Source organism: Oncorhynchus gorbuscha, linkage group LG10 (assembly GCF_021184085.1).
Source record: "Oncorhynchus gorbuscha isolate QuinsamMale2020 ecotype Even-year linkage group LG10, OgorEven_v1.0, whole genome shotgun sequence".
In the NCBI taxonomy this organism is placed as follows: Eukaryota; Metazoa; Chordata; class Actinopteri; order Salmoniformes; family Salmonidae; genus Oncorhynchus; species Oncorhynchus gorbuscha.
The window spans coordinates 26,814,526-26,886,614 of NC_060182.1; the positions used below are offsets into that span (position 1 = coordinate 26,814,526).

Sequence of the window (72,089 nt, forward strand, 5' to 3'; positions counted from 1 at the left end):
ATACTTTGGGAATTTGTCAATTTTGTCAATTTGTCAATTTGTCAATTTGCTAACTAGCATTGGCGTAATGACTGGAAGTCTATGGGTATCTGCTAGCATGCAGTGGGACTTCCACGCATAGAATGTCTGTTCAGGTCAGATCTCAGCACTGTGCACCCGCATACAATGTGACGTGTTACAGTAGCTCTGGAGAATGACAATGAACATTATACAATGTGTGCAATGACCTGTCAACACTGCAAACAAGGAAGAATTCTGTAAACATTCATAGATATTAATAGCCTCACTGTCCATACTGTAACAGTACATCGAGTGGATCAGAAATGCTTTTTGTCTGTAATTAAATAAACAATGCAGGTATATTATGATCTATCAAGTGATTCAGATCCTATTGAATGTGCTACCCTGGCCTCATATCTTTTTGATCTTAAAGATCTTACTCGTGATCTACACCCTGTATATTTTGTCGGACAGTGTTTGAGGATGTAAACAATAAACAGTCTTCTTGTTGTGATTTTAGAACGTGTGCGCACAAACACACCCCCACACGTAAACACACACACACACAAACACACACACACAATCTGAGAACAGACTCTAATGAGGCATATGGTTCATTAATTATTCAGACACAATCTGGTATCTTGAATCTGGGACTCCCCACTAGTCTACCACAATTATCTTTCTGCTTTTCTCATGCTTACCAAGATGTCTCAGAGTGATCTTATTCATAACAACATTGACTTGTCCATATCTATACAGAATTATCAGTAGTATGAGCAACAAGCTGCACTTGAAACAAATAAAGATGAGGTTGAAAGCCAATAGCTGTTTAAATGATAGACAATTGAAAACAAAGAGGAGGAACCATAAAGGAGATGATTGTGGACTACAGGAAAAAGAGGACTGAGCACGCCTCCATTCTCAACGACGGGGTTGTAGTGGAGCAGGTTGAGAGCTCAAGTTCTTTGGTGTCCACATCACCAACATACTAACATGGTACAAACACACCAAGACAATCGTGAAGAGGGCTCCCTCAGGAGACTGAAAAGATTTGTCATGGGTCCTCAGATCCTCAAAAGGTTCTACAGCTGCACCATCGAGAGCATGGTTGCATCACTGCCTGGTATGGCAACTGCTCAGCCTCTGACCGCTTGGCATTACAGAGGGTAGTGCGAACAGCCCAGTACATCACTGGGGCCAAGCCTCCTGCCATCCAGGACCTCTATAGCAGGCGGTGTCAGAGGAAGGCCCTAACAATTGTCAAAGACTCCAGCCACCCTGGTCATAGTGTGGCTGTTGTCTCTGGTACCAGAGCACCAAGTCTAAGTCCAAGAGGCTTTTAAACAGCTTCTACCCCAAGCCATAAGACTCCTGAACATCTAATCAAATGGCCACCCAGACTATTTGCATTGCCCCCCTTTTACACCGCTGCTACTCTCTGTTGTTATCATCTATGCAGTCACTTTAAATAACTCTACCAACATATTAACTCAACTAACCGGTGCCCCTGCACATTGACTCTGTATCGGTACCCCCCTGTATATAGTCTCGCTATTGTTACTTTATTGCTGCTCTTTAATTACTTGTTACTTTTATTTCTTATTCTTATCCGTATTTTTTAAAACTGCATTGTTGGTTGGGGCCAAGGTCTGTAAGGTCTACACCTGTTGTATTCGGCGCAAGTGACTAATACATTTTTGATTTGGTTTGATTTGATTTTGATATGTTTATAGATATTGGGCCAAGTAGAGACATTTCATGTAATACTAACCACTGTTACATGCATTACACTACCTGTCTTTCAGTGTACTGTGCAGTCTTACATTATTATTCTATAACTGATTGGTTTAAGGTTTGATAGCTTATAAATTGTTTGAATCAGAAACGAGTGGGCTGCTGGATTATGACAAAAGATTGGTTTTCTATGTCCTAGCACAGGCAAAGATGGTAAAACAAATACGTGCTGTTAAGCAGCTTACATACCCATTGGAAGCTTGTGGCAGTTCTCCGTGAGCCACACAAAAAGTTTGGCAAAGTGACAGTTGCACACCCAGGGGTTGCCCTCCAGGCGCACCACCCGGAGTGAGGTTAGGGGCTCCAGCACCCCCACATCCAGCCCCTGCAGGCCGTTCCTTTCCAGCTCCAGCTCCCGCAGCGAGGTCAGCCCCAGGAAAGCATCCTCTTCCACCAGGCTAAGGTAGGGGTTGTTCCCCAGACGCAGCTTGATCAGGCTCCGGGACTCCACAAAGGTCCCTGACTGGATCTCTGTCAGGTTGTTGCTGCCCAGGTCCAGGAAGACTAGGCGAGATGAGGTGCTGAGGGTGCCGGGCTCCAGCACCGACAGGGAGTTATTCCTCAGGTCCAGGTAGACCAGGTCGCTGTACAGAACCAGGAAGTCCGAGGGGATCCAGGGAATCCAGTTGTCGGAGAGAAGGAGGCGCCGGACGTCCAGGGGGATGGGGCTAGGGAGGCTGGTGAGACCTTGGCCCTGGCAGTCCACAGTGTGGTGGTCCGGACACAGGCAGCTGGACGGACAGTTGTGGCCCCGAGTCAGCAAGGTGGAGGAAAGCAAGGCAAGGAAAGGCTGAAGCCAGTTAATGCATGGTAACATTGTCAAGGGGGTGCGAGGTGAGAGGGAGAGCAGGGGTTTAGGTAGGGGAGGAGGAGGTTGGGAGGAAGGAGGTACAGGACAGGACAGGAGAGGGCACAGGGGAGGGGGTAGAGATCAAGGGGTGGGAGATTAAGGAAGGGGAGGGGGAAGCAGAAGAAAGAAAGGAGTCAATGTCCTGGCGCTGGCATCTCTCTTCCTCTTGTTGAGTAGTCTACAAAGGCTAAGCCATCGAGCGGCGAGAGAGATGCGCAACGGTGTTTTCAAGGAGATCATGTAGCAAGCGGTCTGGATCGAAAAGCAGCCTGCTGGCTTTGAGGGAATAAGGGGAGGAGTGAGAGAGAGGGAGTGAGCGAGAGAGAGAGAGCGAGAGAGTAAGGGAGGGGGGTTAAATAGAAACTAGCAAACCAGAGACGTGCGCTGGGGAGGGTGTGTGTTGGGAGTGGGGAGAGCGGGGGATGGGGGGTGGAGGGCGATAGGGTAAGCCAGAAGGTGGTGTGAGTTTGCAGGAGGGTCGACCCTCAGCGTCTCATTACTTCTTCTTCAGAACAATTAAACAATTAACGAGAGAACTGTGAGTCAGAAGAAGAATATACTGTGAGGATCTAAGCATTGGAAGGCTAGACTCACTGAAAGCATGGGTATTTATATCCAACCGTATGGGCTGGGGAGCTACCGACAGTGACTCGTGTCCAAATGACATCAGATAACTCACATGTTGTGATGATGTCACATGGCTCCCAGCAGAATCCCAGGAGGAATATAATCCTGATGACCGTGATCCTTGGGAATCATCATCACATACATCTCCTCCTCAACTGTCCTCTGTCTCACTGTGCTGCACGATCTGGCCATCCCAGCTCTGTTGCCATGACAACGTGCTCTAAACATACACCGTGGTGTGAAGCTGCCTGTGCAGCACAGGCGAATATCCCAAAAGTGTCATATTGAGGAACGCCATCACATGACAGCTTGCCACAGCGGGGTGATGCGTTTTGTCTCGTGCCTTTCCTGAGCAACAAGCTGAATGGCTGTCTCATACAATCCACTCCTGTTGCTTTAATGCATGTCCTATACATTCACAGTTAGAAAAACATACAGTACGTACACAACAGTTTTAACACATCCACTGCAAAAGCCAAGTGGTCTTCAGAAATACTGTACCTTAAACTAAGCAATGTGGTCCCAATGGCAGTTACCTTACCAACGGCAGCTAATTTGCCAGCTGTTGTTGTTTACATGCTATGTACCTCTATGCTACAGTATAGTAGTCAGACATCATGTCCACAGACCGCAGTTACAGATACAGAATGTATGCTATGTCCACCAAGAGCATTTCCCGATACATCAAACATGCTTGTTGGGAATAGCATGTCACAGATATAACCGTGGGAAGCAGGTGTGCTGAGGGTGCTGCAGCACCCTCTGAAAAATATCAATTAAATTAAATATACATTTAAAAAAAGAGTTTTTTCTTTTGAAGAAGGGCCATTTTCTACAGGGCCATCAGGCCTTGGTATAACAAATACCTGTATACAGTCACTAGTAAAAGTCTACACACCCCTTGCACAATCTGGACATTTTACAGCCTTAAAATTAAATAGAAAATGTATTAAATTAGATTTTTTTCCTACCAATGTACTCCACATTTCCAAAGTGGAAGAAAAAGTCTATTTAAAAAAATCTAATAAAATGTCATTAAAAAAAAGATGTCTTGATTTCATATTTCTTTTGATCCTGACAAACTCCCCAGTCACTGCAGGTGAAAATAATTTTGAACGTTAGGGAGGGGGTGCACCTGGAGTTGGAGGTTCCTATAAGAAGGGTAAATTCCAATTAATCCCAGTAATTGAGATTATGTAAATCAGCTAACTGTTAGCTATGCTGTTGTTACAATGTAACTAGTCTTTACCTGTGATTGAAGTTTGTTCTGCTGCTAACATCTGAGTTGTAGTTTCTGCTTGTGCAGCAGTAGGAGGATGTGTGCAGTGCCGCTGAGTGAGCACTCCTGTGTGGGCAGAAGAGCGGGGGAGGGGACATTTTCCAAGATTCAAAAATGAGAAATTAGCGAATTTGATGGGCAATTCTTTATAGAACAGGACAAAAATGAGACTAAAAGTTGAATAAAAATGGAAAGGGCACTTCACTTATAGGAGGGCAACAGGGCAGGTGCTCAGGCACCCCTAGAGTCCTATCTGTGCACGTGCCTGCATCAACATTAATCACTAATTTCATTGGCACCAACACAAAAATTATTATTGTTATTGACTAGTTGATAAGTTTTATTTTTTAGTGTAATTGTAGGGAGCTTCCCTGCAGAGGCCGTTAGGGCCCTATGAAGTGAAAATAGGCTAATGTGTTTCCCCCCATGCAGTTCAGGTTTAGCATGTAAATAAATGTCAGTGTAACCTGATGTGTGGCACCCTGGGTCGGAAACAGCTGCACATACAGGGCTGGGAGGGAGGGAGGTGCCAATGGAAAAGCATGGCGCCACTCTTTCCAACGGTCATTCTCAAAGTGACCCAAGCATCCAAGACAGTGGGGCCCAGCTGTCACTTCTTTAGTTGCACATTGGCAGGTGTGACTGTGCCCGCTGGCTGTGTACCCTGGGTGCCAGTCAAGGACAGAGAGCTAGGGCTCTGAGGGGGAGTGCCACTGTGGAAAGTTAGACAGACATCTTGTTCTTCTTCAAAAGAAACCTGAGACCACCTTTCAGTCGTTCTGTGAGTTTGTGCGTGCGTGTGTCCAAACACCACACCTGCCAACTGTGAGACTTGAACAAGGTTGGCAGCTATGTGAGTCATCTTTTGTGATATCTGACTGAAGTCTAGCAACATTCTGTACGATCAAGAATCAGGATCAAGCTGCAGGAATTTGACAGACAAACAGGCAGGCAGGCAGACAATGGGCAGTTGGGCTTTCGAGGGTGTTGTACAATGTGCCTTCTGGGAAATGAGATGCACTTACCCAGATTATGTTTCTGAAATAAAGGAATCCAGAAGTACTTGATCACAAATGTCTTCAGCTGAGGAAATCTCTAATCTAGCAGAGAAAGTTGCACCGACGTCCGTCGCATTGACAGATGTATGTATATATCCGGATTTGCTCCGAGTTTGTTTACATTTGATGGTAAAGAATGACAGCACTCTCTCCGAAAGCACACATGACCACACAATGACCCAGTGAGTGAAAGAAAACTGTTGATGTACAACTTGGAATCAAGCCTTTTAATTATTGTATTTGGAAATGTAATTACAATACGATAAAAGACTAAACAGATGAGACTTCAGGCAAATGCTCACCAATGCAAAAACAAACAGAAGCAACTTGACTGTTGACATTGTTAGACAAATATCCTAGAGTGGTCTCTACTTCCCTCTTGTGTTCAATGTGTCCTTTACAGTCTCAGGACCAGTCATTTTACAGTGAAGATAAAACACATTAGGTAGAAGACATGGTCAAATATAGAAAATAGTAAGGGATACGATCTTTATTTGGTGAATATAAATGTAATGCAAGATAAAGGGGAAAGGTTCTTGAAGAAAATAAAAGTGCTTTGAGACGGAATGTAACCAATATTTTATTATTATTATTGAAACAGTTGTACCGGCTTTCAGTTTGTTGTTGTAGATGTTGTTTTCTTTTGTTTTGTCTTTTTTCTAAAATAAAATAGACAAATAACAGTATTACAAATAATTAAAATTGTTACATCCTTCACAGGGTTACAGTCAATGTACATTTATACAGAAAACAAAACGTCCCAATGCAATCACAGTGGTTAGGACTGGACGGGGAGGGGGGGGCTGGTCGACCAAGGACGGAGGACAAACGTGAAAGAATGTGGAAAAGGTCCTATAACGGTATAGAGGTATAGTAATCGTACAGTTTTAACATGGGAATGAGAGTTCTTTTTACACACAGAGAATGACAAAAACTTAAATGTGGCCATATAGAGAGGGCACAACAATATTGACTTGAGGTTACAGTAGAAGCGTCCATTTTGGTTTCTTTTGTTAGCAAATGGCACACACAGAGATGGCAGGTTCTTTCTGAGTGTATTTGTTGACAGAAGCAAAAAAAATAAACAAATAAAGATTTGTTTGATTTGACAGTCTTCCTTCATTCACAAATTCAGGTCTTGTATAGTACATTGCCTCCCCAACTTGTTATGCTAGGCCTATAAAAACAAAGTAAATGAGTGTCTGGGGCTATCCTATATGATCAAATAGCAAAGCTTCCAACACATTAATGTACAAGCTGTACCTTGATGAGAAGCTATGCTAAACAACAGATAATCCATAATAAGATGAGGACAATGTATCTGTAAAGAACTGCAGATGATAGTCTTTGGAAGAACATATTCCTATTCATTGAAGTGGGGAGTGTCTCTTTTCCCAAGAAAAGCAGAGTTTGTTGGTTGGGTAGCAGTAGTATAACATTTTAATAACACTGCTGTCTCATTGAGGTGTCTCCTAATTAGTACCTTATTTATAACTATTAAATGCTATGTGAGATGCCCTATGGAATGGCTGATTGGGATTTATCCATGAAGTGCTGAGACAATGGAAGCATGCAGACACTGTAGCACTCAAAGAGCAGAGGTTGCAATATCCTGGATTTTCTTGTCTAGTATCTTTTGGCTGCTTAGAACAACACTTTTCAAAAACATTTCAAATGTTTTCCTGCTGATCCCTGAACCTCAAGTTCAGTACGTTATGGACGGAGTATCAACGTGTAAACTTGTTGTGATTTGTGCTGGCACAATAGGAGGAAGACGTATACCCTACCTCTTAGTACAACAAAAACTGAAGCCTGTCCGTTTTTTAAAATGACCTTTCATCCATTTCTTTAAAAAGTCCCCACTTTTCTCTGAGACGATTCATAAACACGTGTTCTAGCTTTTTAAATAGTAACGGCAACAGTATATACATGTCAATATGCCGGCAGTGTATGACCCCAGATTACGTGACAATTCACAGCTTCATACTGTCAAAGGTGATCATATGTAGCAGTATAAAAACAAAAAACAAAAACTATTTAAAAACCAACCAAATGAGCACAGTGTTCTGTGAAGTCTTTTAAATACCAGCAGGCTCCTTTTCTGATCATTTTCCACCTGTGGAGCTTCAGAGGCTGGCATTTTGTGCAAGTACAGTTTTGAACACCTGGCTGCATAACCTAAGGCAGCCATTTTGTATGTACCATAAAGGGGAGGGCAAGTGCTTTTTCATGACAGGACCAAAGTACATTGGTATTCACATGAGATCCTTTAAACGTAGCGGAGGGCAAAAGGAAGGCGTAATCTAAACTTTGCACACAGCAATTTTGTAATGGGAGAAGTCATGGTAGCGCCCATCCTACTTCATCATTAAGGTGCACATAGAAACATTTAAAAAACTACTCACTGAGTCACTGAAGCAAAGATTGCACGGAGCAGAACTCCAAAACAATGAAAATGGCCGACATGGTTCAGTGGCTATGGCAACCTGTGATTCCCAGAAGAGAGAGAAACAACGGAGAGCCCCTAGGCTTTTGGGGACCCTAAACAAGATTTGGTTAGCTGACATGGGCTAATTGAGTGACTGCCACTGACTGACAATATAGTGACCTCCAAAATATTGTGACGGTGACCATTTTTGTTGTTGTTTTGACTCTGTACTCCAACCTCTTGGATATGAAATGATACAATGACTATGAGGTTAAAGTGCAGACTGTCAGCTTACATTTGAGGGTATGTTTCATATATTTCTAAACACTTCTACATTAATGTGGATGATACAATGATTATTGATAGTCCTGAATGAATCATGAGTGATAATGAGTGAGAAAGTTAGATGCACAAATATCATACCCTCAAGACATGCTACCCTCTTATCATTTCATATAACATGGGAGGTTAGCCTTTTTCGAAGAGAGATATATTTATGCTTCTGTAACTTTCTCACTCATCATTATTTGTGTTTAGAAACATATTCTATTTGTATTTACAATAAATGTAACTCCAAAATAACACAATACATTATTTACCATTGATTTATAGATAATCTGAAACACAACCAAAACAAATAGCAAATGCTTTAATAAACATATAGGTGAATTTCTCCCAATACTTTTGGTCCCCTAAAATGTGGGGACAATGTACAAAAAGTGCTTTAATTTCTTAAACGGTTCACCTGATATTGATGAAAATACCCTCAAAATAAAGTTGACAGTCTGCACTTTAACCTCATAGTTATTGTGTCATTTCAAATCCAAAGTGCTGGAGTATAGAGCTAAAACAACCACAAAATTGTAAAAATGTCCCAATAATTTTGGAACTGCTGATGCACAACCAAATTCCAAAATTGCACCTTGTGTAATCTACTTTTCTAACTTTCCACAGTAAATTGAGACACCGACTGAGAACCCTAGCAACCGCGGGGTGCTACGTGCAGCGCATAGTCTGCAGACAGAGAGTCAAGTGCATCTGATATGTACCAGACAATGACATGCACAGTACATTACATTTATATTATGGTTCTTTTGGGCTGTTGGAAGTAGTGTGTTCAAAGTTTTTTTTTTTACTTTCAAAATGTATTTTCACGAGATTAGAAGTGTAGGTACTGTAGATAGCAAACAGAAATATAATCTCCACAATTTTCAAATTGTCAAAAGAGAGCATTATTCACAAGAACGCTGAGTCTGATGCTTCCAGAAGATGAGTCATTTCATTTTACATCCATAAAGTCTATGGAACTGTATTGTAGTCTACAATTTTTCCATCCACTCCGTTCAGAGTACTGGTCATATTGTTGGAGTCGCTGATACCCTCAGAACCTCACTGTGAAAAATGAGAGTTAAGTCCTATGAAGTCTAGTCTCAACCTTCTCTTAATAGCCCTTTTAAAGGGCAGTCTTGTTGTTGAGTTTCAGTCTGGGGACTAGTAGAAATCATATCCAACTAATAGACTGTAAACAATATCCTACTACAAACAAAGGGAGGGACTGCAGCTGTGCACTCAACACAGGCAGGCTGCAGTTGGAGACTGGAAACAGTCTGGACACTGTCGTAGGCTCAGCACTAGAGACAGACGTAACATACGAGGGGGTGGTGGTTGTGGACTGAGCACGACTGCAAACTGACCAGACTGACCGTACAGTACGGGCTGCAGACTGTTGACTGAACTCAGGGGAGGATGGTCTAGAGAAAGGGGTCTGATGGGGGTGGCGGGTCACAGTCTAACAGGGAGACCAGGCTGGGGGTCCGGTATAGTCTGGTGTCCTACTCGTCTAGAGGTCAGAGGTCAGACCTCCACAGAGGTGATCTGGTTCATCTGGGCCCGCATGGACTGGACACTGTTCAGGATCTTCTTTTGGTGGCCTGCTAGCATCACCCCTACTCGGAGGATGTCCCTGTGGAGAGAGAGAAAGCAATCAGCAACACAGCATTCTATGACACATTTAGCAAGTCAGCAACACAGCAGTCTATGACACATTTAGCACAGTCTATGAGGCCAGATTTAGCACAGATAGCACAGTCTAGAACACTTTTAACACAGTCTAGGTCTACTACACATTTAGTACAGTCTATGACACATTAAGATGAATCTAAGACACATTCAACACAGTCTAGGACACATTTAGCAGGGAGAGGGTGTCTGGGGAGGTTAACTTACTCTGTGGTCATTTGGGAGACCACATCAAAGCTGGTGAACTCCTCATTGGCAAAGTTCTCCTTGTACTGGCCCATCCTGATGGCATCCAGCCACTCATCCACGGTGCTGAAGCTGGAGAAGTCAGGCGTGCTGCGGTCTAGCAGAGGTAGGTGCACACTAGAAACAGGAGAGGAATCCAGTGAGAACCCAAACAAACACAATAACAACCCATTGAGAACCCAAACAAATCGATTGAGAACCCAGTGAGAACCCAAACAAATCCATTGAGAACCCAGTGAGAACCCAAACAAATCCATTGAGAACCCAGTGAGAACCCAAAACAAAGGATTAAAGAGAAAGAAACAGTGAATCAAAGAGCTTCAGATGAAACAGTGCATGAGTCTGTCCTTTACAGCTTCCTTTCCTTAAGTCCTTTCCTTGGACCGGAGAGTCCACTAAAATGTGTGGTCGGGCATTGTGGAAAGGAGATTAGGAAAGGATGGAAGCTATTTAAAATGACTGGGACACAGCCCGTGAGTGCCTTACCTTGATGACAGCGGCGTCATGGCCTTCAGACTGTTGGGGTTGCGGATCATCTTGTCCAGGTTGTTGACAATCTGGCTGAACTTGGGCCGGTTGTTGCGGTCCTTCTGCCAGCAGTCCAGCATGAGCTGGTGCAGGGCACTAGGGCAGTCCATGGGCGGGGGCAACCGGTAGTCCTGCTCTATGGCATTGATCACCTACAGGGCATTGGCACAGATTGATAAGAAAATGAATAGAGGCCTTGGCCTAAATTGTTGGTCTTCCCATGTGGTTAATACAGCCTGAATCAAATGTATAGTAAGACTGTCTCAGTCTCTCTCTCTCTCTGAATGTATCTCTTTGTCTCAATTGCTGCCTCCCCCCTTTTCTCTCTGTTTTCTCCAAGTGACTGCAACAATCTGCTTTAGGACTAAATATTGTAGGTGAAACTATGATGATAATGACTCCTCCTGGATACTCACATCTTGATTACTCATGTCCCAGTAGGGCCTCTCTCCGTATGACATCACCTCCCACATGACGATGCCATAGCTCCACCCATCACTGGAGGAGGTGAACTTCCTGTACTGAATGGCTTCCGGGGCGGTCCATCGGATAGGGATCTTCCCTCCCTGTAAAGACAGACAAGTGTTTCGTACCAATTCTCTACCCTTCAGCCAGGACCGTGCACTTGGTCACTCCCCTCATGCATTTAAAAGTATTGGATTGGTGCAAATATGCCTGAAGGGAGTTACATTTTGGTCATTAAGCAGATCATCTTCTCCAGGGTGACTTAGTTTCCACCATATTTCTTAAACCAGACCATTTATTTAAATCTATAAGGAGTACTTCAGTGCACACTTCAGGAGAAGGGTAGAAAACCAATAAACCAATAAAGCATAGGTTGTGGGTGGATCTCAGTAGTCTCAAGAAGTGGCGATGTTTCATTGTCTTCTTCTGCACTGACCTGATAGCACTGGACAGGTAAAAGCAAATCCTTTGTTAAGACACTGATATTGCTTTCCTGTGTCCTATGCTTGCAAATCAGTGGTGATGAAAGGAATGAGCCGAGAAAAGGAAGCCACATTAGACTACTAGGATGCATCCTGCATGTATAATCTCAAACCTGATACATTTCCATACTAGCATACCACTTAGAATGCATGCCCAATACATTGCTTCAGAATAAGTGGTATTCTAGTGTGTAAATTGGAACCATAGAAATATAATATATTCTTATGATTGGAACAGAGCCATACTCACCAGGACACTGGTGTTTGTGGGGTCTAACTTGCCCAAAATACATTGCTTCATACTATATAGTATGGAAGTATGGATTTTGGGACAGAGCCACACTCACCAGGGCGCTGGTGTAGGTGGGATCTGATGTGTCTTCCTCCAGAAACCGCGAGAGCCCGAAGTCAGACACCTTACACACCAGGTTACTATTGACCAGGATGTTGCGGGCAGCAAGGTCCCGGTGCACGTAGTTCATGTCATTTAGGTATTTCATGCCCGCCGCAATGCCACGTAGCATGCCCACCAGCTGGATCACCGTGAACTGCCCGTCATTTTGCTTTAAAAAAAAACACTGAATTGTTATATTGCTATGCTATGTTATGTTATACTATGATATGCCATTCTGATGTGTTAAGCTATATTAAGCAATGTTATGCTATGTTATGTTGTTATGTCTATATTCTCTGATATGTGTTACACATTCCAAAAAATGTGGCTGGTTCTCATATTAGTTCCCCTGGAATTGTTAGCCACACAAAATTGAGCGTCTGGTTGATCCTCTCACCCGGATCTGTGAGCTCACCGGATCTAACTAAGCCCACTCTACACACCTCACACCTGGGCCAGCCCGGGAGGGACCCACCAGAGCTAATCGAAAACCCAAAAGCTATTATGTGTAGATGTGAAGGAGAGACAGCCACTGTGTTCTTGAATCCATTGGGTTCTTGATGTTGGAAACAGTTGAAAAATCTGTATGCTTACTGTGATATTTCATATGACCTACAATGCTTCACATCTAAATATAGTTTTGATTGTATTATCTCTGAAATTCACTCATGAGATAAGGCAGAGATCTAGCCTTTAGGTCCTCAACTCATTTCCTAATCTAGTCGACTTTCCATTTGTTTGCACTGATCCAAAAGACAAGACAGGTGAAAGCCACCTGGTGTATTTTAACCAGATACATGTTTGGAAGAAGGAAGGAAAGTAGAAAAGGACAGGAGATCTCTCCAGAGTATTGAGATGCCCAACTTTGAGGCCCACTGAACTACCTATCTAGGACCTTCATTTGGGCCAGTTTGCTACATTTTTCGTAAGGGAAAATCCCCACTGGGCACAGACGTCAGCTCAACGTCTAGTTTTGATTTATATTTGGTTGAGTTGTCAACAAACGTGAATTCAACGTGAAATCAACCAAATACCTTCTACAGCAGGTTGCTATTGACCAGGATGTTGCGGGCAGCAAGGTCCCGGTGCACGTAGTTCATGTCATTTAAGTACTTCATGCTCACATGTTTTATTTGTCACATGCACTGAATACAACAGGTGAATGAGTTAAGAAAATATTTACTAAATAAACTGAAGAACTAAACATTTCACCATATCATTGGATTAGTTAAAAATGCTCTTACATTGATGACTTTTTGCAAATCCAATTACTATTCCATGTTGATTCAATGTCATCATATCAATTTGTGCAAACAATGTTGTGGAAATTGCAAACTTCAGAAGCCTTTTCAAACCTCAAAATACACTAGGAAACTTCTCCTGTAACAAGGTAATCAAATGAAGATCCTACATCTGTACTGACCCTGAGGAAGGAGTCCAGTGATCCGTTCTCCATGAACTCAGTGATGATCATGACGGGGGCGCTCTTGGTAACCACGCCCTCCAGGTGGATGATGTTGGGGTGGTCAAACTGACCCATGATGGATGCCTCAGACAGGAAGTCCCGCCTCTGGCGCTCTGTGTAGCCCACCTTCAGTGTCTTAATGGCCACCAGGATCTCTCTCTTCCCAGGGAGACGCAGGTTCCCGCTGCACACTTCCCCAAACTCTCCTGAACAATAACAGGTTCAGGTTTCAGATATACTGTCCATCAGCAAAGGACTCTGATACACCACTATAAGATGTATCCAAGTGCTATGACATGGGACTGTCACTTGGATGTCTTAAATGTACTGTAAGAAAATTTTACAATGTATTATTAGGTTTAATCTACACTGTATATCAATATAACATTTTATAGGCCAGTTTCCCAGACACAGATTAAGTCTAGTCAAGGACTAAAAAGTGCTTTCAACTGAGAATCTTCATTGAGAATGCTTTGTAGTCCAGGACTAAGCTCAATCTGTGTTATTACGTATATGTTATAATGTACAGTATATAGGGTTTTCACCTTCACCGGTTGATTTTTTACCTGCGCCAATGACTTGCTCGATCTTGACACAGGAGGTGTCAATCTCTTTGGCAAACTCCCTCACTGCCTCGTTGGGGTCCTCATAAGTGAAGGGGTCAATATAGATCTTCATTCCTGGAGACACTTGGAAGGAGAAACAGAGAAGAAACAGAGGATATGCATAATATACAGCCTGGCAGTATGTATTGGCTACAGAAAACAGTAGCTGGAACCTTGCCTGGGCTTAGAACTGATACAGGTGGTTAGATACAGTAGTAGTAACCTTTAACTTCCAGTACTCCACATCTAATGAAAATGTCACCATTGTCCCCAGGATGGTAGTGTTATTCCTTAACAAATGGTTCACTCCACTTTTCAACTAATTTCCCATGGATAGAAGGTTGTCTGTAAACCATGTTACTCACTGTGGCCACTGGTGTAGTGCTGGACCTTGTCTGTGTATTCAGATTCTGTTCTCTCAGAGCTTCTTCGATTGCAGACGATGACCAATACGACGACAGCGATGATTAAAACCACACCTGCAGCAGCTGAGCCAATGATGAGCGGGAGCTTCTCCTGAAAGCTGGACTTGTACTCCTCTGCAAATACACAACAAAACAAACCCATTCCATATTAACGTCTACAAGGTTGGCCTACTCTGTAATGTTGAACTTTTGGGACTATACCATATACTCGGCAATGTAATTCAAAAGTGTTTGAAAAACACTGGTTCGAATGGCGTACCTTCGGTCATGGTCTGAAAGTACATCTTTCCACTGAAGCGTCCGAAACCGGCCACTGTTCGAGCCCGTACCTGGAAGACGTATATAGCTCCGGGCTTCAGGCCACGGATGACTGCTGTGTTGGTCTGACTGCGCACCACCGATGAGTTCCACTCCGCCATGCTCTGGAACACACAGACACACACACAGAGGGTGTAAGACTGGATTGGCTCACTGTTTGAATTACAGCAGTAAAACCTGTCAACTGACTTCACCTTATCATAATACTGCAGCTCATAGTCCAGTATGAGGCCGTTGGGCTGGTCCGGTTGGGACCAGGAGAGAGTGATGCTGTCAGGTGTCCGGCTCACCTGGTGCATAATCGACACGGCCGATGGTGCTGTGAGTGAGTGAGTGAGTGAGTGAGTGAGTGAGTGAGTGAGTGAGTGAGTGAGTGAGTGAGTGAGTGAGTGAGTGAGTGAGTGAGTGAGTGAGTGAGTGAGTGAGTGAGTGAGAGAGAGAGAGAGAGAGAGAGAGAGAGAGAGAGAGAGAGAGAGAGAGAGAGAGAGAGAGAGAGAGAGAGAGAGAGAGAGAAAGAGAGAGAAAGAGAGAGAGAGAAGGGTTAAGGTTAGTGACATTACTACAACACTAGGAAGAAGCTTTCCTAAGGTCTTTCCTAATGAGGGCTTAATTAGGGCATGTTTATGTAACATTAGTGCTTTTGGTTATACACTGTAAAAACACTGGGGCTCATGGGAACCTGAGTTTGCTCTTTTCACAGTCCCATCCCAGACAGTAATTAGGACTGACATCTAGTGCAGTGGAGAAAAGACTACAGTGTTAAGGGCAGAGAGTAGAAAGTATATAGCCTGGCCCTAATACCAACACTACCTAACACCCAGTCCATTTGAAATTTGAACCTCAACAAATAAATAAATCATGTCTGAATACTGCATTTCAAGTGCCCTAAATGCAATTGAACTAAATGCAATTGAACTCACTCAATACTAATAAGGGTCGCACATCTGTCAATAAATATTGCTTAGGCATCCTTACACAGACATTGTTCATTGGTACTACATGACATACAGGTTTACTTATACAGATCTTGCCCTTGCAAAGTACCATCAAAATATCTAAACCCATATTAGGTGTAATATTTCCTGTGCCTCTCCTTATCAGACTGAACACACTCCTGATAATATCTCTTCACTGAACGTCACACTATAACGCAGTACTTTGAGAGGAGAGTGAATGAATGGCTGTCTCCCTCACCGGCCTGGTTGGTGGTGATGTTGACTGAGGAGTAGTGTGGTGAGTAGGGGCTCTGGTCGGAGACCCCGTTGACCGCCTGGATCTCAAAGGTGTACTGCGTGTGGGCCAGCAGGTCACTGATGTGGACGCTGGTCTCCGTCAGGCCCAGTTGACGAGGGATGAACTGGACGTTGTCCCCGCAGCGTGTACATCCTCCCCGGCCCCCTCCACAGCTCTTACAGATGATGTTGTAGACCACGTCCTCGCGGCCCCCGCCATCGCGTGGCGTGCTCCACTCCAACCTCAGGGACGTCTCGTTCACGATCGAGATTACACTCTGGGGCGCGGAGGGGATGGCTGTCAGAGGAGAGGGGGGAGATAAAGAAGAGTTCAGGGAGGATCAGTGATGATGAGGTTTATACTCCAGACAGTGGTCATAAGGAGCTACAGGGGATTCAGCGTCTGATTCCAACCCAACCCACACCCTGTACTATAGCTCTCCACGCTGTCTCTATAGCTCTCCCACCCCCCATCTCTAGTGCATGTATCACTTCCCGACCACATGGCCTGAAACGGCATTTTGCTTCTCTCTGCAGCCCACACACTTTTAATATTTAAATAATATATCATTTGATTTTTCCCTTGAGATAATGATGGCCCATTGATAGATTTCCAAGTTTTTAGCATATGTTTTTTCAAGATGAGTGATGAGAAGAGAATGGTCCAACCCATCCTGTATGTCATTAGACCCCAATAGGACATGTCTTACAATATGCAGACAGACGGATTAAAAGGTTACATTGTTAATACTTCTGACAGCCAACTTTCTAGCTCCGCCCACAACTTCCAGACTTTCTAGCATTCCCAGAAAGCATGGGTTATTGAGTCATCATTAGTTTTACACTTAAGACATGACTCTGTCATTGTGCTGCAGAATTTGTGAATTTTGTCTCTTGTATAAAAAATTCAATACATTAGTTTATACTGGATTAAGCATACATTTTCGTTAACTTTCCCTCCATCTTGTGCCAACATCAGTTGTTTTTTAGTCTTGGTTCCAAATGTTTGTATTTTTTTCTAAGAGACAGTCAGTTGGATATGCTTTCTGCAAGGTTGTATATATCATATCATATGAAGATATTTTTCTGACTCAAATAAGATTACCTCAAGGTTGCTCTGATGTCCAAAAGATTTCAAATAGAAATGTTGTGATATGTAACTTTTATTCAGACACTAAATTAATTTGCACGAGCTCCATTCAAGTCCATCAGGCTTCAGATCAACTTTTCTATAGAAGGAAGAGAGAGCGATGAAAAGAGCAGTGTGGTAGTTAACTAGCGTCCTGGTGGAATCTGAGAGACACAATGAATGCCCCTGCATGCTCATTTCTGCCTCTTCAATTAGAGAGAGACCACTGAGGGCCATATCTCCATTGTGGCCCTGGCTACATCCCAAATGACACCCTATTGCCTTTTTTTGTGCACTACTTTTCACCAGGGCCCATAGGGTGTCCATAGGGCTCTGGTCAAAAGTAGTGCACTATAAAAGCAAAAGGGTGCCATTTGTGACCGAGACTCCATTTTCACATTCAAAACAGCTGCCCCCTTCATAATGGACAAGCTTATGCAAATCTCTTAGGATATTTTCTCGGAGGTCCTTGTCGGACTGGTGCACCAATGGAAGAGAATGGAAGGGACATTCCAACAGTTCAGTGCTGTTGGAATGAAACATAACCCTTGTTTCGCCCTTGGGCACCTAGAAGAATGTATGACTTTGGTATTTTTTATTTGAAAATGTATGAGTGGAGCTGGAGTCTTGGTACAAAAGTGAAAGTTGAAAAGACTTGGCTTAAGGTTAGCACTTTTGTTTGTGCTCATTGCATTATGCACAACATACAGTATATCAGAATCATTCTGTTTTCGCTAGACAGGTGCTTTTCTATAGGGAATGCCACATAAGGCCTGCATTTACATTAGGGTTGAGCTGATGGATTATGTTAGTAAATTCATAGACAAAATGAAAACTCAATTCAACAATTGATAATGGCCCATAATGTCCTGGGAGCATTTGTCAATTAATTATTTAAAATGTGAATTTTGATACAATACTTATATACACAAAAGCCTACTAAATAGACTGCTGTATGATAATCTCTACTGTGTCTTTCCTTAACACTGTGTACCACCCATGGAGAGTATGTGGAACTGTAAGGACTAGAAACCTACTGGTGCAGGGTATCTGTGGGGGATCCGAGTCGCTGCGGTAGTACCCGTTGCGGCACACACAGTTGGTGGCCCCCTCGTTGGTGGTGCGACTGTTGATGGGACACTGGAGACACAGGTGGTCCCCCTGGGAAGACTTAAAGAACCCCGAGCCACACGCTGCAGATGAGAGAGAGTGAGGGAGAGGGAAAGACAGAGGGAGTTAGAGAGAGAGAGTTTATGAATGAACTTATTATACTAAAGTGACATAAAATGGCATTCTCCAGACATTTTACAACATGACAGCTTGAGAGGAAAAAGGGTACAGAGTCGATAGAAAGACACATTTCCAGACATATAATAAAATATTGGTCTTGAAATGCACAGACATAATAAGCTTTGGCATGTCCTTCTTCATATGGTTAATAAAATATACCTTCCAGGAGTCTGAGGTTTGTTGCTATTCAGGTTTTTGTCTCATGGCATTTGAAACTCTGGAAGAACAGAGTGAGGCGTAGTCAAAGAGACTTTGAAATCTGGAGGTCTGGAATTGAATGGTTATACATATTCTACAACTGCGTCACAAGATGGTGTGAAAGCAATTAGATTCCTGGCTGTCACTTCCTCAACTTTCTGGATTTGTCCCAAATGGCACCTTATTCCCTATATAGTACACTATTTTTGACCAGGGCACATAGGGCTCTTGTCAAGAGTAGTGCACTATAAAGGAATAGGGTGCCACTTGGGACACATCCACTGACTGTCTGACACTGGCAGAGACGTGGTAGTCTATCCCAGACCTCTCTGGGGTGCATTTATCCAGTCTGTGTCATGCCAGTGGGAACAAATATATACAGTAGTATATTTATTATACCCACTATTACCACATGATTCTCTTGTATTGAAAGAGTGTTTGCCTCTTTTAAAACATGTTTCATCTTATTGAATTCATTTAGGTTTTGTCTTATTTCCCAAGAGGTCCAAACACTCCCTAACAAACCCATTGGGCACAGACGTCAGTTCAACGTCGAGTTTCGATTTACATTTGGTTGAGTTCTCCACTAACGTTAATTCAATATGAAATTAAATTGAAAAAAATCGCCCTGTCATTGTATTTAGGTTTAAATTTCCTTAAGTTGATGACTTTTTCCAATCAGTTTTCCAAGTTGATTCAACGTCCTCACATTTAATTTTGTTGTTGAAATTACATGGAAACATGGTTGATTCAACCAGTTTCTGCCCAGTGGGAGGTATCTCACATCATCCCTCTTTGAATAACTGTCCTGTCTTCCACTTCCATAATGAGAAGCTCTAGGAATCCTAGGCGGTCAAAGGACAGCCAGTGTGACAAGACAAAAGGAAGAGTCTGTTGGCAGAGGGTCCAGGGAACCCCCATGGCTAGACCCAGCTAGAGAGGAGGACTGAAGGGGGAGAAAAAGGAGGGGATTGACAGTTCTATGACAGAGAGTCATTCAATAAAGAAAGAAAGTTGCACACTCAAATATAGTATGGACCAATGTCATCCCAGCTCCTAGATCTTGGATCCTGGATCCTACCACCATAGAAATATAATTACTAGAATGGCTTTCCCCTTTGAAGTCACTTAGATCAAATTACAGTGATCTCAGGTGCTTTTTCCCATTCTACTCATTCTATTTCTATGAAATTCTATTTCTACCACAACACCCTCCAGAGATAAATGTGTTATGAATCCTACAGTACAGTAATGAATAACAAACTAAAGGCTAAATAACAGCCATCATTAAATCTTGTGGAGAGCTATTGACATATCTGAAATGGGTCATCTGAGGCTTGTGGTGGAACATTGATTTTGCCTGTTAGAAATGGATGAGCGTACCGTATCACCAAGCATTCATAGCTCTCTATCAAATGAATTTCAGATACTGTAAAATATGGATAGAAGTGGAGGGGGCTCAACCAACAACTCTGAGGTGCAACCAAATGTTGTATCATCCACTTCTCATATCCCTCCCTGCTGCTCCCCCTATGGACATTCCCTCTCGGACATTCTAAGAATTTCACTGTACCCTGCATTTACAAATACCCTGTGCATGTGACTACTAAACAAATAAACTCATCTAATATAATAAAATACAAATAAAAGAAAGGGTACAATGCTTGCTGTGTAGCTCAGTTGGTAGAGCATGGCGCTTGTAACGCCAGGGTAGTGGGTTCTATCCCCGGGACCACCCATACGTAGAATGTATGCACACATGACTGTAAGTCGCTTTGGATAAAAGCGTCTGCTAAATGGCATATATTATTATTATATTATTATATTATTAAAAACATATCATTTTATTTAAATCTGTAATCCTTAATGGTGAAACAGCCACGCCCGTTTGCGATATTGCAAAGACAAAGAAGTTTGTGCAAACACCAGTTTTTCCCCATCTGACATTGTCGCATGCGCAATAGAAGAGCACAATATGTACTGCATTTTTTTTTTACCATGCTGAGAGATGCTCCTCAACAAAAACAATAACAACGGTTGTGGGGCGGCCACTTCATCAGAACCATCATCAGGACGAAATGTCAAGCTATTAATAGTTGCTTAAATAAAATAATGTGTTTTTAATGGTGAAGTACTCTGAAATACAATGGTATTGTAAAATAGTAATTAAATAATGTGTCTGAATGGCTCGATCAGAACTAGGGCTGTGGCGGTCATGAAATTTTGTCAGCCAATGATTGTCAAGGAAATAACTGCCAGTCTCACTATAATTGACCGTTAATTAACGTAAAAACATTTAGCATCTCCTGGCTTCCACGCATAGCCTACAAGCCACCGATGCAGACGTTTGGAACATTTAGATTTTAAAAAGTCTAATAAATCCATGTAATACAGCCTACACCATCACAATGAATCCATTACTTATTTTAACAGGTCTAAAGAAACATGTTATGAAGAAAATGTATATTTCAGAAGAACAGAATATCATACTCTAAGTTGTCCTTATATTAGGTCCTGATCTGGCTCTGCCATATGGATGTGGGCTACACTAGTTTAGCAGTTCTATGGCATTATATTATATTATTTCATCCAATTCCGAGGTGCATATTGAAGATATTGGAAAAACTATCCACATTTAATTTCCGTCAGCCAACAAGATGAGTAGGCCTAACGAACAGCTAAAGCACTAGCCTATGTCAATCTACTATCCCCAATTGTACAAAAGTTGACCTATTGTATTTTGGGAGAGAAATACATATTCCACCGTCCATAGTCAGATGCAATAGATCCCAAATGAATACAACCACTAGCATCAAAAAAACTGTTTTAAGCAATGTACCTGGTGAAACAGATGAGAACGTTTAGCTTCAAATGTTGATCAACTATTAGGCTATTTCTTCACATTATAAGTGCAGCAACGCACACATGGCAGTAGGCTATATGCTCGTATGTTCCAGTAGCAGGAAAACACCATTCCCAAACTTGAAACTCACTTGCTGTGTATGTATGCCAGTTTGGCTCTACAGCCATTGTAAAGCAGATTAATGTGCTTAATTTTAAGAAGTTACTTGGCCACTTTAATTCTGATACATATTTTATCTAAATATTTTGGCTGCAGCATACCACTGGTGGCTTGCTCCTGAAGCTAAGAAGGGTTGGTCCCTGGATGGGAGACCAGATGCTGCTCGAAGTGGTGTTGGAGGACCAGTAGGAGGCACCCTTTCCTCTGGTCTAAAAACAATATCCCAATTCCACAGGGCAGTGATTGGGGACATTGCCCTGTGTAGGGTGCTGTCTTTCAGATGGGACGTTAAACAGGTGTCCTGACTCTCTGTGGTCACTAAAGATCCCATGGCACTTATCGTAAGAGTAGGGGTGTTAATCATCCCCAGCTCCCCTGTAACTATTCCCCAGGTTTGTTGCTGTAAATGAGAATGTTCTCAGTCAACTTACCTGGTAAAATAAGGGATACATTTGAGTATTTCTTTTAAAAGGCTACATGAGGTGTGTGACTATGATTTGCAAAAAAAAGTGCTGTTTTTCATTAAGCTGGGCATCATTCACAAGTGATAGGCTAATATTATCACACTATTCTAAATGTAATCTTGTTTTTACATATACTAAATAATATATGTGTGAAATTTGTTTTGATTTAGATTGGACCATTATCATGCACCTGCCTCGAAACTGACATGTCTATACACTTAAATGACATGTCTATACACTTAAATGACATATAAATGACATGTCTATACACTTAAATGACATATAAATGACATGTCTATACACTTAAATGACATATAAATGACATGTCTATACACTTAAATGACATATAAATGACATGTCTATACACTTAAATGACATATAAATGACATGTCTATACACTTAATAGCAAATGGAGGATGCTTTTCCTCCAGGTAGGCTATACTTCTCTATAGTAAAGAGAAGCAATGTGCTTAATATTAGGAAAGTTGAGAAATAAATATAGTAGGCCTAGCCTAAAGAAAGCTGATGGGATCCTCCTCTTTTTAATAAAGGCCATCACTCCGTATTCTCACACAATTGCATCGCCTATTTAAATGTTGAGCAATGGGCTATCAAGTGTTTGATTAGATTTTTGATTACAGGGACAATAGAGAGCGGGGTACCAGGGAAGTTGGTAAGTTCGGTAGGCTACTAATGACCATCAGCAGCATCAGAGCTTGGAGAAGCCTAATTACCGTAACTAAACGGTCACGTTGAAATTTGAATGCCGTCATGACACGTGACCGCCAGTGGGGCGGTAATACGGTCACCGTAACAGCCCTAATCAGAACCTTACTGCTTATCGGCGGCACACACACACAGACGCACGCACGCATGCGCGCACGCGCACACACACACGCGCACACACACGCACACACACAAAAAGCAGTTTCATATATGGCTGTGAATAGAGCAGTCTTTAACATCAAGCTGATTGTACTTTTATAGCTCAGCAGTTTCATGCCCTGAGTAAAGAAATACGTAGTGTTAACTGTCCATTCAGGGAACTCCTCCACCATTTTTCATACATCTATTCATCTGTGTTTGCCTTTATTATTTCAATATTATCCCGGTCGCCTGAAATACCGGTCTCAAGAGGTGATTTTCCTGCTTCCTTTGTCACCTGTAATAAGAACCCATTTCCTTTTGCTGTTATTTGCTGTTATTGTTTTTTAGATCTCTTGGTCTCACTAGTGTACTGTGGTGTGAGTGAGTCTGCCTGTGTGTGTCTGCGCACGCCTGTAAGTGTGTATGTGTATTGATGCATGTGTGCATTGTACAGTGTGTGTGTGTGTGTCCAGGTGTGTACACTAGCGGGTGAGTGATCCGTAAATGTGTGACCACGAGAACAGTGTCAAATCATATTAGACATAGAAACAGAGGCTTTGGCATTCCCACTGACGTAAGGTGTGGCGAGTAGGTGTTAAAACATGGTTCCCGTTCAAAACAAAATACTAACATGTATCCTTTATTTTACCAGGTAAGTTGACTGAGAACATTGTCATTTATAGCAACAACCTAGAGCATCAATTCAGAGTAATGAAAGCTATTTACACGGGCTAAATAGTCAAACAGACAAATCACATACACTACAGTGCATAAAGTAAACCAAAGTATTGTATTATACTGTATAGTGTGAATAAAATATGACATGATCATTATGGAGGCAATACACCATCCATCCATAAAGAACCAGAGGAAGGTTCAATGACAAATATTTTTAGTGTCAGGGAAAATGTATGGAGTAAAAAGTACATTATTTTCTTTAGGAATGTAGTTAAGTAAAAGTACAAATAGGCAAAAATATAAATGCTAAAGTAAAGTACAGATACCTGAAAAAACAACTTAAGTAGTACTTTAAAGTATTTTTTACTTAACTACTTTACACCACTGTTGACTCATTGGAGTCCACAGCTGCCACAAAAACGCTGGTTACTGTGGTGAAACCTACAAAATACTCTCACTCTCTTTACTGGGAAACTATGCAAAAATCTGTTTCTATTTGCGAGTCCCTTTGAAAGCTTGTTCATTTGATTTGATCTAACTTAATGTATTGTGATCAACCCTCCCATGTAACTATCAATATTCTGTTAAGTTTGAGCACAATTTATGATAATCACTCTATAATTATTATCATTATTATGATGTTTTTGATGTTGTTACGACTGTCATTATCACTTCAATGGCTTTATGTGCTGTGGGTGTGAGTGCCCCTCCGCTCCCATCAATGTGGTTTTGGCAGCACCTATCTGAGCAGGTGTTAGTTGATGTGCAAGAGCACTGAGCACACTGTCATTTACTGACACTGTTACACAAGGACATCCCACTTCTCTGTGCGGCTATTCCCAGCCACGCTACATTAATTAGCCTATATGGTCAACGACGTCCATAAACTTTTGACTTTTGGTAGGTGAGGGTGTGTAATTATCGGGTGTACATCACTTCATAATGAATAGGTCAACCGCAAATAATGAATGCTTTACAAATATTGAGTCCAGGGCATGTTACAGGGCGGATAAGAGAGTTTTTTTCTCTCTCTCTCTCTCCTTTGTCTCGTTCTGGTGCCCAACTTCTCTCATCGTGGCCCGGCAGAGAGAAAGGAGAGCCGGGAGGAAGTGATATCGCCACTGACAGGAAGTGTCTGTTCGAGGCAGATCCTTGGATAGGCAGTTGGAGCCGGAGGGACGACAGCTCCGCTCCTCGAGAAACCTTTGATCAATGAGTCTGTCGGCAATGACAACGGCACACCTGCACTCCATCAAAAAGGGTTGCCCCCAGTAACAACTGCGTGGACAGCCACCAATCAGCAGAGATTAGGTCTGGCTCTCTGTCCTATCAGGCTGTTCAGGAAATGTAGACACTGACAGGATATCTAGGCTGGAGATTCTACTGTATGTGAACTGGAAGTTAGAAAGATGAAATCGAACTAGGTTTTGAAATAGAATTGATATGGAGATATACGTGCAGGTAACCTACAAATACTCTCTAAGATTTTAAGTGCTTAATTAGGTATATGCCTTATGGAAATATATGTCACTACAAAATATCTATAGATTGAAAAAAAAATAAGTGTTGGATTACATTATGTGATGCTACAGTAAAAAATGAAACTGAAAACACCTAATAATCATGTTCTTTAGACACTTTCTCTTTACAAAATGAAATAATGAATGAGTCAACCTGATGTGGCATACTATTCTGGAGCAGTCAACATTTGACTTTGCCCTTATCAAGAGTTTAACAAAACAGGACATGTAGCAAAGGTCAATTTTTAAACAGTGCCTGACTTTGGTCCAGTAGCAGGTAGAGAAAAGCCAGTGCCAAGCAATGTCGCTAACATTCTGAGGGGACATTCTCGTAATAGGGTGAGAAGCTGTTTGTGTTTCCCCACCGTATAGGCTATAAATAGGCCCACTTGCAAGCACACATAACACACAGTCTGCACTAATAGGCTCTGTCAGAGACGAGGAAGAGGCACTTGTATCAGAGAAGCTGATTTCAGGAGTGGCAGGGGTACTGAAAGCAATATCCTGATAGGTCACCTCCACCATTAGCACTCTGTCTCCTCTACATAGCCAGCCCTGTGAATCTTTGAACACGGTGGGTAAGTCAAAACATACCGATGCAGTCAAATATATTGGCAACCAAGAAATGTACAATGCAGTGCAATGGAGCAGAATGTTCTGATTTGTCTTTTCAAAACTAGTTGAATGGCTAGTTTAATCCTGTAGACTCCTGAAATTTATCACAGATAAATTACCAGTAAATGAGAATCCCTTGCCTCCAACCACAATCATTTAAAGTTTGAATAATTTAGTCCGGGCCATTTTGATAAATGAAAAAACTAAAGTTCAGTTAAGATTTTCTTGTTGCTGTATAGTTGAAAATCAAACAAAATACGCATGAGCACCAAAAAAGAAATAGAAGAAATAGTGAATTTTGAAGAAATAGTGAGTTGTGTGCAAGGATGCCAATATATTGGTCACATCTGTATCAACTGTGTGTGTGAGAGAGGGGGAGGACAGAAAGACAGAGAGAGAGAAAAAGAGGGATGTGTGTAACTCAGTTTCTGAGGGAGTCTAATGCACCATGTTTGTTGGATTGGTGGTGAATTGAGAGGACAGTCTTTGCAACTCATGCATTTACAGATCTCCTGACCCGTTAGTAAACACTTGGGCTTGGGAGTCTGCCCTAACATAGTCTGACATTTTATTTTCAGAAAGACTTCCTTTTCAATGGCTTGCCTCAAATGACTATTTTACACCCAATAATCTGAGTGTGACAGAGCATACCATAGGAGCATCTGTCTGTTGGATGGAGAAAGAGAGGGGTAAACACTACAGGGTGTTTCCATGTTGCATGTACAGAAGCAGTCATGCACATCTCTCACATAAAGCGTAGTGTACTCTTTGCAAATAACCCTACATATGTTTTAAAAAATGTATACGGAATTTTATTGTAATTTACAATGTAAGAGTTGTAAATCTGATGTTGAATGAGAGGAACCTAATTGAGCATTTGATTTACACTGGGGGCAGCAGGTGACTTCTCTCTCTGTCATTATGTTCAATGACCATAGAATTCTCTGTAGAAGCCAAAACTCATAGGACAAGATCCACTGTTGCAGGAGATAACCCTGGTTTCCCCACATGATAAGTGTAAATGCCTACGGTGTATGTGTAGGGCTGGGCGAAATGGCCAAAATATCATATCACAGTATTTTTCAAATGTTTGACTGTATTTTACTGTATTTGCTGTGCTATCGCCTTTAGGATGTGAGACTGGGGAGCTGGGGTAATGCAATCTCTTTTCATGTATTTCCTCCAAACATATGGCATTTCTGGTCCGAACATTGTTTACTGTATGTAAAGGAAGTATCCAGTGATCTCCAAAAGTATTGGGACATTAACCATGTTTTGTCTCTGTATTCCATCCATCACTTTGGATGAAATGATACAATGACTATGAGTTTAAAGTGCAGACTAGCAGCTTTAATTTGACAGTATTTTCATACATATCGGGTGAATTGTTTAGAAATCACAGCACTTTGGTACACTGACCCCCAATTTTAGGGGAACAAACATATTGGGACAAATTCACTTATATATGTATTAAAATAGTCTAACGTTTAGTATTTGTTCCTATATCCTAGCACGCATTTTGGATGCATTTGCTGTTTGTTTTGGTTGTGTTTCAGATTATTTTGTGCCCAATGGAAATGAATGAAAATCACCCTCAAATTAAAGATGACAGTCTGCACTTTAACCTCATAGTCATCATATCAAATCCAAAGTGCTGGCGTACAGAGCCAAAACAAAAACACAATGTTTCACTGTAGGTTATTAATACTTTTGGAGCTCACTGTAGGTTATTAATATATGAGTCGGCTATGGACTATATTTAAAGCTAAGTATTAGGTACAAAAGTAAGTATGATGGTGCCTGGTGATATGAAGTCTCTGTTTTCATTCAATTGTCATACGAGGCCTGCCATGTCAAATTACAATCACAAATAATGACTTCCTAAAGGACTAAACGAAATGTCACTGGGTATCACTGGGTGTAACAATATGACAAAAGTGCAGTGATACCACTGGCTACTCCTGGCTATTTAAGTGCTCCTCCCCCCAAAGATACAAACCATCACACCATGAAACATAGCAGAATGGGTCGTCGAGGGCTTCATTAGCAGTGCTTGATATTTGTAATCAAATGACCAGGGACACATGAAAATGAGCCCTCCCATGCTCATAATTAGTAAATTATGGCCGCCATTAAAGCAGGGAATTATATGGGATTATTGTGGGGGGAAATGAGTGAGACATACTGCTGCCGCATGGCAGCTGAGGATGTTAGCCATCTCCATCCATCAGCTCCCCCCATTTAGATTCTGTCAATGGCAGCAGGGAGGGTGCTGCCAAAAGTCTCTCTTCATTCTTACTCCCCACTCGTTCAGTGGAATCATATCCGCCGGTACAGAGGGAAAAAAAGAGGAATAACAATTGTCTGTTGTCTAGATGTCTAACGGTGTGTGTGTGTGTGTGTGTGACAGTGTTGCAGTGGAGAATAAACACATAAACACCGGTTACGCACCTTTTTATTTTGCCTGAGTGTTAACCCACTTTTATTGAAGGTATAGGGAGTGTTACTTTACTCACCATGAACGGTGATCTGCGTTTACACACCTATTTTTTAAACACTGCATCACTGGTGGTGTGTGTGTGTGTGTGTGCGTGCGTGCGTGCGTGCGTGCGTGCGTGCGTGTGTGTGTGTGTGTGTGTGTGTGTGAGTAGGACATTTTCCTTGTCTCTCCCTACACTAGGGGTAAGTGAAGAGACAGGGATAGTGCTTTCTTGGCATACAGTGAGATCTCTCTGAAAGTAAGGATGCAACCTGGACTCAGGTGCAGACGTAACATAGTAAATGTAAATCTGAGACACTCAGGTCTTAGGCAATAATAATGTCATAAGTTACCGACCCATCCACGTCTTGAAGCTAGGGGGCACTATTTTTATGTTTGGAAAAATAACGTTCCCAAAGTAAATGGCCTATTTCTCAGGGTCAGATGCTAGAATATGCATATAATTGACAGATTAGGATAGAAAACACTCTAAAGTTTCCAAAACTGTCAAAATATTGTCTGTGAGTATAACAGAACTGATATTGCAGGCAAAACCTTGAGAAAAATCAAACCAGGAAGTGGCTTCTATTTTGAAAACTCCATGTTCCATAGCCTCCCATTGCTCCATTTAAAGGGATATCAACCAGATTCCTTTTCCTAATGCTTCCTCAAGATGTCAACAGTCTTCAGACATAGTTTCAGGCTTTTATTTTGAAAAATGTGCCAGAAAGATAACATTGCGTCAGGTGGTCACATGAGTTTTGCTCACGCAACAGAATTTGGACAGTTTTGTTTTTTGTTTTTCCCTCTCCTACTGGTAAAGCCATTTGCGGTTGATATATTAACAATTATATATATAAAAACAACCTGAGGCATTTGACATGTTTCTGTGAACATTACGGATATTATTTGGAATTTGTCTGCATTGTCGTGACTGGTCTTTCCTGTGGATTTCTTAACATAATGCGCCAAACAAACGGAGGTATTTTGGATATAAAAATAATCTTTATGGAATAAAAGGAACATTTGCTGTGTGAAAACATCTGAAGATTATCAAAGGTAAAAGATTAATTTGATTGTTTTTCTGATTTTCGTGACCAAGCTACCTGATGCTAAGTGTACTTAATGTTTTGTCATGCGATCGATAAATTTACACAAACGCTTGGATTGCTTTTGCTGTAAAGCATAATTTCAAAATCTGAGACAACAGGTGGATTAACAAAAGGCTAAACTGTGTTTTGCAATATTGCACTTGTGATTTCATGAATATGAATATTTAGTAATATTATTTGACTGGGGTGCTATGCTATTCAATGGTTGTTGATGACAATTATCCCGCTAAAGGGATGGGTAGCGTCAAGAAGTTAAGTAACCTTATGTAACCAATTATATTATACTGAACAGAAAATGTAAACACAACACGTAAAATGTTGGTCACATGTTTCATGAGCTGAACTGAAAGATCCTATACATTTTTTCATAAGCACAAAAAGCTGATATCTCTTTAATTTTTTGCACAAATTTGTTTACATTCCTGTTAGTATCTCCTTTGCCAAGATAATCCATCCACCTGACAGGTGTGGCATATGAAGAAGCTGATTAAACAGCATGATCATTCCACAGGTGCACCTTGTGCTAGGGACAATAAAAGGCCACTCTAAAATGTGTCGTTTTGTCACACAACACAATGCCACAGATGTCTCAAATGTTGAGGGAGTGTGCAATTAGCATGCAGGAATGTTCACCAGAGCTTTTGCCAGAGAATTGAATGTTCATGTTCTACCATAAGCTACCTCCATCGTTTTAGAGAATTTGGCAGTATGTCCAATCGGTCTCACAACCACAGACCAAATATAACCACTCCAGCCGTCCACATCCAGCCAGATGTGGCATCGTCTGAGACCAAACTCATTCTGATTGGCTGGCCCTGGCTCCCACTGTGGGAGTGGCCTATGCCCTCCCAGGCTCACCCATGGCTGCGCCCCTGCCCAGTCATGTGAAATCCATAGATTCAGCCTAATGAATTTATTTCAAAGGACTGATTTCCTTATATGAACTGTAACTCAGTAAAAAAATATATATATTGCATGTTGCGTTTATACTTTTGTTCAGTATAATTTGAGTATGCAGGATTTACATTTACTATGTCACGTCCAGTCTATGAGACCAGGCTGGCTGGGACACAGGTCTACGGTTTAAAGACACCTCTAATTACCATCAACACTCTACCCTTTACAGTACGTTCTTGATCCATCTTTCCGGGCATTAATTTCATTCCCCTAGTGATACTTCTGTAGTTAGTAAACCAAAGTCATTATGTCCATGACACTTTATGTCTCTATCCTCTGGTTTATCACTAGTCTCACAAGTAAACATAATGATTATTTCTATATGGGAGGAACTTGGAAAATATAAAAGTGAGCCCACAACAATAGCTCTCTCCTTCTCATTCTGCAACATGTGTAGACCCTAAGGCCAAACACCCACATTAGCAGTAAACACATTATGTCAGCAGCTCTCACCTCGACACACGGTGCCATTCTCCACCGCCTCGTGCCCAGCCTTGCACATGCAGCGCCCGATGGGCACCATCCACTCCCCGTCCCCGTTACAGTAGAGCTTGATGGGCACGTCCACCTCCTCCCCGTTGGGCACACACACGCCCCGTGCTGCCACCAGGGAGGTGCTCTCCGCCCCTGACAGGGTCTCGGGGAACACGGCGCCGTTCAGGACCACGCGGGGGCACTTCCTGTAGAAGATGCGCACGGCGATGAGCGACATGCAGCCACCATAGTCCTGGAAGGCCAGATAGAAGCCTTGGCGTGACACAGGGCCGAAGCTTCGTACCTCCGTGTTGATTTTCATCACTCGGACGCCCAGATCCACCTGGGAGAAGCTCTCGTCGGCTGCGATGGTGTCGACCTTGATCCAGGGGTTTTCCATCCAGGCCGGGGACACCTTATTGGCCGTGTCTGAGTCCGTCTCGTAGTAGTAAAGGTTAAAGGTCTCCTTACAGGAGCCGGGGACGCTGGGGATGGAGCTGCAGTCCCGCACCGAGAACTTCATCTCCACGTGGATGCGCTGGGCCCCTCGCCGGCTGATGTACTTGGTGCGTACCCAGTTGTTCTGGTTGTTGTCAAAGACATTGCACACCTGGTAAGTGCGGATGGTGTTCATGTTCTCGTCGTATCCACTCACCTCCTCCCACTGCCAGGGACAGATAGAGCAAGAGGTCAGTTTAACATCCATGACCAGTGAAAACAAGTCATCAGTCAACATATTAATTTCACAGGACATTTGATTACTGGTCATTTTATTACTGGTCATTGTATTACTGTTCAAGGCAATAAAACCCCCAAAACCCATATTATGGTTATTATCACAATAAATGTGGTAACAATATGATATGACCATTTGATATGAAATATAATTGAAATACATAAATCATCCAATTTGACACTTTCCGAAATCCAATTTAATAAACTGTCAGATAACATTGTTATCAGATAAGATTGCTATATTTCTGCATCTTATTTTAGACCTTTGTCTGAGCCAGACTTCACACCTCTTGAAAATTACTAACACAGTCCGTAGCAGTGGAGGCTGCTGAGGGGAGGACGGCTCTTAATAATGGCTCAGTGGAGGCTGCTGTGGGGAGGACGGTTCTTAATAATGGCTCAGTGGAGGCTGCTGAGGGGAGGACGGCTCTTAATAATGGCTCAGTGGAGACTGCTGTGGGGAGGACGGTTCTTAATAATGGCTCAGTGGAGGCTGCTGTGGGGAGGACGGCTCTTAATAATGGCTCAGTGGAGGCTGCTGAGGGGAGGACGGCTCTTAATAATGGCTCAGTGGAGGCTGCTGAGGGGAGGACGGTTCTTAATTATGGCTCAGTGGAGGCTGCTGTGGGGAGGACGGCTCTTAATAATGGCTCAGTGGAGGCTGCTGAGGGGAGGACGGCTCTTAATAATGGCTCAGTGGAGGCTGCTGAGTGGAGGACGGTTCTTAATAATGGCTCAGTGGAGGCTGCTGAGGGGAGGACGTCTCTTAATAATGGCTCAGTGGAGGCTGCTGTGGGGAGGACGGTTCTTAATTATGGCTCAGTGGAGGCTGCTGTGGGGAGGACGGCTCTCAATAATGGCTCAGTGGAGGCTGCTGTGGGGAGGACAGTTCTTAATAATGGCTCAGTGGAGGCTGCTGTGGGGAGGACGGTTCTTAATAATGGCTCAGTGGAGGCTGCTGTGGGGAGAACGGTTCTTAATTATGGCTCAGTGGAGGCTGCTGTGGGGAGGACGGTTCTTAATTATGGCTGGAACGGAGCGAATGTTACGGCATCAAACCACGTGTTTGATGTATTTGATACCATTCAACCTATTCTGTCCAGCCATTAGCACAAGCCCTCCTCCCCAAATAAGGTGCCACCAACCTCCTGTGGACCGTAGATACCAAACATAAAATAGTACATTTTCATGTCAGACAATTGTCTTCCTGGGCTACATTGTTCGGAGGCTTGCACAAAGAGCTGACAGTCAGACTATTAAGCAATAAGACTCCCTTGAAGTACCACTTGGTTTGCGGCTTGACCTGCTTATCTTCCTTACATCACACACACACTTGATAAATGATTAATTTCAGTATGACAAGAAAATCTTCCTTCAGCATAATAAATAAAACAACTTTGCAATTCCTCAAACTCCCACCTTTCCATTTTACAGTAAAGGCATCAGTAGGCAAATTTCCCCCAAATCACTTTGACTTAGAAGTTTATTTTGATTAACTCTAACGCCTACACCAGGAGGAGGTTGGAATTTATTGTCATGAATTTTGCCTTGAGGCAGCTCTACAGAGTGGTCGCTAGCTGGCACAGCCACAAAGTCATAAAATTGGATTTTAAACCTAACTCTAACCTTAACCACACTGCTGACCTTAATGCCAAACCCAAACCTTAAATTAAAACCATAAAGCACATTTTTGTTTTCATGCATTTTTACGATATCGCCAATTGTGATTTTGAAGCTGGCCCATCTAGCGGAAATCACTCAGTTCTGCCTCCAGGGCAAGATTCATTACAATAAATGTCAACCTGCATTTCACACAAGCTATTTGGTGGTCTTTTCCTGTCTAAGACCTGATATACAGTATTACTGCCCCTAATTGTTTTCCCACAACAGTGCTGTATGCACATGGTGGTAAACAAATAGGGGAAGTATAAATTCATGATATACTGTAGTTGTTGTTGTTCTACATTGGCCTTCTCATGTTGCTGCTACTGGAGACGATCCAAAAATGGATCTGCAAAATTACTAAAAGTTTTAAAAGCTAGTAAAATGTTCTACTCACCCCCAATGCTGGGTAGATAGTCCATCCCAGCTCTGCTGTTGCCGTCGTAGAGTCCATGAGTATTTCTACAGAGAAATCAAGAGGTACAAGTTCATGTACTATTAAAAAGCACAACTGCAAAACAGGGTGCCCCCATACAGCAAGACACATGTTACATCTCATTGTGAAATAATCTCTAGCCACAGATTCATCCATTCATCCTTCGATAGAGGGTTGTAAAACAGGGATTACCTTCTATCCCCTCTGCTCTTCGCTTGATCCCTGGATTCTTTATTTGTATACCTCTGGAGTCTTTACTTGTAAATCTCTGGAGTCTTTACCTGTAAATCTCTGGAGTCTTTACCTGTAAACCTCTGGAGTCTTTACATGTAAATCTCTGGAGTCTTTACCTGTAAATCTCTGGAGTCTTTACCTGTAAATCTCTGGAGTCTTTATTGGTATACCTCTGGAGTCTTTACTTGTAAATCTCTGGAGTCTTTACCTGTAGATCTTTGGAGTCTTTACCTGTATATCTCTGGAGTCTTTACATGTACACTACCATTCAAAAGTTTGGGGTCATTTTGACATTTCCTTGTTTTTGAAAGAAAGGGAAAAATTTGGGCCATTAAAATAACATCAAATTGATCAGAACTACAGTGTAGACATTGTTAATGTTGTAAATTACTATTGTAGCTGGAAACGGCTGATTTGTATTTTTATGGAATATCAACATAGGCATACAGAGGCCCATTATCAGCAACCATCACTCCTGTGTTCCAATGGCACATTGTGTTAGCTAATCCAAGTTTATAATTTTAAAAGGCTAATTGATCATTAGAAAACCCTTTTGCAATTATGTGAGCAGAGCTAAAAACTGTACTGATTAAAGAAGCAATAAAACTGGCATTCTTTAGGCTAGTTGAGTATCTGGAGCATCAGCATTTGTGGGTTAGATTACAGCCTCAAAATGGCCAGAAACAAATAACTTTCTTCTGAAACTCGTCAGTCTATTCTTGTTCTGAGAAATTAAGGCTATTCCACACGAGAAATTGCCAAGAAACTGAAGATCTCGTACAACGCTGTGTACTACTCCCTTCTGTAGAACAGTGCAAACTGGCTCTAACCAGAATAGAAAGTGGAGTGGGAGGCCCCGGTGCACAATTGAGCAAGAGGACAAGTACATTAGAGTGTCTACTTTGAGAAACAGACGCCTCACAAGTCCTCAACTGGCAGCTTCATGAAATAGTACCTGCAAAACACCAGTCTCAACGTCAACAGTGAAGAGGCGACTCTGGGATGCTGGCCGTCTAGGGGGGCTGTCGACAGTGCAACGTATGTCTCCCTTCTTGATAGGGCATCCCCGTTCCCATGCTTCGCTCCAGACATGTCGACAACAGAAAAAGAGGAGCGTTGAAGGGACAACAACCACCTGGTGAACCGATCGTTTGTGTCCCTTCCCCTGGCCTTCCAGACCAGGGGAGCATGGTCTGAGACCAGGGTGAAGTGGGTACCCAACAAGTAATACCTGAGTGTCTAGCGCCCACTTTACCGCTAGGCAGTCTTTCTCGACAATAGAGTACTTCTTTCTCTGGGTATCAGCTTTCGGCTTTCGTACATGATGGGGTGCTCCTCCCCATTGTGTACCTGGGACAGGACGGCCCCTAGTCCCGTATCACATGCGTCCATCTGGCGTTACGAGAATTGGATGGGAGCACAGCAGATCCTTTAGGCGCCTGAATGCCGCTTCGGTCTCGCCCGTCCATTTCACTGTTTACCGGAGGCGGACACTGGTTAGATCAGTAAGGAGGGAGTCTATAGCCTCAAAGTTGGGGATAAACCAGCTGTAGTATCTTGCCATTCTCAGGAAGGACTTGACGTGTGTCTTGGTACATTGAACGGGCCAGCCATGTACTGCATTGACCTTCCTCTCCTGGGGCTTGACGTTCTTCCAATCAAATACACCAGGTACTCCACCTCCTCGAAGCCTAGCTTGCATTGTGTGGGGTTTTCTGTCTATCCGGCTTGCCTGAGCTCATCCAGCACCGCCTGGAGGTGTCAGGTGCTCTTCCCAACCTTGGCTGTAGATATCATCCAAATAGGCCGCTGAGTACTGTTGGTGGGGTCGGAGGACTCGGTCCATCAGGCGCTGGAACGTGGGCGGGGTCCGAGACCGAATGGGAGCACCCGGTACTGATATAAGCCCTCCGGTATTGAAAACGCCGTCTTCTCCCAGGAGGAGGCTGCCAACGGTACCTGCCAATATCCTTTGGTCAGGTCGAGGGTGCTGATGTACTGGGCCTTTCCTAATTGGTCGATGAGCTAGTCCACCCTTGGAATGGGGTAGGCTTTGAACAAGCTGATGTTGTTCACACCCCGGAAGTCATTACAGAACCACAGGCTAGTCCAACACGATGGAGCTGCACCATGTGCTGTGGGACTCTTTGATGTACCCCATCCTCAGCATAGCCTCCACTTCCTGCTTCACTGCCTTCCTTCGGGCCTTGGGGATCCGACATGGCCTCTTTTTCGTACCGTTTCCCCCCGAGCTGGGTGCGGACGTGGTGTTCAATGACCGCCGTGTTCCGATCGACGAGCTCCAGGAGCGTTTGCTTCTGGGTCGGGTTGAGATCCTTATTGCTTGTGACCACTACTGGTACCGTTGGCATCCTGTGTCCCGACCATAACACAGCCAATGATGTCCTCTCGTGTCACCTCTTCAATAGGTTAACGTGGAAAATCTGTTGGGGTTTCCGCCTCGCCGGCTGCTGTACGCGGCAATTGACGGGCTCCTGCTTCTCTATCACCTCTTCGGCCCGTGCCATGATGCCACGAACATACTTTCTGACGTGGGGATTAGGACCAGCACCTTGTCTCCCACCTTTCTCTGACCGAGAAAATTAGGTATGGTAGTAGCTGGTCCTAGTTTTTCTCATCCTGCTCGATGACCTTCTGCAGCATTTGATTGAGCGTTTTATTGAACCACTCGACGAGCCCATCCGTCGTGAAAGATGGTGGTCCAGATCTGCTTGATCTGCAGGAGAGCAGACAAATCTTTCATTGGGTGGGACATGAACTCGGTACCCTGGTCAGTCAGGATCTCGTGGGCGATTCCTGGGCGATTCCCTTCGAGACCGCCGCCTGTAGGGGAATGGCCTCGGGATACTTGGTGGCATAATCTACTATTACCAAGATGTTCCGGTGTCCTCGTGTCGTTTTTACCAGGAGTTCCACTATGTCCATGATGATGCGTTCAAAGGGCAACCCGATGATCGGTAGGGGGACTAGCGGGTTTTGGAAGTGGGCTTTTGGGGCAGTGATTTGACATTCCGGGCAGCTGCGACAATAGTCTTCCACGGCCATCCTCATCCTGGGCCAGTGGACCCGGGCGGCAATCCGTTCCCGAGTCTTCTCCATTCCCAGGTGCGCCCCCAACAGATGGGTGTGGGCCAGCTGAAGAACAGTTCCCACCTACTGTCGGTGCAGCAACAGTACCTCTCGAAGTCCCCCTTGTGGTGCAACACCTGATACAAAAGGTTATTCTTGATTTGGAAATGGGGCTATCGCCAGTCACTCACCCCCGAAAGTAGCTGGCAATCCACCGCTATCACTTGGGTCTTTGCTGGTCCCTCGAAATCGATGAGGGGGAGGATGGGCCCCTCCTCCAGTTGTTCACCAGGGAGGTCGGGGTCTGGCACCCCCTCAGACTCAGAATCTGTACATAAGGTTTTGTCAACCGCTTGTTTCCGTGCCGTGCAGGCGACGTGTCGTCTCCCGCCGGCTCGTACCTTTTTCCTCAGCTCATGCCTCCACAGCGGACAATCTCGTCCCACAAGGAGAGGTATCGGCAACTCCGGTTCAGCACCAACCATCATCTGGCAGCTCCCTTGTGGCGTCACGATGTTGGCTTGTACGGCCAGATATCGCTTGGTGTCACCGTGGACACAGGAAACGGACATCTCCCTGCCACGTTCAGTCACCTGGGCCAGCAGACTCGTGGCTATGAGCGTAACTACACTCCCCGAGTCCAATAGAGCTTCACTCCTCCTTGTAGCTTCCTGATTTCCTCAACGAGGTGGACATTTTGTAGGCGCTGTTCCTCTAGCGTTTGTTCCTGACCTGCCTGTTGTGCTTGTTGGGCCCAGATGAACTGAGCTATCAACTCGTATGTGCTGATGCTGCGTAAACGACAACCCTGAACTGACCACATTATCAGCCCGCATTCTCCACCACTTGCGGCAAACCAGGGGGCTTGGTCAAGCTGTTTACACAGATCAGACACGGACAGAATTGTATTAGCTCGGTTTCAAGGGTGTATAATTAAATAACAAACAAAGAGAAAATAATAGGCTCCGGGAGACCGTCTTCTGGGCTCCAGGGGCTTGTAAGTTGCTTTTCACTATACTCTTTCTCCTCTAGCTTTTGCTTTACTTCAATAAAAATGGCCTCCATCTACGCAATCAACAGTAGCCCAGGCCAAGGTTCCTTTCACTCGCACTCGCTCTCTTCAGCAGCAGGCGCATGTGACGTGAGCAGCTGGAACCAGTTTCAGCTGGACATAAGCTATATGTTTTATTGTGTTGTAATTGGCTTACACAGATAACAAGCTCACACAGTTTTCATTGACTCACACACATTAAATTAACAGATGATGAGTCCAATCGGGTCCAGTCAGTACATTTATTTTAATTGCACATACCTGAAACTCATGGCAATTATATCAGACCCGACTTAGATCCGAGACAAAAGTCTAAATTTAGGAACCGGACCCGCTTGAGTCCCAGGTCAGATCTCAGAATTTCGTGCCTGTTGGACCTGTGAAGACCTCTATTGTGCAGTCTCGCTAAGGGGGACACAGGGACATTCTGCTGCACCTCAACCGCACTTGCTACAGAAGGAAGGGTCATGGATGACTCTGCCCGGTGACATCTGCTCTCTCTTGCTCTCTCTCTTGTCCTCGTTCCCTCTCTCTCTCACTCTTCCTCACACACATACACACACAGCAACACCAAAACATACAAACAGCGCCACCAATCTATAACTATAACCAATCCATAATAATTGAGTATCAGTATCCACACACACACACACACACACACACACACACACACACACACACACACACACACACACACACACACACACACACACACACACACACACACACACACACACACACACACACACACACACATAGTAAAGCTCATAATCTCTCATTTTACTACCCCCACCAGAGTGGGGAGGGCAAGTAGGCCACAATTCGCCCACTGTAGACTGACTTTGCTTGTGTAGACTGACACATTTTCAATTATTCACAGGGTCCTATTAGTGCAGTGCTGCTGAGTGAAGAGATATATTTAAGCCTTATATGGTGGTAGGGAATACAGGGAGGGGGACAAGCTACAATATACTTATGCAGTGGTAGAACATGAGTTGTTCTCTGACTATGCAGACTGAGCACTAGCAAAATTTAACGATATGGAAACTATACTTTGGGGGGAAAGGGTTAGTTGTTTATCAAGTGTTTATGCTCATGATAACACACTGCCTGGTACCCCCACATCTGCTGTTGAGGACAACGACTTATGGAAAGCCATGAGCATCAATGGCCAGTCCACAAGGACACTGAAATACAGTCTGCCACCCTAGAGAATCGACACTCGAGTCGCCATACTAGGGCCAGGATTTCGCACTGGCAACCAAACCCAACCAGGAAAATCTCCTGCTTTTAACCATTAAAAAACAACCCCTTCCCCCCCAGTCAGGTCACATGTTCAGGAGAAAAACAGCCCCAGATGATCTCTCTTTAGCACACCTCTGTCTGAAACTCTCGACTGATGGACAGAGAGGAGAGATGGGACACACTGTACGTAAATTACGTTCAATTCTGGCAAATTAGTTCGCAATGAGCCAGGCAGCCCAAACTGTTGCATATACCCTGACTATACGTGCAATGAACGCAAGAGAAATGACCATGTCAGCCTGGTTAATATTGCCTGCTAATCTGGATTAGTAGTTATAACTAGTGATTATGATTGATTGATTGTTTTTTATAAGATAAGTTTAATGCTAGCTAGCAATTTACCTTGGCTTCTACTGCATTCACGTAACAGGCAGTGCAATGGTTAGAGCTTTGGACTAGTTAACTGTGCGGTTGCAAGATTGGGCGGAAAGGATGGAGCTGACAAGGTGAAAATCTGTCGTTCTGCCCCTGAACAAGGCAGTTAACCCACAGTTCCTAGGCCGTCATTGAAATTAAGAATGTGTTCTTAACTGACTTGCCTAGTTAAATAAAGGTATAAAAATAAAAAATAAAAATATATATATATATTTTTTAATCGGAAATTGGCGCCCAAAAATACCGATTTCCGATTGTTATGAAAATTTGAAATCGTCCCTAATTAATCGGCCATTCCGATTAATCGGTCGACCTCTACTTTGTAACCAGCATTAGCACAACAAATTCCACATTAGAATGCTATAATGTCAGCAATATATGCCACCAAACATTAAACTAGACCAATATGAACCAGATCTAGTGTCCATTACGATATCTGTGTCAATTACATTACCACAAATAACCACAATGGTCAACGATTCCAGTTTCATGTAAGCCACCTGTGGTAGAGAGGCAGTGGAGTAACAACAAAAGACTTGAAACTTCCCATAATCAACTGATCAGAGAGGCTGAAGGACATCAAATAAAATGTAATTGTATTTGTCACATGCTTCGTAAACAACAGGTGTAGATCAACAGTGAAATGCTTACTGTACTTCGAGAAATAATAGACAAATAATCAATCGAGGAATAAATACACAATGAGTAACGATAACTTGGCTATATACACGGCGTACCAGTACCATGTTGATGTGCAGGGGTACGAGGTAATTGAGGTAGATACTATATGTACATATACATGTAGGTAGGGATAAAGTGACTGGGCAACAGAACAGATCATAAACAGTTGCAGCAGCGTATGTGATGAGTCAAAAGAGATAGTCCCGCAGGAGGCCTTTTATCTTCTTGTAGGCTGTCATTGTAAATAAGAATTTGATCTTCACTTACTTGCCTAGTTACAAAAAGGTTAAATACAATAGAAAATAAACACTTATATAATAAAAGGGTCAATGCAGATAGTCCGGGTAGCTATTGGTTACCTATTTAAATAGCTATTTAGCTCTCTGATGGCCTGCTTGCCGTGTGGTAACAGAGACAACAGCCTATGACTTGGGTGGCTGGAGTACATTTTTAGGGCCTTCCTGTCACATCCTGACCATAGAAAGCCTTTATTTTCTATGGTGGAGTAGGTCAGGGCGTGACTGGGGGGGGGTGTTCTAGTTTATTATTTCTATGTGTATTCTATGTTTTCTATTTCTTTGTTGGCCGGGTATGGTTCCCAATCAGAGACAGCTGTCTATCATTGTCTCTGATTGGGGATCATACTTAGGCAGCCTTTTTCCACTTGTTGATTCTGTACGTTTGTTTGTTTGTCTTTATTGTTTTGTTGCTGGTTCACATTTAAATAAATTATGATGAACCCAAATCACGCTGCGCTTTGGTCCACTCCTTATGACGATCGTGACACTTCCTCTGACACTGGTCCTGGATGGCAGGGAGCTCGGCCCCAGTGATGTACTGGGCCGTACACACTACCATCTGTAGCGCCTTGTGGTCAGATGCCAAGCATTTGCCATACCAAGTGGTGATGCAGCCAGTCAAGATGCTCTCAATGGTGAAGCTGTAGAACTTTTAGAGGTTCTGAGGGCCCATGCCAAATCCCCCGCAGCCTCCTGAGGGGGAATAGGGGTTGTTGTGCCTTCTTCACAACTGTGTTGGTGTGTGTGGACCATCATAATTCCTTAGTGATGTGGACTCCGAGTAATTTGAATCTGTTGACCCGCTCCACTACATGCCCGTCAATGTGGATGAGGGCGTGCTCGACCCTCGGTTTCCCGTAGTCCATGATCAGCTCCCTTGTCTTGCTGATGCTGAGGGAGAGGTTGTTGTCCTGGCGTCTCTGACCTCTTTCCTATAGGCTGTCTCATCGTCATCTGTGATCAGGCCAACCACTGTTGTGTCGTCAGAAAACGTAATGATGGTGTTGGAGTTGTGCGCGACCACGCAGTCGTGGGTGAACAGGGAGTACAGGAGGGGACTAAACACGCACCACTTAAGGGCCCCCATGTTGAGGGTCAGTGTAACAGATGTGTTGTAGCCTACCCTCACCTTCTGGGGGAGGCCCGTCTGAAAGTCCTGGATCCAGTTGCAGAGGAAGGTGTTCAGTCCCAGGGTCCTGAGCTTAGTGATTGGAGGGCACTATGGCATTGAACGCTGAGCTACAGTCAATGAACAGCATTCTCACATAGATGTATATGACATTACAACAGTAAACATTTTATAGTCAAGCTCAGACAAAACAATTGGTCTGCAAATCAGTTCTGAACACGGGGAACCACTGTTGCTTCCAATTAGGCCATTTTCCAGGTGCTCAGTTCTTGTTAGTATCAGTGTGGATTAATGAGGAGCTGTGAGGAAGTGGCGAGCCAGGTGTTAGTGCTGCCGCTAAATGGGAATAAAGAGGCCAGGAGCAGTGACCCACTAAGAATTCCCATGGACTGAGCCAAGAGGGTTTAGGGAAGGGAGTGGGTGTCTGAGCGGAAAGGATGGAGAAGGGAAAAGACGGGTCTATGTGGATGCTAGCTACAGTTCTCCACGTCATACAGTAGCTAACACACAAGGCTCAACACTGAAGGCATGCACAACATGATGAACTGTAGCTGCATTAGGGGACAGTGGAAGGGGGGTGACATTAGTAACTGTGTGTCGCCCTTCTTTCATGACTAGACGTGTCATCAAGGCTCTTCAGTTTCAGTCAGCACAGTATGTTGCAGAGATCGTGTTACACACAACACATGGAATATGTTAAAGCTATGGCTATGTTAAAGCTGAGTATTATAAATTCTGTAAGAGATAAAGAGGATATATAAAAAATATATATTTAAAAAACGTAATACCTAAAATTGCAATACTATGTTATGTATGGTAAGGTTAAAGGGTAGGTTTTGAAGCTGTATTTGCTCAAATAAAACTATGCACGACAAAGCTAACTCGCCTGTAATGTGTAACATAAACAAATCCACCATTATCTACCGCCCAATAAGTATTTTTAAACCAGAACTAACAATGTGAGAGGGAGAGAGGAATAAAGTTGTGGTGGTCTATCTGCCTCTCTCTCCCTCTCCTTCTTTCTCCATGTCCCCCTCCCCACCACATGACTCCATCTGTCCCTGCATTCCTCCAATATAGAAATCACTCTATCCCTCTCTCGCTCTCTTTCTCTCCATATTTCAATGAAAAGTAGGGCAACGAGGAGGAGCGAGTAGGGCAACTTAGTCCAGCACACATAATCCTTGCAGGCTGCGCCATGCTCTGTACGCCACACTGGATTAAACCCAGGGGACACATCCCTGGGCTTCACTCACTGGGTTTTATGTCACTGTGCCTCCCGCCGCACCCGCAACTCTCAGTCGCACATTTCAAATGTATCCATTTTATGGCCCTGATTCTTCTGCTGCTTTTATATTAACACTGGAAGGGAATTTCCCAGACTTGTGTCATGTTTCACTACAGCACAGAGACCCGCCTGCATTGTAGAATGCAACTAAATGGACCAAATCATCTTGGCTCATGCATGTTCTGCAAAGCCAAACAATCGAATCAAAGGGCAATGTATATGCCCAATTTGGTTATGATTAACCCCAAAGTCGTAAACACGGGCACCCTCATAGATATCATCCTAACCAACTTGCCCTCTAAATACACCTCTGCTGTTTTCAACCAAGATCTCAGCAATCACTGCCTCATTGCCTGCATCCATAATGGGTCAGCGGTCAAACGACCTCTACTCATCACTATCAAACGCTCCCTGAAACACTTCAGCGAGCAGGCCTTTCTAATCGACCTGGCCCGGGTTTCCTGGAAGGGTATTGACCTCAACCCGTCAGTAGAGGATGCCTGGTTATTCTTTAAAAATGCCTTCCTCACCATCTTAAATAAGCATGCCCCATTCAAGAAATTTAGAACCAGGAACAGATATAGCCCTTGGTTCTCTCCAGACCTGACTGCCCTTAACCAACACAAAAACATCCTGTGGCGTTCTGCATTAGCATCGAACAGCCTCAGTGAAATGCAACTTTTCAGGGAAGTTAGAAACCAATATACACAGACAGTTAGAAAAGCCAAGGCTAACTCGCACAAGCCTCCCCCATTTCTCCTTCTCCCAAATCCAGTCAGCTGATGTTCTGAAAGAGCTGCAAAATCTGGACCCCCACAAATCAGCCGGGCTAGACAATCTGAACCCTTTCTTTCTAAAATCACCTGCCAAAATTGTTGCAACTCCTATTACTAACCTGTTCAACTCCTCTTTCGTGTCGTCTGAGATTCCCAAAGATTGGAAAGCAGCTGCAGTCACCCTCCTCTTCAAAGGGGGGGACACTCTTGACCCAAACTGCTACAGACCAATATCTGTCCTACCCTGCCTTTCTAAGGTCTTCGAAAGCCAGGTTAATTAACAAACCGACCATTTCGAATCCCACCGTACCTTCTCCGCTATGCAATCTGGTTTCAGAGCTGCTCATGGGTGCACCTCAGCCACGCTCAAGGTCCTAAACAATATCTTAACCGCCATCGATAAGAAAAAATACTGTGCAGCTGTATTCATTGACCTGGCCAAGGCTTTCGACTCTGTCAATCACCAGATCCTCATCGGCAGACTCAACAGCCTTGGTTTCTCAAATGATTGCCTCGGCTGGTTCACCAACTACTTCTCCGACAAAGTTCAATGTGTCAAATCTGAGGGTATGTTGTCCGGGCCTCTTGCAGTCTCTATGAGGGTGCCACAGGGTTCAATTCTTGGGCCGACTCTCTTCTCTGTACACATCAATAATGTCGCTCTTGCTGCTGGTGAGTCTCTGATCCACCTCTACGCAGACGACACCATTCTGTATACCTCTAGCCCTTCTTTGGACACTGTTAACAACCCTCCAGACGAGCTTCAATGCCATACAACTCTCCTTCTGTGGCCTCCAATTGCTCTTAAATACAAGTAAAACTAAATGCATGCTCTTCAATCGATCGATGCCTGCACCTGCCCACCCGTCCAGCATCACTACTCTGGGCGGTTCTAATTTAGAATATGTGGACAACTACAAATACCTAGGTGTCTGGTTAGACTGTAAAATCTCCTTCCAGACTCACATAAAACATCTCCAATCCAAAGTTAAATCTAGAATTGGCTTCCTATTTCGCAACAAGGCCTCCTTAACTCATGCTGCAAAACATACCCTCGTAAAACTGACCATCTTACCGATCCTCGACTTCGGCGATGTCATTTACATAATAGCCTCCAACACCCTACTCAACAAATTGGATGCAGTCTATCACAGTGCCATCCGTTTTGGCACCATAGCAGCACCCAACCGTAGCACGCGTTCCAGCAGGTATATCTAACTTGTCACCCCCAAAGCCAATTCCTCCTTTGGCCGCCTCTCCCTTCCAGTTCTCTGCTGCCAATGACTGGAACGAACTACAAAAATCTATGAAACTGGAAACACTTATCTCCCTCACTAACTTTAAGCACCAGCTGTCAGAGCAGCTTACAGATCACTGTACCTGTACATAGCCCATCTATAAATAGCCCAAACAACTCCTGCTTCCCCTACTGTATTTTTTATTTTATTTTGCTCCTTTGCACCCCAGTATTTCTACTTTGCACACTCATCTACTGTCAAATCTACCATTCCAGTGTTTTAATTGCTATATTGTATTTACTTTGCCACCATGGCCTATTTATTGCCTTTACGTCCCTTATCTCACCTCATTTGCTCACATTGTATATAGACTTATTTTTCTACTGTATTATTGAATCTGTGTTTGTTTTACTCCATATGTAACTCTGTGTTGTTATATGTGTCAAACTGCTCTGCTTTATCTTGGCCAGGTCGCAGTTGTAAATGAGAACTTGTTCTCAACTTGCCTACCTGGTTAAATAAAGGTGAAATATATATATATATATATATATATATATATATATATATATATATATATATATATATTAAATGATGGTAAGAAATAGTGAAACTGTGCACTGGACAGTTTAGGTTTTACACGTTTTCACAAGTTTCGAAGATTTTTACCAGACGGGGAATGGAGCTTCTAATATCAAAATAAATAAATTACATCTAAGCATGTGATATTGCATTCAAAGTGGGCATACTCAAGACCACCACATATGACATCTTTAAGATCATTCTCTACTTTCCCAAGAGGAATAATGGTAGATTTCATTGATAACTCTTGAAACTTGCTGAATAATGGCAGGTTAACAGCATAGCCTTGATCCGACGTGACTTGCTCCAGTTGAAAAGCTTTCTCCACCTCCCTGCCTGAACCAGTGTCCATACTCTCAGTAAGGCTATCCTTCTACTGTGTCAAGACCTAGAACCGAAAAGAACACCAGCAGAGCATTTCTTCACTCTTCTTCTCTGGTATTGGCATTTGTGTGAAAGACACATTGGATGTCCTTCATTGCCCCATTCCAAGCCACGTCAGGAAAAGAGTTGTGTGCATATGTAGCAGCAGTGATAATGCTTACATTGAAGTCAATAGAAATAGCAAAATACATTTCATCCCAAATAGTTAGCATGTATGATCAATGTGGTAATTCTAAAGAATTTGACAGACCCATGTTGTGCTCCATTCCTTTTGACAACCAGATGCAGTCAACAGGTATCAACCATTTTTGTTTGTGCGTATTCCAGCCCTAAATTTACCTGATGAACTTTAAAGGACATCCCAACAAAGCATTTCTTTCAGCTTCCATGTCCCACGTCAATGTTGGTTGAACAACTCCTACATAACGAATGAAGCCAAGCCACCACAAAGTTTGCAAACAAAAACAAGCATGATGTAAGTGATGTAAATGTATCCAGGCATCAAGAAAATACTTAACTGGAAGTGAATGCAACACATGGCTTATCTGAGTTCTTTCAAATCCTTTCATTTGTGGTATGTGGAGGCAAAATACTGTATGGGTCTTAGGTGTTAAGCCAATGAGGGGAAACCTAATCAGTAAAGTTACAGTCAAGTGAACTGAACAAAACAAGAGAAGTTGAGCAATGGGGAACATTTTTCAAAATAGGCTGAAGTACTGGATATCAATTTCCATTCCATGGACAGACAGACGCTGCATGCACTGATTTATAAGGAGTGTCCCAGTTAATGACCTTCTTTAGTATGTTACTGCTCATGGGAGCAGCATTGACATTTTCACACAGAATTTGTCTAATGGGAGAATTGGGACCCATTGATTTTCAAGTGCTCCATTTCTGTCAGTCTCTCTGTACTGTGAGAGGGTTGATGAAATATTGGAGTGAAAAACACTTGACTGATGAGGCTTACAGCACTGACACAATACACTGGATCAAGTACATTGAACTCAAATTAATGTGCAGTTGCAGCTGTTAACACAGATTAACATTGCAACACAAAATGTAAGGCTAAATTGTATCAAAACCTGAAAGTGTTTTCTGCCAAAGGAACCAAGTGTGTGTGCACTCTCCTTCCTATCGGTAACATTCATCGAGTCAAAAAAACATTGTGACTACATGAGTTGAGGGCCTGAAATCTTATGTTCTCCATGTGACTGACATAGATTACTCAATGTTTGAGTGTTTACACACACTGGTAACATGGTAACATAAACAGGACTTGGGATGATGTTTTATTTATTTAAATAGGCAAGTCAGTTAAGAACAAATTATTATTTACAATGACAGCCTACCCTGGCCAAACCCTAACCCGGAAGAGACTGGGCCAATTGTGCACCTCCCTGTGAGCCTCCCAATCATGGCCGGTTGTGATACAGTCTGGAATCAAACCAGGGTCTGTAGTGATGCCTCTAGCACAAAAATGCAGTGCCTTAGACCACTGCGCCACTCAGGAGCCATGTGACAGAATGACATAAAAAGGATAAATAGAAATTGCAAACAGGTAGCCCACTGGAAATATGGGAGTTCATTGAAGTTGATGAGAGTACAATAACAAGGAGGTTTACAGTTTTCCTGCCTCTGTCACTGGAGTGCTCACCTCAGTAAACCTCAGAATATCACCATTCATCAGGATTTCCCACTCTCCAATTGTCAATTACCTTTCAATGATTTTCAAGGAAGAAAATAAAGTTTGTCCCCCACTGGTGATCATATCAAGTCTCAAATGGACAACATCCTGATCCTGTTCCAATGCAAAATTAGTGCTAAGCCATGTATAGGGGTGGCAGGTGTCACTTCCTGATCTGTTTCACCTGTCCTTGTGCTTGTCTCCACCCCCCTCCAGGTGTCGCCCATCTTCCCGACTTAACCCTGGGTATTTATACCTATGTTTTCTGTCTGTCTGTGCCAGTTCGTCTTGTTTGTTCCAAGTCAACCAGCGTTTTGTCTCAGCTCCTGCTTCCCCAGTCTCTCTTTTCTCGTCCTCCTGATTTTGACCCTTGCCTGTCCTGACTCTTTGCCTGCCTGCCGTCCTGTGCCTTTGCCCCTACTCTGGATTTACCGACCTCAGCCTGGCCTGACCCTGGGCCTGCCTGCCGTCCTGTACCTTGGCCCCACTACTCTGGATTACCGACCTCAGCCTGCCTTGACCTGTCAATTACCTCCCCCTGTTGTTGCAATAAACATTGTTACTTCAACACAGTCTGCACTTGGGTCTTACCTGATAGTACAAACTGGCCATGACTGACCCAGCAGATTTGGACCAGCTCCGCAATGCTATCTCCTCCCAAGGAGCCCTCATTGGTAGACATGAGCAGATGCTTCGTGGTCCGATGGAAGGGTTCCAGGAAGATACCGAACGCCACAATCTAGCATTGGACGCTTTGCGGGAGCAATTCCGTGGGTTGCCTACTAGACGGTAACCTCCCAGCCCCTCAGTAACCCGGCTGGTAACAGTGACGTCACCCTGGTTTCCGGGGAACCCTGCTTACCTACCCCGTAGCGCTACGATGGAGATTCCAGAACCTGCCGGGCCTATGTCTCCCAGTGATTGCTCGAAGATAGCATACATATTAAACGTATGTCCGGGAGGGCACTCGCCTGGGCCACGGTGGTGTGGGAGCAACAATCCACTGTCTGTCTCAGTCTGGAGGTATTTGTGGCGGAGGTGAGAAAGGTTTTCGAGGCTCCGGGGTCCGGGAGAGAGGCTGGCTGGAAGTTACTTCAGTTTCGGCAGGACTCCCTCAGTGTGGCAGACTATGCGGTGGATTTCCGCACGCTAGCAGAGGAGGGTGCCTGGAACCCGGAAGCGCTGTATGGATTCCTGCATGGATTATCAGAGGAGGTAAAGGATCAGCTTGCAGCCCAGGAACAAACAATGGATCTTGACTCACTCATCGCTTTAACCATCCGGATCGATGGTTGGCTACAGGAACGTAGGAGAGACAAGACGTCTGATTGCGGTTCCAATCGCTCACTCGAGGATCCCACATTACATCTGATGAACTCCGGATGTCCCCAGCGTTTTGTCCCCGAAAGGATCCGAGCTTACCCGAGTTCCTCCAAGAGCCTCCGAAGACTGCCGATATGCTCTTTCCCGATCCGATGCAGCTCGGCAGGGCTAGGCTGCCTTCAGCCGAACGTGTACGCAGACTTAACACCCAGAGTTGTCTGTATTGTGGTTCTGCCGGTCATTATGTGTCTACCTGTCCCTTCACGAGACCTAGCTCATTGGTAGGAATGAGTACTCTGGTGTATAAAGGATAATGTTTCTTCTCGCCCCCTTCTCCATGCCACCCTGCTGTGGGGCGACCAGTCTAAGTCTCTCCAGAGACTCATCGACTCGGGGGCCGATATGAGTCTTATGGACGTTACCCTGGCGTCCGAGCTGGGCATCCCCACTCAACCCCTCCTATCAACCTACGAGTGTTGGGGAACCACAGCGAGACAATCTAATTCCTGCTAATTGAGTCTCTGCATTCTCTTGGCTCCAGCGACAGAATCCCTTGATTGACTGGTCTATTGGTGCCATCGTGGGCTCGAGCCTGTTCTGCCATACCCATTGCCTGAAATCAGCTCTGCCTGCCCCGGGATGTCTTCCTGGGGGCTTGGAAATTCCCCCGAACCTCTCCGCCATTCCCGCGGAGTACCAGGACCTCCGGGAGGGGTTCAGTAAGGCCCGGGCCACTTCGCTTCCACAACACCGACCAGCACTCAAGGAGATTGAGCTGCATGCGCTGGCACGCCACTATAGCCCCGCAGCTACAAGCCGCGACCTTTCCCCCCCCCTGCACCAAAATCAATAGCCCCTCTGCTGTTCATTCTCTGTTGCCCCGTACCCTCTGTCTACTTTCTACTTTTCATGTGTCTAGATCTAAACCCATGTCTCACAGCTCTTTGTCTCCTGTTTCCCCAGTCTCTCTTTTAACGTCCTCCTGGTTTTGACCCTTGCCTGTCCTGACCCTGAGCCTGCCTGCCGTCCTGTGCCTTTGCACCCACTCTGGATTACCGACCTCTGCCTGACCTGACCCTGGGCCTGCCTGCCATCCTGTACCTTGGCCTCACTACTCTGAATTGTCAACCCCTGCCTGCCTTGACCTGTCGTTTACTGTCCCCTGTTGTTGCAATAACCATTGTTACATCAACACAGTCTGCACTGGGGTCTTACCTGAAACCTGATAGGCAGGTGGCCTAGCAGTTATAGAGGCAAGCCAGCAACCGGAGGGCTGCCAGTTCGAATCCTGTGACCGACGGGAAAAATCAGGAGGAAAGCAAGCTGGCAACAGGAGGGTTGCTGGTATCAAATCCTAGATGCCATTGCCTGCCGTTGTGCCCTTGAACAAGGCACTTAACACCCCACAACAGCTCCCCAGAGGAGTTGGGTTAAAAGCAGAAGTCAAATTTTGGTTGGACCTTATAATTGACCAATAATGTGATCTTATAGGTGCAGTAAAAAAACGTGATCTTACTGTGTTTTATATACAGTATATTTCCACACTACAAGGTTGGAATAATACTGTGAAATTGTGAAAATTATCATCATTTAGTCTTCCCACACCTGTTCCCGATCCTTTCCCTGATTAGAGTCCCTATTTATTCCTTTGTGTTCCGTTCCTGTTTCGTTTCGCCCTGTCCTGTCGTGTTTTGCTGTGATTGTGTATCGCCCTGTCCTGTGTTTTTTTGCCTTCATCAGTGCTTGCGTGTAAGAGCTGTTTGAAAAAAAACAGGTATGGAGTTTTGGCCTGCCTAGTGAAATCACCAGGAGGTAAATTAGTTAACAGACCAATAAGAAAGGGAGTACCATACCTCTCTGCCAATAACAACTAGTTAGACCACTCCCAGACAGCTCTAGTAAAATTATTGCTTGAGAAATTGCTCTTTGCTTAGAAGTTATGTTTTTTGGGGGCATTTTAATTTAACATACACAGTAAGGTACTTAATTGTTTAAAATGGCTGCATTGGACATTTAATCTTAATGTATAAAGACAATTTACTAAGGCTTTTCCACAGTAAAATGTTATACCTGTTGTTATCCAGAGGGAATAAAACATGAAACGTAGAGAAGGAATAAGGTATTGAGGTAAGGTGTAGGGCTATCCAATTTAGAGACATTTTTTAGATCAAAAATGTGTCAATCTTCCACAGGTGCAAACCCTTAATAAAGAGGCAGATTTGCTTCTTTGGCGCATGTGCTTGTCCTTCTTACCTGGTGAAAGGTTGTCAAGCTATAATTCAACATGGTTACAAGGATAGACCCATAACAAATCTATAACCATAACTAGGGTATATACTTTATAGCCCTATATAGGATGCCGCGAATCTGCGCATAGGAGTCCTAGAAGGCTACAAGGCGAGGCCTGGAAAATAACTGGCAAAATCTTTTTGGGAAGTACTTATTTCCGAAAATCCTCTTACTGAAGGTATATCTATAATCCGTAACTCCTTGTCCATCCAACCGGACTGTATAATGTGTGGATATCTGTAAAGAAACCGTCTGAGCCTATCTTTATCCAAACCAGCACCTATAACTTGGCTGTGGTAGACAGCTTGAAAGACATTCTTCCATGTAGCCTACCACTGTCTACCCCGATTGAGTTATAGGTGACGGTTTCTTTACAGATATCCACACATTATACAATCCGGATGGACGGACAAGGAGTTACGGATTAGAGATTTGCCTTCAGTAACAGGATTTTCAGAATCAAGTACCCCCCTGAGGCTCAACATTATAGCCTTCTAGGACTCCCAGGCACAGATGCGGGGCATCCTATATAGCTTGTGACATTTACATATCACTCCCTGTTGAGTGTCTCAGTCATGTAAGTGTAACCATGTTCTCTGAGTTTTGCAAGCCCACCATAGGGCAGAAGGAGAAGTAGGTCATGGGCTGTTTTGATGCTCAATATTTTCTGTCACTGCTCCCAGAGGGGGAAAGGGGAAAGAGTACTGCACTGAAGAGCAGCATAACACTGAATATTGATTGTCCTGCACAACAAAATGTCTGCAAAGAGAAATTGTGATTCATGGATTTGATTGAACTTATGTTTAATATAAGGGGTGTGTTTTGTCTGGAACCAATGGCCAGGTATGGCCTGGGCTTAAGGTGGACCAAAATGGACTTAGCCTGGCGCATGTCGGAAGACATTGCTAAAAAATCCTGCTGACTAATGCATGGCATGAATATTTACAGCAGAGTTGTTGTGATATTGCAGAGCTAATTTTTCCTAAAGAAATCTGCTATTTTATTTGACCATGGTAAAAAGTGTATAGATCGATAGACCAAAGAGGTGGATGGAAAGAAGAACCACTGAACTGCAGTAACCTACTGCTGCTGTGAACGATTACATACTGTATCACACAGTCCAAGCCTGTAGGCCAGGTGTGGAACAGCAAAGACACCCAGGTACATGACTCTGCCATTACGTGCCAAACATTTACAGTTGCACTCCTCTCCTCTGGATAAAAAATACCTAAATTCACATACATGGGTACCGTCTGCATCTAACTGTTTGTTATGTGTAACCAACCACAACAAAGACCCCACTCAGTGAGATCAAAAAAGGAAGCCATGTCTGTGAAAGAACATAGTGGGGAGGGAGAGAGAGTGAGAGAGAGAGAGAGAGAGAGAGAGAGAGAGAGAGAGAGAGAGAGAGAGAGAGAGAGAGAGAGAGAGAGGAGAGAGAGAGAGGAGAGCGAGAGCGAGAGAGTTGCACTCCTCTCCTCTGGAATGAGACCGTCTGAGAGAAAGACCCCACTCAGTGAGAGAGGAATGAGAGAGAGAAAGAAAGAGAGAGAAGCAGAGAGAGAAATAGAGAGGAGAGAGAGAGAGAGAGAGAGAGAGAGAGAGAGAGAGAGAGAGAGTGAGAGCGAGAGAGAAATCGAATGAGAGAGAGAGAGAAGCAGAGAGAGAGAGAGAGAGCAGAGAGAGAGAGAGAGAGAGAGAGAGAGAGAGAGAGAGAGAGAGAGAGAGAGAGAGAGAGAGAGAGAGAGAGAGAGAGAGAGAGAGAGAGAGAGAGAGAGAGAGAGAGAGAGAGAGAGAGAGAGAGAGAGAGAGAGAGAGAGAGAGAGAGAGAGAGAGAGAGAGAGAGAGAGGAGAGAGAGAAGGAGGAGAGGGAGAGGGAGAGGGAGAGGGAGAGGGAGGTGGGGAGGGGGGGGCAGTCTATGCAGGCCAGTGCTGAGTCGATAGCTCTTGACATGGCTGAAATCGGTCAGGTCTGCCCCGCTTACATAAAGGCTTGGAAACATGGGAGAGAGTGCAGCCCAGCCAGGGGGCGGGAGGGAGGTCTCACTGATGATACAGCGGGACAAGAGAGGACAGCAGGCTGTGAGAGCAGAGAAAACAGACGTCACATGGGCCGAGAGCTGAGAGACAGATATCACATGACCCCACACAACTTCTTATTTTTTCGATTGACTGACTGAAGCAAGAGAACATGGTCCCTTAGTAAGAAGGGGGTGAGGGGAATAATTAAAAGGTATCTAGACTTTTAGATTGTAGAACAGTTTTTGTCAGAAGTTTGGTGACATTGTATAGGCTTGGCATATGTTTGATGTTATGCACAGAAGCACAACAGTCACACAGTTAGGCAGGCATACTGTTAACCAGTAACACATTTGTTAAGTAATTTTCTGTGATTTCTTATCACATATCTTGATGTATCAAGTTTTAACATGTAAGGTAAAACTTCTCATGAACTTGCCTTTATCCCATGTAGGCTCTATACTGCAACTAGTTCAGTGACCTCTGAATTAGATCATTTACAATTCTTCTTCATAATAACTTCTGTTATTATGTTTCAAATGTACTTTCAATGTTAAAGGTGCAATTGTGAATATCACTTCGCCATTTCTTGGTTGCTAAAATTAAAATAGTTTGCCTCATTTCAGTTTATGTGACAAAACAAGCATTGTATAGTGTAGAGAGTCATTTTGCCATCTAAACCGCTGTGAAATATATTTTCAATAACCAAAGATATTTTATTTTCAGCTGTTTGAAGCTGATGTGCAAAACCGAAAGCAAAAGACACAATAACGAAACTGAAGAATAGAAATAGAGCACATTAAATACATCTACCCCTTCTTAGACTTGCTTTGAATGAGAATGACACATCTATAATTCTCATTTCTATGTACATTTGGTCAGGTCGCCCAAAAGGTTACATATTGCAACCGTTGTTACACTGTTGTTACCAAAGCAGTAAATGAAGGAATCTTTAATATCTTTTAAGTTCTTCTGCCATCATATTCTTTAAACTCAGACTAAGTAGCTTTAACTCTCAAACCCTGAAAATCACACCACAGGGCCAGATCAGCTTTTTATTACAAAAAGCCTTTCCAAGCACAACCACTCTGATGTCTTTGGGCTAAATTTGGTAATCATGGGCCAGTTATGCTTCCCCACTTCAAACCCATCTTTCATTAAATACATAAGAAACTTGAACTGTTGTGGAATGACCGAGGGAGCATTTAACTTAACTCCAGACCAAAATATCCCATGGATGCTGTTCAGAGTGAATGCTTGCTTTTTTTAAATGACACCTGTACACACAATAGGATATACATATATAATAAACATATATTACCATGCTATTCATCAGACAACAACAGGGGCTGGGCTCCCCTTAGGATGAACATTCCACAGGTTTGTTCTCTCTCTCTCTCTCCCTCTCTCTCTCTCTCTCTCTCTCTCTCTCTCTCTCTCTCTCTCTCTCTCTCTCTCTCTCTCTCTCTCTCTCTCTCTCTCTCTCTCTCTCTCTCTCTCTCTCTCTCTCTCTCTCTCTCTCTCTCTCTCTCTCTCTCTCTCTCTCTCTCTCTCTCTCTCTCTCTCTCTCTATCTCTCTCTCTCTCTCTCTCTCTGTCTCTCTCTCTCTCCTTCTATTTCTCTCTCTGCTTCTCTCTCTTTCTTTCTCTCTCTCATTCGATTTCTCTCTCGCTCTCACTCTCTCTCTCTCTCCTCTCTCTCTCTCTCTCTTTGTGTGTGTGTGTGTAATTGAATTGCAAGCAAGGCCATGATACAACAAAACATTTAACATACACTGAGTGTACAAAACATTAAGAATATCGGTCACATAGAGGATTTAGGTACATGAACAAGTACATGTGTAGCACAAATGTATGATAAATGGACACAAAACAATACATGATTCCATTCATCATCTGAGAATTCATAGTTCAAATCTTCTTCTCATTTTGTTTTAATGTTCAGAATAGATGAGGGATGTACCAATGAGATAGAAACATATACACTGAGTATACAAAACATTAAGAACATCTGCTCTTTCCGTGACATAGACTGGCAATGTGAATCCAGGTCAAAGTTCAGATCCCTTATTGAAGTCACTTGTTAAATCCACTTCAATCAGTGTAGATGAAGGGGAGGAGACAAGTTAAAGAAGGATTTTTAAGCCTTGAGACAATTGAGACATGGATTCTGTATGCATGCCATTCAGAGGGTGAATGGGCAAGACAAAACATTTAAGTGCCTTTGAACGGGGTATGGTATTAAGTGCCAGGTGCACCGGTTTGTGTCAAAAACTGCAACGCTGCTGGGTTTTTCACGCTTAACAGTTTCCAGTGTGTATCCAGAATGGTCCACCACCCAAAGGACATCCAGTCAACTTGACACAACTGTGGGAAGCATTGGAGTCAACATGAGCCAGCATCCCTGTAAAATGCTTTTGACACCTTGTGGAGTCCATGCCCTGACGAATTGAGGCTGTTCTGAGGGCAACTACATATGAGGAAGGTGTACCTTAATGTTTCGTGTATAGGCAGTCTATTTGACATACTCTACTTTCTATTATCGAAGGAATAACACAAACGACTCGCCATGAGCATTGGGTTACAGGGTTTGTTCACTACAAGTATTCCCCTCCCCTCCCCCTGCACACACACACACACACACACAGGCACACACACACACACACACACGCACTCACACACACACACACACACACACAGCTAGGTGTCTAAATGACATTTTCTACCATATTATAATTATATGCTATGGAACATGTTCATTGCTACAATATTTATGGCTACAGTTCGTTTATGAGTCAAAACTTGTGGTTTGGACTATTAAAATGACTGTAGCACTATTTTACCTATCATTGCTTAAAAGATATACTGCATTTCTTTTTGAGCATTTAATCTAATATAATAGTTTTTTCTCTCAACAGATTTTAATCAGGCTTTGATGCATACAAACATCGGCGTTCCAATGTGACAGTCCCTCAGAAAGCCTTTACTGTCATCAAAAACACTATCAGAATACCACATCATTTCTGTATGTAGGCTACAGGGTATTTGCGGTATACCTTACGCCTACGGAATGAATAATTGACACTGTATAATTAATATATTTTTGCTGAGAGCTTATGACAGTCGTTCATGCACGTTTTAATTATGCATTCTGACGAGATAAAGAAAAAGCAGCGTTCTTACCTTCGACAGCCCCTACCATTGGAAATATCCATACAAAATATAACATATCCATAACAACTGAAATACTTGGCATTTTGGCTGTAAGAAGCCAAGGCATTCATAGAAAACAGGTCCACCAGCGGGCCATTGACAGCGAATTCATCTACAGAAGCGCAAAACCACACACAGCCAATGGTTAGAACGAACCGCTTTTGCAGGGAGAACACGCATAATCTAAACGTTTGGGCGAAACCAACGTGAATCATACAGGGGGCAATGTACACGACATGGCCAATGGTGTGTGGACACCCCTTCGAATTAGTTTTTCGGCAATTTCAGCCACACACGTTGCTGAAAGGTGTTTAATATTGAGCACACAGCCATGCAATCTCCATAGACAAACATTGGCATTCGAATGGCCCGTACTGAAGAGATCAATGACTTTCAACGTGGCACCATCATAGGATGCCACCTTTCCAACAAGTCAGTTTGTCACATTTCAGAGCTGCCCAGTCAACTGTAAGTGCTGTTATTGTGAAGTGGACACGTCTAGGAGCAACAATGGTTCAGCCACGTAGTGGTAAGCCAGACAAGCTCACAGAACGGGACCGCCGAGTTCAGAAGCAGGCAGCGTGTAAAAATCGTCTGTCCTTGGTTGCAACACTCACAACCAATTTCCAAACTGCCCCTGGAAGCAACGTCAGCACAATGACTGTTGGTTGGGAGCTTCATGAAATGGGTTTCCATGGCCAAGCAAGATCATCCTGCCCAATGCCAAGCGTCGTCTGGAGTGGTGTATAGCTCTTCACACTTCACCATCTGGCAGTCGGACGGAAGAATCTGGGTTTGGCGGATGCCAGGAGAATGCTACCTGCCCAAATGCATAGTGTCAACTGTAATGTTTGGTGGAGAAGGAACAATGGTCTTGGGCTGTTTTTCATTGTTTGGGATTGTGCCCTTTGCTCCAGTGAAGGCTAATCTTAATGCTTCAGCATTCTAGACGCATAGTTTGGGGAAGGCCCTTTCCTGTTTCAGCATGACAATGCCCCCATGCACAAAGCGAGGTCTATACAGGAAGGGTTTGTCAAGATCTATGTGGAAGAACTTGACTGGCCTGCATAGAGCCCTGACCTCAACGCTATCCAACACCTTTGGGATGAATTGAAATGTTGACTGCGTGCCAGACTTAAACACCTAACATCAGTGCCCTACCTCACCTATGCTCTTGCGGCTGAATGGAAGCAAGTCCCCGCAGCCACGTTCCAACATGTAGAGGAAAGCCTTCCCAGAAGAGTGGAGGCTGTTAAAGCAGCAAAGGGGGGACTAACTTAATTGTAATGCCCATGATTTTGGAATGAGATGTTCGACGAGCAGGGGTCCACATACTTTTGTAGTGTATCTGTAATTTGGAGATGGCTGCAATCTTCCTTTGCAAGATCCCTCTGATATGCGATTTTAATAATTGTTGTAATTAAATCATCTCAATGTGCACTATTATACGGTGGATTTCATCTTTTTTTGTGTACATACTAGCAACAATACTACCACCACCAATATAAATAGCCTGCCACCAGTTGTAGCTACAATTACATAGAGCATACATTCATAAAATATTTGAATAAAGTGGTTAAATTGTTTGTTTTGTTGATTGACTGAGCCTGTCTTTATAGGACATGTTTTGGAACACACACACACACACACACACACACACACACACACACACACACACACACACACACACACACACACACACACACACACACACACACACACACACACACACACACACACACACACACACACACACACACACACACACACACACACACGTTAGGATCACACTGTTGAGTGGAGATAAGAGTAGTGCATAGTGTTTCTTAACTAATGGTCATTAAAGCCACTGGCTCTTTGAAGCAGCTGCATGAACATTATTACACCTCTCTGCTCAAAAATTAAGACTTTTCAAATGCCTCAGCAGTAAGTATCATTTTTATAAATGTATATATATATACTTATGATAATCTGTAGGTGAATAATAAACAAAGAAAAGCATGTCAACTATTTTCAAATGAAAAGGTCAGACATCTTTGGCGCTTCTCCTGAATGTACAGTATCCTTCAAGAACAAGGGTGCCACCGTGAGTAGGAAATAGAAACAACATGATATGAGTTTTTTTTTTTTTTTTGAAATAATGGTTTCTGGAGAGGTTGGGAGTCAGGTTGACGCCTGGAAACAGAAATGACAGATTGGGCCTTTATAATCATAGAGAGGGTAGACTGTTCCGTTCCTGTCCCGTCGGTTCCTTGTTTTGTATTCACCATGCTGTGATTGCGTTTCGCGCCCTGTCCTGTCGTGTTTTTGCCTTCATCAGATGCTTGTCTGAGTCTGTGGCCGCTTCTCTAGTTATTCCCCTCTACAGACTAGAGGATTTTTGTCTGCTGGGCCTTTATAATCATAGAGAGGGTAGACTATTGTCTGAGTCTGCTTAGTGTGATGGATCATCTAGAGGATTTTTGTTAAGTCGCTTTTGGGTCCTCTTTCACCTGCATGATGGATCATCCAATTGGAATGGTAGGATTTGAAATGGTCAGTAAGAAACAAGTGGCCCATTGTCTAGTGCACACTTGGTCTTTGACCCTAACCTGAGAACATCAACAAAGCAATGCATCCTGGAATTAACCCCTATTTAGTCATGGATTAACACTTCCCATTTCTCTAATCAACAGCACTTAAAGTAATGTGACAGACATAGAGCGCAGGGCACCTGATATCAAGCCTTAAAACCCCCTACTGTAAGAACAGTACGTTCATTTCCCAACAACACCTTAATTAAGATCTGCCCATCAATACATTTATTATGATTAGATCATTATTTATTATATTAATTACATTTATTATCAAATAAATAAATTATGATAAGATTGTTGGATACAGTCCTAATTTAATAGTTTGAATAAATGTGTATTTAAGATTATATTTTGTAGTAAAAAAAAACACCTGCTATTTCTGTTTCCATATTGCATAAAGACAGAATAACACAACCAAAGAAAAAACTATTTAGAATGAAAACAATTAAACCACCCACTGGCCACTGCATTAATAATTTGAATGTTGATCCTACCTGAATACTGTATACTATGGGTCTTGATGTACTAGCATCATTTAGCGGCTAGGTGGATCTAGCACATCACATCTGTTTGGATTCTGAATTATACATGTTTGATGCACAGGGACACATCAAACACATTGATGTGCTGATCAAAACCATATGCATGTCTATTGTCACTGTACACTCTCAGAGAGTGCGCAGCAGGCTGGCGCTGGATCTGTGTTCCTGTGCTGCCTGTGGACAGCTGAGATCCGCTCAATGAGAAATACCAAAATAATGACAAAGCATCCCAGTCGCGCTTCTGTGTATTTCATATTTACATCTACAATATTTGCCAACGTTTATCATACAATGCATTTTGTGGAAAAATTGATATCTGGCATATTTTTTGAGTATTTCAATTAAATTATATAGCAGATGAATGTGAAACATGCTGCTGGGATTTCAGTTGGAAAACCAGGCTGATTCACAGCAAAACACAGTAGAGTTTTGGTAGATAAAGATGTAAGGAAGATAAAACAGAGCAGCGCCTGCCGACCAGAGAGGGCAGGAGGAAGTGAGGAGGGGGGCAGGGGGAGGCAAAGAGGGAGTGGGTCTAGGGTGAGGAAATAGAGCAGAAGATTATGGGACTGACATAAAGGAATCCAGCATAACTCAGTCTCAAGATGAGTGAGGGCTGGAAAACAGCAGATTAGAGGAGCCAGAGGTCGTTCCCATGGAAACCTTTGCACAGGGAGATCGGCGACCCTCTAGTCTGACAATGCGAGCTGATCACAGATTGTAGGTCACACATGGCACCAACAATCCAGTCAGGTCTAATCTGTCTTGATTTATGGGTCATAAATTGAATTTGGAAGCTGGTTCCCTCTCTGGCTTCCTTCACTGATGATGCTCATTTCTTTATTATTTCATGTCGATCCTGCCACACAGACAAATTTAGCAACACAACCTGACTAGATGGGGAAGTAAAGTCGGCCGCAGATTTTTTAATGAATGTTATAAAACTGATCCATGGTCAGCTTATACCCTCAAATACAAAGGGATAAAACACACACACAAGCACACAAAAACACACACAGATACGTACACAAATGGTAACACGGTGTACAAAAGAGCTACATAACTAGTGTGGTCTTGGATAAAGGTCTTTTTATAGAATTCAATAGTCTATGGACTTACATCATGCATTACGAAAAGACACACACCCACTCACTTCCCTGATTTTCCCCGAGGCAAATGCTGAAGACTCACACTATGATCAAACAACTCCCCTGACCGTTTCCTGCCTGTAATGACAAAACAAAACCATCAGGGATTGGATCATTATGTGGACAAATTGGGCCTCCAGGCAAAAACGAATGCTTGGGAAATAAGTATTTACTAGACAAAAAAATTATTATAATTAATTAATTGCAAAGAATAAGGTTGAAATGGTCAAGGTAACTTTTCGGTGACACCTGACTAGTGCAGTGCAGAGTGAGATAAGTCAGAGTGAGGCGTGAGGTGAAGAGGTGACAAGGTACATGGTGGATGTCTGAAGATGTCCGAAGATGTCCTAATATGGATGCCGTACTTAATGCCATACTTAATAAATAAAAAAAATCAGTATTTCACCACCACAAATCCTAATTGTTTCCTGAAATGAGAAGTACAGTAAGTAAACACTACACACATTTCCAGTCCCACGCACCCGGTGAACTTGTCCTTGATTATGATGTGTACTGAAGTGCGTCTGGCCTTTCAGGCCTCTGCACTAAATTGAAAAAATTGACCTTGCTGATGGAGGTGACACGAGCCTGCTCTGGAAGACATTTCCAGAGCTAAATGGTCTCTACAAAGACTGCCACGCAGCTGCAGGAAGAAGCAAATACAGTAGTGAAAAAGTACTTTAATATCTTGTGCCAGACATTGTTCTCCTGAGAATTCACCATCTTTTTATTTTACATTTTTCATAAATGCTGTTTAGAAGAAACTAGCAGAAATAGGCAGTCTGTCATGCATGACTTGTGCCCAAAACCTACATTCTGTAAATTTTGCTTAATCAAAAATCTTAATTCAAAAAGTCAATATTAATTAAAGAATGATGTAGAACATATAAATGTCATGATGACTGTAATTGACATCTCACTTTGACTCCTGTATGATGGCAATGTGAAGAAAAACTATTCACGCTGCATGGGGTTAATGTCTATCTGTCTGTCAGTGACCTTCCACTTTCTCCTGCTTGGCTGCAGTGATGAGGTCACAGCAGAGATAGGAGGGGTCAGAAATGGACAGCAGCAAATAGCATCTTCCTCTTTTCACTCCATCCGGAAGTGGCTTGGCTTGTGGAGCGAGGGTGGAGAGGTGTCTAGAAAATCTCTCATTTGCATTCTCTCTCTCTTTTGCATTTTGGTACATATCTAAGCACATATCTAACACAAATTGTGAATATAAGACAGGCTCTGAGACTTAGGAATTCCTCCTACACTCTTAGAAAAAAAGGAGCTATCAAGAACCTAAATAGGTTCTTCGGCTGTCCCAATAGGAAAACCCTTTTTGAAGAACCCTTTTTGGTTCCAGCTAGAACCCTGTTGGTTCTACATGGAACCCAAAAGGGCTCTATCTGGAACCAAAATTATTGTCTTATGGGAAATGCCGAAGAACCCTTTTGTTGATTCACTTTGTGTTTTGTCTGTAGCTACTGTATGGCCGACTGCCTGTGATACAAATGAACTTCCAAATGAATAATAATAAAGTTATGTTAGGAAGTTGGAGGTCCTTTGTTCTGGTGAGCAGCACTTCCTTAGTAGTATAATTTAATTGAATGTTCTTGAAACATTTGGGAAAATATCTGGACGTGAGATGAATCTGCATAAAAGTCAAATATTTTGTATTCTCTCATGATGGCTCCATCAGTTTAGCTGCACTTCCATTCAAAAGGGTTCACATATCTGGGTGTCTCAGTTACCCGCCATTTGAAAGACCTCCTAAAGGCAAACAGAGTTACTATAACATACCAAACAGAGTTACTATAACATACCAAACAGAGTTACTATAACATACCAAACAGAGTTACTATAACATACCAAACAGAGTTACTATAACATACCAAACAGAGTTACTATAACATACCAAACAGAGTTACTATAACATACCAAACAGAGTTACTATAACATACCAAACAGAGTTACTATAACATACCAAACAGAGTTACTATAACATACCAAACAGAGTTACTATAACATACCAAACAGAGTTACTATAACATACCAAACAGAGTTACTATAACATACTAAACAGAGTTACTATAACATACCAAACAGAGTTACTATAACATACCAAACAGAGTTACTATAACATACCAAACAGAGTTACTATAACATACCAAACAGAGTTACTATAACATACCAAACAGAGTTACTATAACATACCAAACAGAGTTACTATAACATACCTGTTATGCAGGTGAATGAGGACCCAAAAGCGACTTGGCGAAAACAGAGTCTTTAATCCAGTAAAGTGAAAATACAATCATAAAGCACAATTTCCACTCGTAATGACGAGAACAGACTGGAGACTCGATCTTGAACTGCAGGTTGCCTCGGGAAGGCACTTGAACGTAGCAGACTCAGACACCTGCTCACCACGCAGCATCTGAGGGAAACACGACACGACAGGGCGATACACAGACACAGCACGGTGAACAATAGACAAGGATCCGACAGGGCAGAAACGGAAAACAAGGGGAGAAATAGGGACTCTAATCAGGGGAAAAGATAGGGAACAGGTGTGGGAAGACTAAATGATTGATTAGGGGAATAGGAACAGCTGGGAGCAGGAACGGAGCGATAGAGAGAAGAGAGAGAGGGAGGAAGAGAGAAAGAGGGGAACGAACCTAAAAAGACCAGCAGGGGGAAAACGAACAGAGGGAAAAGCAAAAATGACAAGACAAAATAAGACAAAACATGACAGTACCCCCCACTCACCGAGCGCCTCCTGGCGCACTCGAGGAGGAATCCTGGCGGCAACGGAGGAAATCATCAATAAGTGAACGGTCCAGCACGTCCCGAGACGGAACCCAACTCCTCTCCTCAGGACCGTAACCCTCCCAATCCACTAAGTATTGGTGACCCCGTCCCCGAGAACGCATGTCCATGATCCTACGTACCTTGTAAATAGGTGCGCTCTCGACAAGGACGGGAGGGGGAGGGAAGACGAACGGGGTGCGAAGAAAGGGCTTGACACAGGAGACATGGAAGACAGGATGGACGCGACGAAGATGTCGCGGAAGAAGCAGTCGCACAGCGACAGGATTGACGACCTGGGAGACACGGAACGGACCAATGAACCGCGGAGTCAACTTACGAGAAGCTGTCGTAAGAGGAAGGTTGCGAGTGGAAAGCCACACTCTCTGGCCGCAACAATACCTAGGACTCTTAATCCTACGTTTATTGGCGGCTCTCACAGTCTGTGCCCTGTAACGGCAAAGTGCAGACCTCACCCTCTTCCAGGTGCGCTCACAACGTTGGACAAACGCTTGAGCGGAGGGAACGCTGGACTCGGCAAGCTGGGATGAGAACAGAGGAGGCTGGTAACCCAGACTACTCTGAAACGGAGATAACCCGGTAGCAGACGAAGGAAGCGAGTTGTGAGCGTATTCTGCCCAGGGGAGCTGTTCTGCCCAAGACGCAGGGTTTCTGAAAGAAAGGCTGCGTAGTATGCGACCAATCGTCTGATTGGCCCTCTCTGCTTGACCGTTAGACTGGGGATGAAACCCGGAAGAGAGACTGATGGACGCACCAATCAAACGACAGAACTCCCTCCAAAACTGTGACGTGAATTGCGGGCCTCTGTCTGAAACGGCGTCTAACGGGAGGCCATGAATTCTGAATACATTCTCGATGATGATTTGTGCCGTCTCCTTAGCGGAAGGAAGTTTAGCGAGGGGAATGAAATGTGCCGCCTTAGAGAACCTATCGACAACCGTAAGAATCACAGTCTTCCCCGCAGACAAAGGCAGACCGGTAATGAAGTCTAGGGCGATGTGAGACCATGGTCGAGAAGGAATGGGGAGCGGTCTGAGACGACCGGCAGGAGGAGAGTTACCTGACTTAGTCTGCGCGCAGTCCGAACAAGCAGCCACGAAACGGCGCGTGTCACGCTCCTGAATCGGCCACCAAAAGCGCTGGCGAATAGACGCAAGAGTGCCTCGAACACCGGGATGACCAGCTAACTTGGCAGAGTGAGCCCACTGAAGAACAGCCAGACGAGTGGAAACAGGAAGGAAAAGAAGGTTACTAGGACAAGCGCGCGGTGACGCAGTGTGCGTGAGTGCTTGCTTAACCTGTCTTTCAATTCCCCAGACTGTCAACCCGACAACACGCCCATAAGGAAGAATCCCCTCGGGATCAGTAGGAGCCACAGAAGAACTAAAAAGACGGGATAAGGCATCGGGCTTGGTGTTCTTGCTACCCGGACGGTAAGAAATCACAAACTCGAAACGAGCGAAAAACAACGCCCAACGAGCTTGACGGGCATTAAGTCGTTTGGCAGAACTGATGTACTCAAGGTTCTTATGGTCTGTCCAAACGACAAAAGGAACGGTCGCCCCCTCCAACCACTGTCGCCATTCGCCTAGGGCTAAGCGGATGGCGAGCAGTTCGCGGTTACCCACATCATAGTTGCGTTCAGATGGCGACAGGCGATGAGAAAAATAAGCGCAAGGATGAACCTTATCGTCAGACTGGAAGCGCTGGGATAGAATGGCTCCCACGCCTACCTCTGAAGCGTCAACCTCGACAATGAATTGTCTAGTGACGTCAGGAGTAACGAGGATAGGAGCGGACGTAAAACGTTCTTTTAGAAGATCAAAAGCTCCCTGGGCGGAACCGGACCACTTGAAACACGTCTTGACAGAAGTAAGAGCTGTGAGAGGGGCAGCAACTTGACCGAAATTACGAATGAAACGCCGATAGAAATTAGCGAAACCTAGAAAGCGCTGCAACTCGACACGTGACCTTGGAACGGGCCAATCACTGACAGCTTGGACCTTAGCGGAATCCATCTGAATGCCTTCAGCGGAAATAACGGAACCGAGAAAAGTAACGGAGGAGACATGAAAAGAGCACTTCTCAGCCTTCACGTAGAGACAATTCTCTAAAAGGCGCTGTAGAACACGTCGAACGTGCTGAACATGAATCTCGAGTGACGGTGAAAAAATCAGGATATCGTCAAGATAGACAAAAACAAAGATGTTCAGCATGTCTCTCAGAACATCATTAACTAATGCCTGAAAAACAGCTGGCGCATTGGCGAGACCAAACGGCAGAACCCGGTACTCAAAATGCCCTAACGGAGTGTTAAACGCCGTTTTCCACTCGTCCCCCTCTCTGATGCGCACGAGATGTTAAGCGTTACGAAGGTCCAACTTAGTAAAGCACCTGGCTCCCTGCAGAATCTCGAAGGCTGATGACATAAGGGGAAGCGGATAACGATTCTTAACCGTTATGTCATTCAGCCCTCGATAATCCACGCAGGGGCGCAGAGTACCGTCCTTCTTCTTAACAAAAAAAACCCCGCCCCGGCCGGAGAGGAAGAAGGCACTATGGTACCGGCGTCAAGAGACACAGACAAATAATCCTCGAGAGCCTTACGTTCGGGAGCCGACAGAGAGTATAGTCTACCCCGAGGAGGAGTGGTCCCCGGAAGGAGATCAATACTACAATCATATGACCGGTGAGGAGGAAGGGAGTTGGCTCGGGACCGACTGAAGACCGTGCGCAGATCATGATATTCCTCCGGCACTCCTGTCAAATCGCCAGGTTCCTCCTGAGAAGTAGGGACAGAAGAAACGGGAGGGATGGCAGACATTAAACACTTCACATGACAAGAAACGTTCCAGGATAGGATAGAATTACTAGACCAATTAATAGAAGGATTATGACATACTAGCCAGGGATGACCCAAAACAACAGGTGTAAAAGGTGAACGAAAAATCAAAAAAGAAATAGTCTCACTGTGGTTACCAGATACTGTGAGGGTTAAAGGTAGTGTCTCAAATCTGATACTGGGAAGATGACTACCATCTAAGGCGAACATGGGCGTAGGCTTGTCTAACTCTCTGAAAGGAATGTCATGTTTCCGAGCCCATGCTTCGTCCATGAAACAACCCTCAGCCCCAGAGTCTATCAAGGCACTGCATGTAGCACCCGAACCGGTCCAGCGTAGATGGACCGACAAAGTAGTACAGGATCTAGATGGAGAGACCTGAGTAGTAGCGCTCACCAGTAGCCCTCCGCTTACTGATGAGCTCTGGCTTTTACTGGACATGAATTAACAAAATGTCCAGCAAGTCCGCAATAGAGGCACAGGCGGTTGGTGATCCTCCGTTCCCTCTCCTTAGTCGAGATGCGAATACCTCCCAGCTGCATGGGCTCAGTCTCTGAGCCAGAGGAGGGAGATGGTTGCGATGCGGAGCAGGGAAACACCGTTGACGCGAGCTCTCTTCCACGAGCCTGGTGACGAAGATCTACCCGTCGTTCTATGCGGATGGCGAGAGCAATCAAAGAGTCCACATTTGAAGGAACCTCCCGGGAGAGAATCTCATCTTTAACCACTGCGTGGAGTCCCTCCAGAAAACGAGCGAGCAGCGCCGGCTCGTTCCACTCACTAGAGGCAGCAAGAGTGCGAAACTCAATAGAGTAATCCGTTATGGATCGATCACCTTGGCATAGGGAAGCCAGGGCCCTAGAAGCCTCCCTACCAAAAACTGAACGGTCAAAAACCCGAATCATCTCCTCTTTAAAGTTCTGGTAATTGTTAGAGCAATCAGCCCTTGCCTCCCAGATAGCTGTGCCCCACTCTCGAGCCCGGCCAGTAAGGAGTGAAATGACGTAAGCAACCCGAGCTCTCTCTCTAGAGTATGTGTTGGGTTGGAGAGAGAACACAATATCACACTGGGTGAGAAAGGAGCGGCACTCCGTGGGCTGCCCGGAGTAGCAAGGTGGGTTATTAACCCTAGGTTCCGGAGGCTCGGCAGGCCAGGAAGTAACAGGTGGCACGAGACGAAGACTCTGGAACTGTCCAGAGAGGTCGGAAACCTGAGCGGCCAGGTTCTCCACGGCATGGCGAGCAGCAGACAATTCCTGCTCGTGTCTGCCGAGCATGGCTCCTTGGATCTCGACGGCAGTGTTACGAGCGTCTGTAGTCGCTGGGTCCATTCCTTGGTCGGATCCTTCTGTTATGCAGGTGAATGAGGACCCAAAAGCGACTTGGCGAAAACAGAGTCTTTAATCCAGTAAAGTAAAAATACAATCATAAAGCACAATTTCCACTCGTAATGACGAGAACAGACTGGAGACTCGATCTTGAACTGCAGGTTGCCTCGGGAAGGCACTTGAATGTAGCAGACTCAGACACCTGCTCACCACGCAGCATCTGAGGGAAACACGACACGACAGGGCGATACACAGACACAGCACGGTGAACAATAGACAAGGATCCGACAGGGCAGAAACGGAAAACAAGGGGAGAAATAGGGACTCTAATCAGGGGAAAAGATAGGGAACAGGTGTGGGAAGACTAAATGATTGATTAGGGGAATAGGAACAGCTGGGAGCAGGAACGGAGCGATAGAGAGAAGAGAGAGAGGGAGGAAGAGAGAAAGAGGGGAACGAACCTAAAAAGACCAGCAGGGGGAAAACGAACAGAGGGAAAAGCAAAAATGACAAGACAAAATAAGACAAAACATGACAATACCAAACAGAGTTACTATAACATACCAAACAGAGTTACTATAACATACCAAACAGAGTTACTATAACATACCAAACAGAGTTACTATAACATACCAAACCGAGTTACTATAACATACCAAACAGAGTTACTATAACATACCAAACAGAGTTACTATAACATACTAAACAGAGTTACTATAACATACCAAACAGAGTTACTATAACATACTAAACAGAGTTACTATAACATACTAAACAGAGTTACTATAACATACTAAACAGAGTTACTATAACATACCAAACAGAGTTACTATAACATACCAAACAGAGTTACTATAACATACTAAACAGAGTTACTATAACATACCAAACAGAGTTACTATAACATACTAAACAGAGTTACTATAACATACCAAACAGAGTTACTATAACATACTAAACAGAGTTACTATAACATACCAAACAGAGTTACTATAACATACTAAACAGAGTTACTATAACATACCAAACAGAGTTACTATAACATACCAAACAGAGTTACTATAACATACCAAACAGAGTTACTATAACATACTAAACAGAGTTACTATAACATACTAAACAGAGTTACTATAACATACCAAACAGAGTTACTATAACATACCAAACAGAGTTACTATAACATACCAAACAGAGTTACTATAACATACCAAACAGAGTTACTATAACATACCAAACAGAGTTACTATAACATACTAAACAGAGTTACTATAACATACCAAACAGAGTTACTATAACATACCAAACAGAGTTACTTTAACATACCAAACAGAGTTACTATAACATACTAAACAGAGTTACTATAACATACCAAACAGAGTTACTATAACATACTAAACAGAGTTACTATAACATACCAAACAGAGTTACTATAACATACCAAACAGAGTTACTATAACATACTAAACAGAGTTACTTTAACATACCAAACAGAGTTACTATAACATACCAAACAGAGTTACTATAACATACCAAACTAGATTTTGAGAGCTGGAGGCTTCTTTCAAGGTTAATCCATCTATTTCAATGTGTTCCAGTTTTTTAAAACTAAATCCTTCTTTAACAATCTAGATGAAGTTATTACCTCTTTCATTTTGAATATGAAAACTGCTTGCCTGACTGATGTTGTTGCTATTGTTATTCATTTTAGGTATGTGGAGGCATGACCTTCTAGCAATGTAAAAATGTCCATGTCCATTACCCATATAAATATATATTGGCTGTTCCACCAGTTTGGTGCCTTTTGAGAAGTATAACTTAGTTAACAAATTACTTATGATTTCAATAATTTGAACATTCTGTCATGAAGTGCATAATGTCCAACTTAATAAAAAACAAGTTATCCCATCTCAAGAGGTTACATTTTAAAAAGGACTATAGTAAGAGCCTATTAAGTGCCAAATAAAATAACAGGGTTGACCGTAACAGAGTTTCACGATTTAATCTTAAATCAGCCATGAATCCCCATATGACAGGGGGAATGATAGCTTGTTGTTGTGTGCAACAAGGAGTGGCAATTAAATGCAAGCTTTACAAAAACATATGCTTAAAAAGTTGTGTAATGACCCATCTGACTGTATGAATTAATCTGATATTAAAACCATGAAATGTGAAGAAGAACTAATGATATATGTAAAGAAGTGTGTGTGTGCGGGGTGACATTAGTAAACAAAGACACTGCATAACATTTGCTTTGGGGGGGTTGATTTAATTCCAGCCTGTAACAGACAAGTTCTAGGATCGGCCAAGGTCAACAAAGACCTGGTATGGAAGGCATGCATCACAAAGTTATCCCAAAATAGACATCAAATGTTAAAGGGTCATAAAGACTAAAAAGTGCTACATTTTATTTATTTTATTTCACCTTTATTTAACTCGGCAAGTCAGTTAAGAACAAATTCTTTTTACAATGACGGCCAACCAAAAGGCAAAAGTCCTCCTGCGGGGACAAGGGTTGGGATTAAAAATAAAAAATATAGGACAAAACACACATCAAGACAAGAGAGACACCACAACACGACATAAAGAGAGACCTAAGACAACAACATGGCAGCAACACAGCATGGTAGAAACATCACATGACAACAACATGGTAGCAACACAACATGGCAGCAGCACCACATGGTAGCAGCACAAAACATGGTACAAACATTATTGGGCACAAACAATATCACAAAGGCAAGAAGGTAGAGGCAACAATACATCACGCGAAGCAATGAACAGTGGGACTATATATGCTGCATTCATACAAATAAGTCAAGCCCTTAAATATACTAACCAACACAATATAAAAACACACAATTTTTGTATTCAGAATAGCTACTATTAACCTTACAAAAAACACACAATAGTTGTATTCAGAATAGCTACTATTAACCTTAAAAAACACACAATAGTTGTATCCAGAATACCTACTATTAAAACCTTACAAAAAACACACAATAGTTGTATTCAGAATACCTACTATTAAAACCTTTAAAAAAACACACAATATTTGTATTCAGAATACCTACTATTAAACTTACAAAAAACACACAATGGTTGTATTCAGAATACCTACTATTAACCTTACAAAAAACATACAGAGACTGAAAAGGGATTGTCAACTACAAACGGAATGTTCATGGACTATAGCTGGAGCGGGGCTTTGCAGACAGCAGGACTGTCCTGGGCTTGCCGTCTCCTGGCTCCAGGAAATGCACCACCATTTTGAGAGAACAGGTGGAGGTGCATTGTTCATAGTCACACCTGGAACCAGTCAGAGCACAGAAACAATTCATTTAAACTGACCAATGGGAGAGCATACACAGTTCATATGACTACTGCAGTTACTCTAACTAGGTCAGGCACCTCCATCCCTTGACAAGCCTCCTTAATTTCTGCACTAAAAGCATACATTAGTTTAGATTTTGTAAGAGCTGTCATGGCATATCTAGAACCTACTCTGAGTAAACTATTAGAGGAAAATGTGTTTTGTTAGACACAATTATATTGTCCTAATAATATTGTTGCTGGCTTAACTCAGATCCTGGAGAAATCCAATCAATCCTTACTGGTGCTTAATGTTGCTATCATGGTTGTTATTACCAAATCCAGTTTTAATCTTTTATGATGTGATGAGTGTACCGCAGCCTGGTTATAGCCACAGTATCTACTGCCCTCTTGTGGTCTGATTGGAATGCGTTATGGCTCGAATGTGTCATGCCTGATACATTATGTAGGAAGCTACTGTATCTGTCTCTTTTACCTATTTGAGCTTCCTACCCATCTGCTTCCTACCTGTACTTGTATAACTCATAAACTCTTCCTCATACATATGAACTTATATCTAGTGCTTCCATAAACCTTCTGCAGTCAGCATATGAAATGCCAAATGTCTTTTCTAAGACTGAGAACAGAAAGCTCCACTCCATCCTGTCAAACTCCTTCTCAGCATCCAGTGAAGACAGCAGGACAGGGGTCT

General features: G+C 43.4%; 2 protein-coding genes across 2 annotated transcripts in view; both read right to left on the bottom strand.

The window, feature by feature from the left end:
• LOC124045774 (leucine-rich repeat-containing protein 38-like) overlaps positions 1-3,129 on the bottom strand; it is a 20,272-nt gene extending 17,143 nt beyond the window's left edge. The window contains exon 1 of the mRNA XM_046365379.1: positions 1,987-3,129. Coding sequence (XP_046221335.1) covers positions 1,987-2,614 — 628 coding nt within the window. The 5' untranslated portion in view covers positions 2,615-3,129. The remainder of the gene's footprint in view (positions 1-1,986) is intronic.
• A 3,043-nt stretch (positions 3,130-6,172) lies between these two features.
• LOC124045775 (ephrin type-B receptor 2-like) lies at positions 6,173-56,956 on the bottom strand. Its single transcript, XM_046365382.1, has 15 exons — positions 56,783-56,956; positions 33,818-33,882; positions 31,003-31,687; positions 18,385-18,540; positions 16,181-16,516; positions 15,181-15,305; positions 14,928-15,090; positions 14,609-14,782; positions 14,205-14,327; positions 13,597-13,844; positions 12,127-12,342; positions 11,249-11,398; positions 10,791-10,984; positions 10,266-10,421; positions 6,173-10,002 (listed from the first exon to the last, which is right to left on the bottom strand). The coding sequence occupies exons 1-15, from the start codon at positions 56,877-56,879 to the stop codon at positions 9,894-9,896; spliced, it is 2,997 nt and encodes a 998-aa protein (XP_046221338.1). The 5' UTR covers positions 56,880-56,956; the 3' UTR covers positions 6,173-9,893.
• Positions 56,957-72,089: the final 15,133 nt, after the last annotated feature.

Bases quoted from the DNA above. Each gene is read 5' to 3' on its own strand.
- LOC124045775 (XM_046365382.1), bottom strand. From the start codon at position 56,879: ATGCCTTGGCTTCTTACAGCCAAAATGCCAAGTATTTCAGTTGTTATG. The intron at 16,517-18,384 runs GTAGGTTTCTAG...CTCCTCTGACAG, and splicing joins CCCACAGATACCCTGCACCA to CCATCCCCTCCGCGCCCCAG. The intron at 12,343-13,596 runs GTCAGTACAGAT...TTTTTTTTAAAG, and splicing joins CACTGGACTCCTTCCTCAGG to CAAAATGACGGGCAGTTCAC.